We start from the raw sequence: 60,948 nt of genomic DNA, 5'->3' as shown, positions 1-60,948 counted from the left end.
TCTAAACAGAATATGAGTTCACCCTTTGTGGTCCCTTCTCACGTCTGGCGAGATGCGATTGTTACTTAAAGCATTTCCCGCACATCGAGCAGATATATTGTAGCAAAGTGTCATCACATGAAAAGATAAAATTTTTTTTACAAAAATGTGAGGGGTGTACTCACTTTTGTGAGATACTGCATGTTCACCATGATCAAAGTTTTCTTTCTTCTGGATTGCATAATGGGACGGTCCTTCTCTGGGTGCCAATGTTGCTGCCTAAGTGACATGGAAATTTCCCATTGGCGATCCAGCAGTGGGGTCCTCACAGGCTCCTGAATACTCCCATTTTTATTTATGGATTGTCTCCATATTTGATAGTCATTTCTTTTGCAGGTGTAAGCTATTCTTTTTTAATATACATGTCGCTTGGTCCATAGCTGCACCGGCTTTAGATATACATGTTCAGGGTTTGCTCCCCCAATTTTTTGCTTGTTTATTATGTATTCGGTCTGACCAGACTTCTGAGGTTGAGCACCCCACCCCCCACACACACCTGTACTCTATCAGAGTCCACTATCAAGTAGATATAGGAGGAGTTCTTTGTAGTTAATTAGCACATCTCTCCCAGCAAGGAGTGTTGTCTCCAAGGGTTAGAGAGGCTGGATTCACCCCTTTTTTATGGATAGTGTAGGACTCACTGATAATGGGGTACTTTGACGCAGTGGTGGGCTTGAGCACGATATGGCCATATGGTGGGACTAAATCCCCATTTTTATTTATGGATTGTCTCCATATTTGATAGTCATTTCTTTTGCATGTGTGCGCTATTCTTTTTTAATATACATGTCGCTTGGTCCATAGCTGCACCAGCTTTAGATATACATGTACAGGGTTTGCTCCCCCAACTTTCTGCTTGTTTATCCTGAATACTTATGTGACTATTGCAATGAGGAGGTGCAACAAAACCGGGGTGGGCCCCGATGGCAGCACTGGATAACCAGTCTCTACTCCCAGAGGTGATGGCGCAGTGTATCACTTCACATTTAGTTGTGTAAAAAAAAAAAAAAAAAGGGTTTTGAGGGTTTTTTTTTTTTAATAAAAATTTGTGACAGGACAAGAACAGGACTTTAAATATGCCTGGAGATGGGCTTTAACTTAGGCACATTGCGGTTTGCAGCTTTGCCTATCATACACTTGGAATTATTTATTCCATCACAAAAAAAATTAAATTCATAGAAAATATTTTTTTACTGTATTCTGAAAGAATTTTTTTTACTGTATTCTGAAAGGTTGCAATCAGTCTTTAACAATTTAATTACAAAGTGCCTTTTCCCCCCTGTGATTTCTACTTTTACTATCTCATATATCTACAACACATTAAGTGGGGCCAAAACTGCAGCATTTTACAGATTTATGACTTTGTCCACATCATTTCTAACCAGAAGCATTCCATAGCTAGTGGTCAATAAAAATTATAATAATCTATAAGGATCTCCAGACAGCTTTTCACTTAAATAACAGGGTTAGTCCAACGTGCTTGGTAGATACCAAAGAGATAACCTCTCTGGCAGTTCCTTCTATTCCTTAGGGATTCTACAGGTGATCTCTGCAAGGCGTTTCCTTGTCTGTATACCTGCTGTGCCCATTATGAGGAGCTGCCACTATCCCTGTGCTGAGTTCCTAGGCCTGTATACCTGCTGTGCCCATTAGGAGGCGCTCTCACTATCCCTGCACTGAGTTTCTGGAACTGTACACCTGCTGTGCCCATTATGAAGAGCTCCCACCATCACAGTGCCGATTTCCCTATGCTGCATCCTGGCTGTTCTTAATTTGAGAGGCTCCCACCATACCTGCTGGCTTTATTTAATATTAGGGAGAATGTAAGAGTAAGAGCTTTAACACACAAAGGTGGTGGAAACACCCAGAATACTAGGTGGAGTCAGGAACTACGGCAGGAAGATCTTACAGTTGGTGTTGATATGACTTGGCTCACTAGGTTCCACTTACAGCTAAAATAGGACTATTGGGTGCATTGGTCGTTCATGAACGAAAGGGTCAGCCAACAATAATGGCAGTTCACAGCGCTGGTATCAACTGAAATCATTTTATCGTCAAATTTTACTCAGGTAAGGAAAGGCTGGTTATAAATGATACTTGTACCATGAGGAAAGCTTCTCACTCACGGAAGACATTGGCGCTTAGTGAAGTGGGGAAAGTTACCAAGGACCCTTCTACTAGACAAGGACAAGGCCTGACACTAGATGATGTAGTGGACCTCCAAGTAACCTTTGCACGCTGACATAGAACATGTCCAGCAGTTTCCTTGTTGTTAATGGTCAACCAACCAGCCTCATATACTGACCCCCTTCGACAAAGTCAGGAAGTGACGAAACGCGTCAGAGCCGTGGTCACACAACATACTGGAGATCGATCGGGTGAGCGGCAGTGTCTCACCGGAGTGTCCTGGATCCTAGCGCTGTTATACATCAAGCGGCAGTGTCCAGAGCAAGTGAGCACCCCGATCCCCACTCGTGTTGATATGCTTGGTATATAAGTGTCCCATGTACGTGCATTATGGTGGACTTTTTTTATGGAATAAAAGTGGTTTATACGTTATTGAACTAGTCGGCTTTCCTCTCTTTTTACATGGTATATGTGGAGCGGCAGCTTGTTAGTCACCAAGGAACCAATATTCCTCGGATCCTGTGCCATGGTGGATTTATCTAAGCTTGATCAGCCCAATCCATGAGAGTGGAGGGCAAAAAAGTGAGGGTGAGTGTTCTAGCTGAGGGGAGTGGAGCACAGAGGTGGGGGACCTTTTTGGTGTATTTCTGTTCGGCTAACACTAGAATCTCACTGGATCATCATTACATCACCATTCTTTCACTTTTCGTCATATATTTTATAAATTGGATTTTTATACATATATATATGGTTTTTTCACTGGATCATTTTCTACTGGACTATTTTGGACTGGATGTATAGTTCACAGTGATAATTTCTCACATGTATTTGACTATTTTCTTTACATGTATTTATTTATGTTAAAGTGGAGTTCCACCCTAAAATTACACTTCTGTCCATCTTCTTGGTCCGAGTCACCTTAAAAAGAAATGGATAATCCCTTTTTTTTTTTTTTATTTTTACTGACCTTGGATTAGAAGAAAATATACTTACCTTACTTCCTCTTCCTCCCCTCGGCGGCCACGGCCCGTCGTCACTTCCGGTTTGCAATGACTCCTGGGAGCTGAACGTCATCGCTCCCAGGAATCAATGCGCCTGCACCGGCCCCGACGTCAGTTCCGGTGCGGGCGCGTCATTCCCTTCTAAACAGCTTCTGGGCATGCCCAGAAGCTGTGGAGGGATGACGCGCAGGCACCGGAAGTGACGGCGGGGCCGGTGCAGTGCATCGTGGGACCGAAGAGGACAGAAGAGGACGCAGAAGAGGATCGCGCTGGCTTCAAGCTGCCCACACCTGAGATGGCAGCGCTGGACAATACAATTTCAAGGTAAATATTTCTTCTTGCAGGTAAGTGCAACCCGGGACAGTTCAGAGGCTATCCATTGTGGAATGCACTAGCCCTGACTGTCCCGGGGGTATTTTTATGTCATTTTTTTTTTTTTAAGGTGGAACTCCGCTTTCATATGCATGGATTTGTTTTGATCACAAATATTGTGTCTACACTGTAATTTGAGCGCTGCTAGGTGGGATCACACTGTTTCACTTTATTTATCAGCCTCATATACTACTTACTCAGCTTCAGAGGCCTACTAAACCCTTTGGTTTGCAGGAGTCACACTGGATGGTCCACAGGCAGCTGGGCTCTTGTCACAGAACCCAACTTCACAAACAAATAGCTTTTCAAAAGCTGAGAAGGCTCCTGCAAATAACGTTATGGACAATCTCTTGGGGGGATTTACAATTATTATACAGGCTTCCGCTCGCTCAAAAAGACATCTTCAGAAAGATTGATCATTCAGTTTTGCATCTACCCCCGATAGATTCTTTGTTACCATAATGGGGAGGTCTAGCTGTAATCACATCTTTATCAGCCTTAGGGCCCGTACACACGATAAGAAATTCTGAAGGGAAATTTCGTCCGACGACCGATCTGCCGATTTTCGGATTGTTAGTATGGTGCTTTCGACAGTCGACTCCGACTTTTCGGCTGACAAAATCCTGATGTGCAGGCTATAAAATTTTTGTTTTCCGTAATACAACGTCTGATTTTCGTTATTACAGATTTCCACGGAAAAAAATCTTAAGAGCAAGACTAGGCATGCTCAGAGACGAAAGAACACATACAAAACAATGACATCACTTCTGAAGAACACATGACATCACTTCTGAAGTAAAATTCTGTCGTACGGGAAATTTCGTATGAAAATAACCTCTTCACTTTCCACATCAGACTAGCATGCCACAAAAAACGGACGACAGATCTTTCGATAATCTGATCATGTGTACGGGGATTTAGGGCTGATAAATCAACTGCAGAAACCAAAGCCATCCACATATCGAAAACCAAAATTGTTAAATAGTTTTTACTGGACCTTTCCTTTACTCCCTCCCAAGCTTTAATGGTCTCTTGATAGCAGGAGAAGCTGCCTCGAGTCACTCAAGTCAAAGCTCATACAAAGATATGGACTATCCCCATGTGGCAGCATCGGTGCTTTGTGATTGGCTCAGCACTGTGGCATGCTCCTCTATACCCTGAAATAACGTGTATTTTTGTTACTCTGGCAACTGAAAAGAGAGGACGGGAAGCAAAGAAAAGTTAAAGTGGTCGTAAACCTGAGACATGAAATATGAATAAGCATATCCCTCTATAGTGTGTACTTGTCTCAATCCAGAGCACTAAGTGTCATTTCTGTCTGCTGTTTCGTTCCTCTGCTATCAGCATGAATCACATCTGACACATTTTCCTGACACCAACAGAAAAAGATGACAGGGGAGGGATCTCCAGGACACAGCCTGTGATTGACAGCCTCAGCTCTGTTCCTGTGTGCAGGGAGGTGTGTAACTTCAGGTCTCCACCCCCTTTTTTCTGGCAGGTCAAAAAGCTTTATGGAACTCCTTACCCTTATCTGTCCGATTATCTCCTACTCTATTAGCTTTTAGGCGATCTCTGAAAACCCTCCTTTTCAGAGAAGCCTATCCTTCCAACACCTAACAAATGTATCTCCATTTTCTCCATCAACCCATCCCCCATGGTTATTGCCTTTTGTTTCACTTGACCCTCCCTTCTAGATTGTAAGCTCTAATGAGCAGGGCCCTCTAGTTCCTCCTGTTTTCAACTGTATTGTAACTGTATTGTCTTCCCTCACATTGTAAAGCGCTGCGCAAACTGTTGGCGCTATATAAATCCTGTATAATATTAATAATAATAATAAATTCTGGACTGCACCGATTTAGAGAAGAGATGGTTGCAGATAAAGAGGTACAACTTATGTGAGAGGATTTGTTTAATCTCTGTATAGCACCTGAGGCTAGTTACTTCACTGGGCATATGGAAGGGTTTACAACCACTTTAGGTATGTGCTGCTAGTTGGGGAGGAGGTATTGAAATGAAATCGTACTTTTGCCTTGCATGTCGGCAGAATTGCAAGACCACTAACCCCTTTATGGGCCAGGGCTTCCTGATCATGCGATTGGCTGTCACGGTGATCACATGACTGTCCTACCTGGTTCTCTGCTGGATTTTGGAGAATGAAAAGAGGGGAGGGAACACCACAAGGTGTGATAAATGCCCACAACTCCATACTGGATGTAAATGCACCAGGAACTATGGCAGAGAGATCTTATTGCTGGTGTGTTAGGAATATGATAATCCAGATTAACAACCTATAAATGAAGGTACGACCTCGGAATCACAATGGGATGGCACATGTGTAAGCTGAAGGGAAATAAGAGCTTGTCTCCTTGAGAAACACTTCCCACAATCTAAACAGTATATGAATTCACCCCTTCGTGGTCCTTCTCATGTCTGGCGAGATGCGATTGATACTTAAAGCATTTCCCGCACATCGAGCAGACATATGGCTTCACCCCTGAGTGAATTTTTTGATGTCTGACAAAAACAGACTTGTGCAAGAAACATTTTCCACACTCAGGGCAAGAATATGGTTTTTCTCCCGAGTGGCTCATTTGGTGGATATCAAGGCGTGACTTGCTTAGAAAACATTTCCCGCACTCAGGACAACTAAGTGGATAATTGCCCGTGTGGCTTATATTATGCTGTAGAAGATTTGCCTTTTCTCTAAAGTGTTTCCCGCACACAGGGCAGATGTATGGCTTTTCTCCCGTGTGGATCTTCTGGTGTCGTAAAAGATGGGCTTTTTCCTTGAAGGACCTTCCGCACTCGGAACACAAAAATGGTTTTCTCTCCGAGTGAACTTTTACATGTCTGAAAAGGTGTGACGTTTGGGCAAAACATTTCCCGCAGTCGGAGCACAAATATGGCTTCTCCCCTGTGTGGGACCTCTGGTGCACAATGAGCCTGGCTCGCTTATTAAAAGATCTCTCACACTCGTTACACGTGTACATTTTGTCCCCTCTAGGAGCTTCATGATGGTTGACGGGAGGGGCGGGATCAGGAAAACCATGTGTAGAGGGAATGGATGACAGGTTTGCCCTATGCAACACTGGATGGAGATTTGGAGTAATGAGGTCCTCTCCTGGGGAGTCAAACGTGATTTCAACTTCTATTTCGCAATCCGGGGAAATAAGAGGATCCTTATCCATGGGCCCCTTGTTGGGATGTCCACCTAGAACAAATAACAAATGGAGGAAGAATGGGAATGGTTCAAGTGATATTTAGGAACTTCAAAAGATTACAGAAGCAAGTAACAAGAGAGGTTCTCTGTATCCCATGGTTTGTTTCAGTTTCAGCAGATCCCTCAGAACCCTGGTTCCAGGTCACATGGACTGACCCCGTCATATGAAAACGAGCATGCTGGGTGCTGATAACAATTTCCATTCACCATGACTTTACAGTTCAGATCTACTTTAGCCACTTGCTCACAGTAGATCAGGGATTCCCACACTACCGCCTTGCAGTTGCTCATGAACTACAATTCCCTTCATGCGTAGTCATGTATGTGAATGTCAGAGTTTTACAATGCCTCATGGGATGTGTAGTTCTATAACAGCTGCAGGGCCATATTTTGGGAATCCCTGCAGTAGATCTTCTGCGAGTGGCCGGCGCAGCCAGGCACCACGACATACCCGTACATCGCGATGTACTTCCCAATTTGGCGCTGTGTCCCCTGCTGTGTTTGGACAGAGAACAATTTTGGCAGCTCAGCCTAAACCTGCTGATTGGCTGTGTCCAATCAAAGCACAGAGTTTGTGCTTACACACAGAACAGGTACAGAGAACAGCGGTCTGGCTGTTTCTTCTCCCTGAAAAACAGGGAGAAAAAACAGCCAGATCAGTAAGTAAAAGCAGCTTATTACACATAGTTCAGTTAACCCCTCGATTGTTCCTAGATGTTAACCTCTTCCCAGCCAGTGTCATTAGTACAGGACTATTAGTGATCACTGTATTAGTGTCTGACGGAACCGACCCACACTGTGCTTAAATGCTTCCGCCAGTATACCGCTTCCTCCAGTCTGAACATAGAGATCAGATAATATAGCCGCATAACATACAAGACTAGCCGACAAATAGCTTGTATGAGATCTGGTATTTCTTTATTGAACAAACGCACGCAGAATGTATACCCCACAGGAGGAAAGTCTCCTCCTGATCATATTACGCTAACAATACAAACTGCACACAGAAATATAATTAGCATAGCTAAACATTAGATTAAACAAATCACCTGGACAATCAGGGATCTCATTCCAGGTCAGACTGGCTGGCATCACTCGTACAGTACAATACACATTATTTCAAGTGTAAACACACCCCCTAGCAGACAATAGGTGAGTTAATTAGCACAATTAACAAACAGTGATCTCCCCCCCCTCTAGCAACTACTAGCTTGATATAAATAAATATGCTAATTAACTCAGCACTTAAACCAGCCTGGGTGGCTGAACTGCCAGCAACAAGGCTAAAACAAAGTACATGACACATTATCCTAATTATAAAACACAGAACATCTCATTAAACAGACAATAGAAGGAGACCCCAGTAGCAGACTGTCAGACACCTACCTACAATAGTCTATGAGGTAAAGCTCGTACAATGTTCCATCATTCTGATACAGTGGAATTACTGTATCAGATTTCTTGAGGGATATTGTGGATAAATATTACTGTCCCGTTTGAAGTAATCCAAACCATATTCTCAGTGTCCATTAAGTACCTGTCCATCATTTTCTCAGGTCACCCTGTGTCCCTAATAGACACAGGATGACTTACACATAAGAGGGACCTGGGGAGCCGAGAGAGGGATTTCCCATCTTCTCTAAGTTAATCTGGGTTCCACGGCCCCCCAACCAAAGTGACTCCCATCACAGTGTCACTAGCGACATCAGTGTCAGTGTCCCTCCTAGCCAGTGTCTGTTAGCACCAGATTGCCTGCCACCTTAGGGCTCCAGAATAGTTCATATTCCCATCGCACACGTTCCTGGATATAGGCACATCTGTTGTGGGGGCTGTAGCCATCACCAGCTGGACACATCACAGAGAAGTATACATGTTTGCCAGCACACCATGGCTTTTGCATAGCAGTTCAAAAAACGTTTTATTGCAAAAGGATCACATCAGAATAAGTGATGTCACGTGCCTGATGAAGGAGTCATGCATGGCTCCGAAACGTTGCACTTATCCTGATGTAATTCTTTTGCAATAAATTTTTTTTGACTGCTATGCAAGATCCACGGTGTGCTGGTAAACATGTATACTTACCCTAAGCCTCCGTTCACATTAGGTCGCTCCGACTTAGGGGGCGACCTGTGAAGTCGCGTGCAGCGCGACTTCGGCGCGACTTGCACGGACTTCACATAATGGAAGTCAATGCAAGTCGCCTCCAGGTCGCCCCGAAGTAGTACAGGACCCTTTTTCTAAGTCGGAGCGACTTGTGTCGCTCCTATACTACACAATGGGAGCGTGAGGACCGCGACTTGTCAGGCTGACAAGTCGCGGTCCAAGTCGTACCAGTGTGAATGCGGTCTAAGGCTCCATTCAAACTAATGCATTTTTTCATACTTTTTGCAGCAATGCATTTCATTTTTTTAACATGGGCTCCTATGGAACACGTTCACATCAATGCATTTTTGTGCCTCTGCTTTTTTGGAAAGGTCGGGGAGTTTTTTCCCTGCAAAATGCAGCGTTTTGCATGTAATAGACCAGCATACAAAACGCAACTATTGCATTATTACGATTTGTGTTTTTAAATCTGCCTAACAACAAATTTTCACAAAAAAAATAAATAAATAAATAAATAATAAAAAAAAAACAAAACAAAAAAAAAAACAAAAAAAAATAAAAACGCAAAATGCAAAATCGCGGTAAAAATTGCAGTAAAAATAAAATGTGGAAAGCACAGCGCAAAACACTACAGAAACACTCAAAAGCAACATGCATAGGTGAGAATCGAGCCTATCACAGTCCCACTATAAGTCGCTGACCACCGTCATTACCAGTATAGAGTTTATAGGTAGGTATATTCCAGCATATATAGTTTGTATACGCTATAACTTTCACACAAATCAATCAATATACACAAAATACCTTTTTTTTTTTTTTTTACCAAAGACATATTTCAATATACATTTTGGTGTATGAAGAAAATTATTATTTTTTTTTTATTTTTATTTTTTTTATAACAAAATATAAAATAGATTTTTCTTTCAAGATGTTTAGCCTTTTTTTAACTTACAGTATATAATAAATAAAAATACTCAGCAGTGATCAAATACCACCAAAAGAAAGCTTTATCTGTATGAAAAAAATATATTAAAATGTATTTGCATACAGTGTTGCATGACGGAACAATTACCAGTTAAAGTAGCACAGTGATGAATAGCAAAAAAAAAAATGGTCTGGTCATAAAGGGGGTAAAAGCTTTTGGTGGTCAAGTGGTTAAAAAGTATAGGTGCAAGTGTGGTAGTGGAGTCTAAAAGGGCCCCACTGGGCACATACTGTCCCCCCATTACTGTCTACTGACAGAGGAGGGGGGAGAAGAAGAGATTGATGTAGTGACTGAACAAGGAGAATCTGGGACTCTTCTCTGGATTTAGTGCTTATTACTCACCTGTGCTGATCTCTGGGGGGATTTCCTCTTCCTTACACAGATCATCACCCCTCACATACGGGTCTTCTGCACCCCCTGTATTTTCCACTTTAATATTGATCAGAGTTTCACCCTGGAACGAACAAGGAGCATTAAAATACCCTTTGAAACACATTATTATTTATTGATTGGGAATAAATGAGCCCTCTACCATAGCACCCGGGCCGCAGATAGGGGGGGGCACTGCATGAGGATCAGTGGAGCAGAAAAGGAACAATGCCCTCTGTGTGTGGGCCCTGTGATTGCTAACAGCGGCCCTGATAGCACCTGGCTGTGTTCCCATCACTCCACATAATGTTATATCGATAAAGAAATCCTGCAGGGAAGGTGGGGCCGGTGCCTAGAATTATGGCAAGGTTCACAAAGCACAACTGTCCAGTACCACTAAACGAGATTAAAATATAATTTTGTAGTTTACGCTTTACTATCGGCCAAAAACTAACATAGGTTGGACTGGCCCTTGAACAACATTCACAACTTCACTTTTTGAAACATCTAAGTACAGGCCCAGGTGTCCCAAACACGACCTTCTTTCGGTTGTTCCTGTCCTGGCAGCTTGACCTCCCGAAGTCTATATGATCCATCCAACCACCCGCCTTCCCATCATCTGAAGCAGGGGTTCTCAAACTACGGCCCGTGGGCCGCATGCGGCCCGCCGGGGTCCTGAACCCGGCCCGCAGGCTGGGATGTATCATTCGCATGGTTTTTTTTTTCCCTGAATCACCTAATTAGAGCCAGAGGCTCTAATAGGCTTCAGAAAAGGGTGGACCCGGGGCGCAGAGCACCGCGCCCTAGCCCACCCATTTGTGTGACAATAGCGAATGAAAATTCGCTATTGCCACACGGATCCTCCTCCTGGCCAATCAGGAAGCGGTCCGAGACCCGCTTCCTGATTGGCCGAAAGGCGAACCCATGCCATTAGCCGAGGAGGAGGCGAGAGGACTCGAGGAGACGCCGCCGCCACTGCAGGTAAGTGCACTGACTGGTCTCTCTGCATTGAAAGGCGGCACGCTGGTCACTCTGCATTGAATTCGTTCATCTTTTTTTTCAAACTATAGTGAACTGGCCCCGTTTAAAAAGTTTGAGGACCCCTGATCTAAAGAATCCCCAATCAAAGACATAGGTCTTGACCACGCCAATCCTCCTGTTCTATCCTTTCCTTACTCTTTCTCCAAATCAGGATTCTTTCTTAACTTGGTGTTTGACCTACCTGAGAATTCCATGGAATTGTGTGGCAATTAGAAGGAGATGAACATTTCCGTGTTGCATCTGAAGGAATTTCCTCCTCCTCACTCTGCTCATCATTCCCCATATACGACTCGTCTTCTCTGTCTTTAATCCTATATTCAGTCAGTTTTTCCTTCTACATAACCGACAAAGCAATACAATTATTTTCCAGCTCCAGGGACATGGCTGAACTCAGATCATCCTACCTGATCCTCCTGAGGGATCTCCTGATCTTCCTGTGTGGAGTCCCGGGAATACAGAGGACGGGGAGATCTCTCTGGGGGATTTCTGTTACTGGATCCATCTGTAGGAAACACACACACTGACTGAATACATTGTTTCTATGTCTTTATATCAGAGGATGTGTGTATCTAGGGGGATCCTCAATACAAGAAATGAATGTCTCCTGTTACCCGGTGATGTGAGGGGCGGCCGCTTCTCCATGATGACGTCCTTGTAGAGGTCCTTGTGTCCTTCTATATACTCCCACTCCTCCATGGAGAAATAGACAGTGACATCCTGACACCTTATAGGAACCTGACACACACAATGATACAGTCACCATCCAGACACATCCCTTGTCTGTTATTGGATAATGTCCCAGAATTCCCGACACCGCTCACCTCTCCTGTCAGCAGCTCAATGATCTTCTGGGTGGCTTCTAGAATCTTCTTATTGCTCCTCTCAGGTGTCAGGAAGGAAGGATGGGACCCAGTGATGAGGCTCTGGCTGCTGCTCTGTGCTCCAGACACACAGGAACAGTTGTTGAGTGACATATAGTGACCAGACTTCTTTATTGGTCCATAATCCTATATAAAGATAAATAATTGCACATAGAACACCTGCTAACTGATCAATCATCTCAGTGGGCTTAATCAGCTCTGTTCTATTAAATGTAATGTCATGTGACCTCCCACAATCCTCCTCACCTCTCCGGTCAGGTCTGTGTTTTATTAATAGAGATAAGAGTGACGTCATGTGACCTCCCAGAATCCTCCTCACCTCTCCGGTCAGCTCTGTGTTTTATTAACCACTTAAGCCCCGGAGGATTTGGCTGCTAAACGACCAGAGGGTATTTTGCGATTTGGCACTGCGTGACTTTAACGGACAATTGCGCGGTCGTGCGACGCTGTACCTAAACGAATTTGGCGTCCTTTTTTTCCCCACAAACAGAGCTTTCTTTTGGCGGTATTTGATCACCTGTGCGATTTTTTGATCACGCGCTATAAACAAAAAAAGAGCGTCAATTTTGCAAAAATAGCAATATTTTTCCCTTTTTTTTATATGAAATTCCCCCCAAAAAAAATGTAAAAATCAAAATTTTTTAATATTTTCGGCCAATTTGTTTTATGCTACCTATGTTTGGTAAAAAAAAAATCGCAAAAAGCGTATTTTGATTGGTTTGCGCAAAAGTTATTGCGTTTACTAACAAAGGGAAAGATTTTTGTCATTTTTGTTGTTTTTTTTTTTAACGCGTAATGGCGGCGATCTGCGATTTTTTTTGCGGTACTGCGACATTGCGGCGGACAGATCGGACCCTTGACTGACATTTTTGACACTTTTGGGGTTACCAGTGACATTTCTACAGTAATCAGTGCTATATATATGCACTGTTACTGTAAAAATACACTGGTAGTGAAGGGGTTAACTTTATTTGAGAGGGAGGGGCTGTGTGTGTCCCTAGGGGCGTGATTCTAACTGTGATTGGCTGTGACTTCAACTGTATGCAGAGTGATCAATGGATCTACATAGTAGATCCATGTGATCATCTCTCATACAGAGAGGAGAATGACAGGCAGCTTGTTTACACAAGCTGCCTGACTTTCTCCCTCTCCCCCGCCGATCGCAGAGTGGCCGGCGGCGATCGGGTCCGCCGGTCACACGCGCGGGGGGGTCCGTGACCACGCGGGAGCGGGAGCGCGCCTCCGGCGGCGCGCGCTCGCTCCCTAAACCCTCACAGGCGAGCGACGTAGACCTACGTCACTTTGCCTGTGAGGGGCTGACCGCCGCCGTAGATAGTCGTGCGGCGGTCGGCAAGTGGTTAATAGAGATAAGAGTGATGTCATGTGACCTCCCAGAATCCTCCTCACCTCTCCGGTCAGGTCTGTGTTTTATTAATAGACATAAGAGTGATGTCATGTGACCTCCCAGAATCCTCCTCACCTCTCCGGTCAGCAGGTAGATGATCTCCAGGGTGAGCTGTAATATCCTCTCAGTCGTATGACTCGGCTCCTTCTCCATCCTCAATGCTGAGACCGGGGCTGGCCTCTGCTTCTTCCAGAAGGCACTGACCTTGATATCACTGCAAAGATAAACACATGGCCTTATATAAATCCTCATAATATACAGAACAAATGAGAGAAGTGATAAAGGTGTTGGGTAAGACAAAGAAAGCCCAATCAATGAGCATGCCCCACCCCTTCCATTCACTGGATTTTAGTTCTTTTAGGACTGGAGGGTCAGCATCACCTACAATGATGTGCATGGAAATACAGCCTGCATTGGAAAGCCCACTCCACCCATCAGGACAGAACACTTCCCAAGAGCCAGCCCACCACTTGTATCAGGACTGATGGCTCTTGAGAAGAGTACAGAGGCAAGGTGCTCTACCCAAACCGCACACCTCCCCCCCCCACCATGGCTCCACCCACACCGCACACCTGACGCCAACCATTGCTTCGTCCAAACGGCACACCTCCCCCCCACCATTGCTCCACCCAAACAGCACACCTCCTCCCACCATTGCTCCACCCAAACCGCACACCTCCTCCCACCATTGCTCCACCCAAACCGCACAACTCCTCCCACCATTGCTCCACCCAAACCGCACACTTCCCCCCACCATTGCTCCACCCAAACCGCACAACTCCTCCCACCATTGCTCCACCCAAACCGCACAACTCCTCCCACCATTGCTCCACCCAAACCGCACACTTCCCACCACCATTGCTCCACCCAAACCGTACACCTCCAGCCCACCATTGCTCCCCCCACCACTGCTCCACCCAAACCGCACACCTCCCACCACCATTGCTCCACCCAAACCGTACACCTCCAGCCCACCACTGCTCCACCCAAACCGCACATATCCCCCCTCCACTGCTCCACCCAAACCTCCCACCTCCCCCCACCATTGCTTCACTCAAACAGTACACCTCCCCCCACCTGCAACACATTACCAGCAACCCTTCGCATTGGCTGAGCTGTGTGCCCAGTGCATGACACTCATCAGGGTCCATGAAGAAGGAATAGATGGCCATGGGAGGACATTTAGTCCCATTTACCAATGATTGGACAGCCCAGAGGGTCTATTATTATATAACAACATGGGTAACAATGTATCTACATACAGAAGTCATGAACAAATAATAAAGTAATAATTACAGCAGTCTTTCCCATGTCTGAATATCCTCCACTCCTCATACTGCAATGCGAGCCTAATCAGCCCAAAATACACCAAACCAGCTGTTTCTATATTAACACTTCCGGGAACACTTCCTACTTCCGCTCTGTGCGTTGGTGTTCCTTGGTTGCCATAGTGACGCCCAGAGTGAGTGGGCGTAGCGACTGCAGAATCCTACCAAGACCAGACTGCGGTAGAGTACATTTTGTTTTTAGAACTACCACTAGAGGGCGACAGTGTACCGCGTGACAGAAGGAAATGTCTTCAGCTCAGGAGGGGCGGCGGCCATTTTGTCGTAGAACTTTTTTTTTTTGTCTTTTTTTTTTTACATCTCTGAGTAATACAGGATTGATAGAACATCTTTTTACCCACATTCTTGTTATTGAGGACTGAATTTAATAATGTTTTCAGTGTGACAAAAGAAAATATCCTCTCTAATGGAGGTGGCCATTTTATTGTAGCACAGTTTTTTTTTTTTTTACACTAGGTTAGATTTTCCACCTGCATATAAGAGCAATTTTTACCTATTAGTGATAACTTTGTAGTTAGTAAAGTGGGACTTTATTTATCCACTTGAAGACATTTCCTTTTTTTGATATTTGTTTGCTTACCTGGTAAAATCCGTATATTTTGCTAGAAAATTACTTAGAAACCCCAAACATTATATATATATTTTTTAGGAGACACCCTAGAGCAGTGATGGTGAACCTTGGCACCCCAGATGTTTTGAAACTACATTTCCCATGATGCTCCTGCACTCTGCAGTGTAGTTGAGCATTATGGGAAATGTAGTTCCAAAACATCTGGGGTTGCCAAGGTTCGCCATCACTGCCCTAGAGCATAGATCCTAAAACTACGGCCCTCCAGCTGTTGCGGAGCTACACATCCCATGAGGCATCGTAAAACTCGGAGATTCACAGACATGACTAGGCATGATGGGAATTGTAGTTCCTAAACAACTGGAGTGCCGTAGCTTGAAGACCCCTGCCTTAGAGAATAAAATGGCGATCGCTGCAATATTTAATGTCAAACGGTATTTGCACAGCGGTCTTTCAAACGCAATTTTAAAAAAAAACACTTTAACCACTTCTGGACAGGAAAGATTTCCCCCTTAATGACCAGGCCTTTTTTTTTTGCGATTCGGCACTGCGTTACTTTACCGGACAATTGCGCGGTCGTGCAGCGCTGTACCCAAATAAAATTGATGTCCTTTTTTTCCCCAAAAAATTTTAGATTTTTTAAAATAAATTTCACAAAACAGAGCTTTCTTTTGGTGGTATTTGATCACCTTTGCGATTTTTATTTTTTGCGTTATAAACAAAAAAAGAGCGACAATTCTGAAAAAAAAACTACATTTTTCACATTCTGCTATAGGACATACCCAATAAAAAAAAAAATAAAAAAATGAAAAATCCACATTTTTTTTAAATTTTAGGCCAATTTGTTTTCTGCTACATGTTCTTAGTAAAAAAAAAAAATCACAATAAGCGTATTTTGATTGGTTTGCACAAAAGTTATCGCGTTTACTAACTACGGAAAAGATCTATGTCATTTTTGTTGTTTTTTTTGTTTTACTAGTAATGGCGGAGATCTGCGATTTTTTTGCCGTACTGCGACATTGCGGCGGACAGATCGAACCCCTGACTGACATTTTTGACACTTTTGGGGGTACCAGTGACATCACTACAGTAATCAGTGCTATAAATATGCCCTGTTACTGTAATAATGCCATTGGCAGGGAAGGGGTTAACCCTGCGGGTGATCAAGGGGTTAAATGTGAGCCTAGGGGAGTGATTCTAACTGTATGGGGGAGGGGCTTGTGAAATGATCATAGAGACATGTGATCCTATGTAGAAGGATCACAGGCGCTCTGTGATCATTCCAGGGAGAAGAACGGTCGGCTGTGTTTACAACAGCCGACCGTTCTTCTCTCCCAGCGGGGAACGATTGCTGGTGGACAGCGACAATTGGAGCCGCCTGCCCCGTGCATCGGCTGCCCAGTGGGGGTGGGAGAGCGCTGCTGGCGGCACACGCTCGCCCCCTAGCTGCAGGCGCGCGACCGATGTCAGTTTGCGCAGGAGGGGCTGCCTGCCGCAGCGGTTCTTAAGTGGTTAATCATAGCTCCTAACTGTCCCTGATTTCGAGGGACTGTCCTTGATTTGGAACAAAGTCCCTCTGTCCCTCTTTCCTCCTCATTTGTCCCTCATTTTGGATTGATCTATATAGTTGTATATAAAATGAACTTTTTATCTTTCAAAAAGTGTTTCCCAGTGATAAACCATTCATCCCATTTCTAAATGTCAAAACCCAGTATAAGGTAATAGTAGTGGTAAAAAAAAAAACTTGTGGGTTTACCTAATTATTATTTTTTTGTATAATTCCTCTTGAAGGGAGGCGTGGCAGGGGGTGTGTCCTGTGCCTGCATACTTTTGCTAATAGGTGTTCTCATTCCCATCTCAAAAAGTTGGGAGGTATGCTTTATTGAATTAAAACAAAAAACAAAACAGTAAGTCCCGGTTCACACTGGGGCGACCTGTGAGGCGACCTGGTTGCCTCACAGGTCGCCGCAGGTCGCCTCCCATAGGGAAGCTGCGGACCCGTTCTAATAGGAGCGACACAAGTCGCTCCGACCTAGAAAAAGGGTCCGGAGCTTCTTTGGGGCGACCAGGAGGCGACCGCCATAGACTTCAATGTTATGAAGTCCGTGGCGGCCGCTCCGAGGTCGCGGCGCGAGTCTCGGAGGTCGCCCCGGGAAGTAGCGTCGCGTGTATGTGAACCGGCGCTAAAGTTAGCCCAATTATTTTGTATAATGGTAAAGAAGATGTCACGCCGAGTAAATAGATACCTAACATGTCACGCTTTAAAATTGCGCACGCTCATGGAATGGCGACAAACTACGGTACTTTAAAATCTCCATAGGCAACGCTTTAAACATTTTTAACGGTTACCAGTTTAGAGTTACAGAGGAGGTCTCCTGCTATAAATTTTGCCCTCGCTCTAACGATCGTGGCGATACCTCACATGTGTGAATTTAACACTGTGTACATTTGTGGGCACGACTTTCGTATGCGATCGCTTCTGCGTGCGAGGATCGGGGGATGGGACACTTTACATTTTTTTTTATTATTATTATTTATTTTACTTTTTATTTTTTTATTTTTACAGCGTCCCTTTCATTTATTTATTTTTTTTTAAATTTTAATATCACTTTTATTGCTGTCACAAGGAATGTAAACATCCCTTGTGACAGTAATAGGCAATGACAGGTACTCTTTATGGAGGGATCGGGGGTCTAAAAGACCCCAAACCCCTCCTCTGCACTTGAAAGCATTAAATCGGAAGGGATGTCATGATGTCGCTTCCGGGTTACCATACGTGAGGCCTGATCAAAGCCAATTAAGGCTTTGTTTGGGTCTCTGGCCAGTCGGCAGACATGTGGGCTGGTTGCTCGGGTCTACGGGTGGAACGAGAAAGCTCAGGTATCGGGAGGGGTGGGACGCCCCCTCCCGCTGCTTGTAATAACAGCCAAGCGGCTGCTTAGCCGCATCGGTTGTCATTAAAAGAGAGCTGATCATTGGCTCTAGAAAAATAATACCGGGTTGGCACTGGGGTTGCCACCTGTCTGGGATTCACCTGGACAGTCCAGGTTTTTAATCATGTGTCCGGGGTTTCAGTACAGAACTGTTTTGTATGCTTGTTTGGAGCGTCATCTTACAAAATGTTCTCTTTTCTCTCGTTTTTAATATGGTTATGGAGATGTCAGAACTTTAAGTTGCCTTCAGGCAATGGCGCTTCTGTAGGTGGGATATTTTGTGGTCCCTGTGTTTGCCCAAAAGACATGCGTATGATGACCTATAGCGGATCCAGTTGATTTTGCTGTAGGTTCTCTCTAGGGAATGTCAACTCATTGATATATCTGATATGGAACATGTGTCTGTATTTAAATAAATCATGCAACTGCATTTATGTTTATATGTAACTTATGTTCATTGTGTCTAGCAGAATTTGATTTCCTCCAACATTGGTCTTGAGGAAGCTACGCACTAAAGCGAAACGCGTTGATCAGCGGAGGAGTATAAAGACACCCTCTTTGGGGATTGTAACCCAGGATGCGTTGAGCAAGGAAGGTGCTGTATAAGGGTAATATTTTGCGTTTACATGATCTTTGTATGATTTTAATGTTTTCTTTTCTGTATTTTTGGATGTTAATCAAACATCCTGTTTTATGAATATATGTAGAAATAAAATATTTGATATACGTTTATACAAAAAAATTGAGTTGGTCTCACACTATTGCCAGTAAAGTCCAACTGTTGAAGGACTGAGTTCTACGTTGTTCTGTCTATATTGTACAAGTTAACAACACCTACATGAATTTGTTGGACGCACTGATATTTCTGTATAGCACCCTCTAGTGTACTAGATGTAGATAGGTATTTTTTGTAGAAGTAAGCTGTAGTGTGGGAAAATGTAGCTCGGCTGAGAGCCAGGCCTGGGTTTAATCTGGGTCAGGGCTGAGTGACTAAGTGAAAGCAGATTCTCTGGTGCCTCCCTCTTTTTTCTGGAACTTTGGAGAAGCTTCCAGATGTAATGGGTGGAGGCTAGGAAGAGCTGCTCGGCATATTTAGGAGGGCCCCAACCAAATCCCCAGCATAAATAAAATATTTGATACTTTTATACAAAAAAGTTAGTTGGTCTCACGCTATTGCCAGTAAAGTCCACCTGTTGCATGACTGGGTTCTGCGTTGTTCTGTCTATACTGTACAAGTTAACAACACGTACATGAATTTGTTGCCCACACCAGCATTTCTTGTGTAGCATCCTCTAGGGTACTAGATGTACTGTAGATAGGTTTTTTTGTAGAAGTAAGCTGTAGTGTGGGAAAATGTAGCTTGGCTGAGAGCCAGGCCAGGGTTGAATCTGGGTCAGGGCTGAGTTACTTAGGGAGGCTGGATGATTCAAGAAACAGCATGTCTGGTGCCTCCCTCTGCTTTCTAGAACATTGGAGAAGCTTCCAGATGTAATGGGTGGAGGCTAGGAGGAACTGCTTGGCATATTTATGAGGGCCCCAACCAAATCCCCAGCATAAATAAAATATTTGATACTTTTATACAAAAAATTGAGTTGGTCTCACGCTATTGCCAGTAAAGTCTACCTGTTGTAGGACTGGGTTCTGCGTTGCTCTATCTATACTGTACAAGTTAACAACACGTACATGAATTTGTTGCCCACACCAACATTACTTGTGTAGCATCCTCTAGTGTACTAGATGTAGATAGGTTTTTTTTTTTTTTTGTAGAAGTAAGCTGTAGTGTAGGAAAATGTAGCTTGACTGAGAGCCAGACCTGGGTTGAATCTGGGTCAGGGCTGAGTGACTCAGGGAGGCTGGATGATTTAGCAAGCAGCATCTCTGGTGCCTCCCTCTGCTTTCTGGAACCTTGGAGAAGCTTCCAGATGTAATGGGTGGAGGCTAGGAGAAGCTGCTCTGCATATTTATAAGGGCCCCAACCAAATTCCCAGCATAAATAAAATATTTGATACTTTTATACAAAAAAAATTGGTTGGTCTCACGCTATTGCCAGTAAAGTCCACCTAATGTAGGACTGGGTTCTGCGTTGTTCTGTCTATTCTGTAGAAGTTTGAAAAAAGGTATAATGCACTCAACCTTTTCTCACATTTATTTTCCCCATTTCAGTGCTGCCGCATAATTGTATGGTTAGCGCACCTTATTTTCTTTCATATACTGTACAAGTTAGCAACAAGTACATGAATTTGTTGCCCACACCAATATTTCTTGTGTAGCATCCTCTAGTGTACTAGATGTAGATAAGTTTTTTTGTAGAAGTAAGCTGTAGTGTGGGAAAATGTAGCTTGGCTGAGAGTCAGGCCTAGGTTGAATCTGGGTCAGGGCTGAGTGACTCAGAAAGGCTGGATGATTCAGCAAGCAGCATCTCTGGTGCCTCCCTCTGTTTTCTGGAACATTGGAGAAGCTTCCAGAAGTAATGGGTGGAGGCTAGGAAGAGCTGCTGCTTGGCATATTTATGAGGGTCCCAACCAAATCCCCAGCATAAATAAAATATTTGATACTTTTATACAAAAAAGATGGTTGGTCTCATGCTATTGCCAGTAAAGTCCACCTGTTGTAGGACTGGGTTCTGCGTTGCTCTGTCTATACTGTACAAGTTAACAACACGTACATGAATTTGTTGCCCACACCAACATTACTTGTGTAGCATCCCCTAGTGTAATAGATGTAGATAGTTTTTTTTTGTAGAAATAAGCTGTAGTGTAGGAAAATGTAGCTTGGCTGAGAGCCAGGCCTGGGTTGAATCTGGGTCAGGGCTGAGTGACTTGGAGAAGCTTCCAGATGTAATGGGTGGAGGCTAGGAAGAGCTGCTCGGCATATTTATGAGGGCCCCAACCAAATCCCCAGCATAAATAAAATATTTGATACTTTTATACAAAAATGTTAGTTGGTCTCACGCTAATGCCAGTAAAGTCCACCTGTTGCAGGATTGGGTTCTGTGTTGTTCTGTCTGTATTGTATGTTTTGGAATGTGGCATAGGTAGAGGTCACCCTTTGCGCTGTAACTTGTACAGGAAAGTAGGGCACACAATATGTGCGGAGGCGCACTGAGGCCAGCCATTCTGTCTCCAATGCCTCTCCATTGCAGAAGTTGTCACACAGAGCGCACAGCTGCTAAGGGTTTTTAAAGTTGGGTGGGCGGACCCAGAGGCATACTAAGGGGGTGCAGCCTGTACCAAGTGTGCTTTATACTGCTGCTAATGTGAAAGGAGTCTAAACACTGCAGGAGCGGTTCTGAGTAGGGATGAGCTGAGTGTTAAGTTTGGACCAAACGTTTGGGGGCGCTTAGTGGGTATTGCAACCCTGAATGTCCCTTAATGCATTGCCAAAGCCATCATTGGCCAAAGTCTTGCACCTTACCTCTTTTCAGTGCATTGCAGTTTGTGTGGTCAGGGAGAGGGGAGCATAAGTCCAACAGCATTATTTATGATTTACTTAGACCCAACAGTCCTTTTTTGTTTAGTGCTCCTTTATTTTTTTCTTTAACCACTTTAGTACAGGGCACTTTCACCCCCTCCCTGCCCAGGCCAAATTTCTAGTTTTCAGCGCTGTTTCAAATTCGAATGACAATTGTGCGGTCGTGCAACGCTGTACCCTAATAACATTTTTACCATTTTTTTTTAGACAGATAGGGCTTTCTTTTGGTGGTATTTAATTACCACTGGGTTTTTTATATTTTGCTAAACAAATGAGAAAATACTAAAAAATGTAGAAAAAATAAGTTTTTCTTTCTTTCTGTTATATAATTTTGTAAATAAGTAAGTTCTCTCCTTCACTGATGTGCACTGATGAGGCAGCACTGATGAGGTGGCACTGATGGGCACTGAGGAGGTGGCACTGATGGGCACTGATAAGGAGACACTAATATGCAGCACTGATGGGCACTGATAGGCGGAAATTAAATGCAGCACCGATGGGCACTAATATGCAGCACCGATAGGCGGCACTGATAGGTGGCACTAATGGGCACTTATGGGCAGATTTAATGGGCACTAATAGGCAGCACTGATGGGCACTTATAGGCACTGATGGGTGGCACTAATAGACAGCTCTGATGAGGAGGCATTAACAGGCAACACTGATGGACACTGGTGGGCTCCGCTAATAGGGCTGCACTGATAATCACTGCACTGATTACTAGTGCAGATCCCCCTGTCAGGAGAGCTGCTTATTGGCTCTCCTCTACTCACGCTGAGTGAATAGAGGAATGTCAATGACCAGCACTTTCTAGTTACGCTGTTATCTGCTGTAATTGAACACAGCTGATCACATGGTAAAGAGCCTACGTCATAGGCTCTTTCCCGTGACCGGAGATGTGGTATGTCAGAGCGACACACTGCACTACTGATCGCCACGCTGTGTGCCGCCTGGGGCACGCAAGAGAAGCTTGTTCTGAAGGACGTCATATGACATCCAGTCAGAACTTGAGAGCCACTGGCTGGCCGCCTGGTAGGTAGTTAAGCAAAAAAGAAGAAAAAAGTGCAGTCTTCCAGGGGTGGGTATTTATCCCTTCAAACCCCAAGAGTAGTATGTGGGGAGGTAGCTGAGAATAATGTCATCCTGAGCAACCACAAAGACTTGGGTTCCTCTGCTCTGTTACGGATATTAAATACCTGCTCACTCTCTCAGAAGTTGCAGCCTATTCAAACAGACTTTCTAGCTGTGGTGAAAACCCGTATTCTATTTCTATCATCTATGTTCAAAAAAAGACAGTACAATTTTTTTAACAGAAGCTACATGCTTGCATAATTGCTCAGAATTGACAGCCTGTCTAGACAAGCTTTTTAGCTGTGGTGCAGATCTGCATGCTTTTTCCCCATAAGGACATAAGGTTAGCACACGCTATAAGAAAATCGGATGAACATTTTCGTCCAAAGAATTTGCGTACGATTTTCGTATAGTGTGTACACAAATTTCCACAGCCGACTCTGAATTTTCGTACTTCAAAATGTTTCTGGTACGGAAAAAAACGAACGATTTTCGTGTGTACTGTTTTTGTACGATTTTTGTACAAGAAAAATCAGAAAAGAAAGACTGCGCATGATCAGAAACAATAAACAACAAAAAAAAGCCTTTGTCGTAGGAGAATTTTTGTACGATTTTTCTTTCATCTGTTCCAATTTGCTATGAAACAACGAGGAAAATCAAATGATTGTTCGTCCGATTTTCCTACAGTGTGTACCCCAGTTTAAAAAGGTGTCCTTCAAAACTGTTACATTTTTCAGCCTTAAAACTTAGCTCTACATTTTCTTTTTTTCGCATGTTATCTGTCTGCTCTCTCCCTCTGAAATTGTGAAAGAGCCAAAAGGCTTCAAAAAGTCTGCATCATTTTTTTTACTGTATAGGTCTACAGTCTAAGAAAAAAAAAGACATTGATAAAGAGTACATACTATCAGATTTTCTGGCTTGTGCCTATAAAAAAAGCACAAACTAATATAAATTTTCGGAGGATCAAACCTGCCTAGTCTCTCCACCTTGAATTGTGGCCTAGTAAAAACACTTACATGATGTTGTCAGGGACCTAGACGCCACTGTGCGGCCAACGATCTTTCCAGGAGGGTGCGCTTGCGCGGGAGCGTGGTTGCGCGTACACGTAGGTGTGCCGGCGCGGCACGCATGCGTCATGACGCACACCGCACCAGTCCCGCCTCTTCATAAGGATCGCTCATACCGCCATCTGGCACTGGATTATCGACAGCTTCCTGTACCTTTGCCCTGTGATTATTTCCTGCTTCTTTGTTGTGACCCGGCTTACCTTCTAACCTGTTGATCTCGCTCCTGTGTTGACCTCTGGCTCGTCTGACCACCTCTACTCTCGCTGCTCCTTCTGCTTGATCACTAGTGTACCGACCCCGGCTTGCTCAACGGACCTGCTTCTGCTAAACCCTCTGGCCATGGCACCCCGGCTTGCTTTAACCAGCAGCTTGCTGTTACTTCGGACTGACCACACGTGTATGACCCCCGGCCTGGCCTTCACTACCGCACTGCTTGTTTCCATTGGAGTTACTAGAAGTGAACCTGGATATTCATCTGAGCCATCCACCTGCACTCCACAAGCATCCAGTGCTACTTGGGTCGCATCAACTCCTGTCTCACTTCCAGGGGTGATTCGCACCGAGCTGCAAGGGAAGCCCTCTCAGCACTTCGGCCTCCACCTAGAGATCTGACAGGTGTGTTGTGTGTCCATACAATATTTTTGGCTCTTGATGTTTTAATCTTAATAAAATATGCCTAAGCTCTTCCTCTGACATAGTGGCACCAACATCCATTGCCCGACATGCAGGTTCTCTGAAATCTGACAGGTTGGTGATCTCTCTGCTCCTGTTGCACCTACACGCTTTCTCCTCCCCCTCCAAAAGGTCTCCTCTCCTGTCCAGCTCATTTGTTTTCTTTTGGTCTATACTTTCTCTCCTTCCTGCAGTCCTGGTTCAGCCACACTTGTTCTCAGCTTTTCCCCCTCTCCTTCCCTCCACTCGGCTACGTCTTTCTCTGCAACCAGAGATTTAAGTCCCCGGGCTTTGTTTTCCAGCTGTCTGCCCCGCGGGCAGCATCTCCGATCCTGATACACATCTCCTCTTCCAAATCATCAATCACTCCTCTCCACCCAGACCTCCGTTTTCTCTCTCCACTAGATGCCCTTCCCTTTCCCCACCAACAGGCACTCTGGTTCAGTATCAGCATTCCTTCTTTATCTGACAGTAGTTCCTGCTGGACTCCTCCATTCCCCAGATACTTCCCCGTTCACAGCCCAACTCCCTCCACTTAACACTGTAATCCAGCCTACAGTATTTCCTTTTTAGCTGTCAGCATCCTAAGCTGGGGATCCCTGTCCCAGTCCCTATCTATTTAATTCATATCCCTGTGTAGCACCCTCCTCCTAGTACAGGTGCTAGGATGTAAATAGTTAGATTAGTGCAATTTTCTCTTCCGCCTATTGGTGGGGATAGAGGCAAATCTATCTTCAGCATTCTGCCTAACAGAACGCTGCAATTCATTAGTTAGGACTGCTCATGGTGTTCTGGTGCTGTTAAGTTTGCCTAGGGTAGTGGTCTCCAAACTGCAGCCGGGGCTGGATGCGGCCCTTTGCTTGCTTTTTTCTGGCCCTTGGGGCACTATTTTATTTACTGACACCAATAATAGGGCACAATTCCTCCCAATGATACCAACGATTGGACACGATTCCTACTAATGACGCCAGTGATGGGCCACAATTCCTACCAATGACACCAATGATGGGGAACATTTCCTCCCTATGACACCAACAATGGGACACAATTCCTCCCAATGACACCAACGATGGGGAACAATTTCTCCCAATGAGACCAACTACGGGGCACGATTCCTACCAATGAACACCACAAATTCTCCCAATGAGACTAACGGTGGGGCACAATTCCTTTCAATGGCACCAATGATAAGGGAAAAATTCCTCTTAATGAACACCAACGAAGGGGCACAATTCCTCCTGATGAACACCAAGGATGGAGCACAATTCCTCCCAATGAGACCAACAATGGGTCACAATTTCTACCAATGACACAAACAATGGGCCACGATTCCTACCAAGGACACCAACTACGGGGCACAATTCCTCCCAATGACACCAACGATAGGGAACAATTCCTCCCAATGACACCAATGATGGGGCACAATTCTTCCCTATGACACCAACGATGAGGCACAATTCCTCCCAATGACACCAATGATGAGGCATAATTCCTCCCAATGACACCACCGATGGGGCACAATTCCTACCAATGAGACCAACTACGGAGCACAATTCCTCTAAATTACACCAATGATGGAACACAATTCCTCCCAGTGAGACCAACGATGGGGCACAATTCCTACCAATGAGACCAACTACAGAGCACAATTCCTCCCAAAGACATCAAAGATGGGGCACAATTCCTACCAATCATACCAACTATGGAGCACAATTTCTCCCAATTACACCAAAGATGCGGCACAATTCCTACCAATCAGACCAACTACGGACCATTGTTTTTCTTTAACTGATGCTGGGACATTTCCTATTCCAGACGGCCACAGTCCTTTTTTTTTTTAGTTTCATAGTAGTTGAGGTTGAATAAAGACAGTAGTCCATCCAGTTCAACCTGTGTAGGTGTGTATGACCGTAATCATCTCTCATACCCCTGAATGTTCTGATCCTTGAGATGTACGTTCAAGAGTCTTTTGAAAGTAGCCATACTTCCCGCAGAAACTACCTCTTGTGGTAAAGAATTCCACAATTTTGTAGCCCTAACAGTAAAGAACCCCCTGCGTTGCCTGAGGTTAAAACGCTTTTCATCTATTCGCAATCCTTTCGACTAAATAGCTTTTTTTCTATGCTGAGATCACCATTGAGGTATTTATAAATTGCTATCATGTCCCCTCTCAGGCGTCTCTTCTCCAGGGAGAATAAATCAAGCGATTGCAGATGCTCTTCATAATTAAGGTCCTCCAATCCCCTAATTAGTTTAGTTGCCCTTCTCTGGACTCTCTCCAGCTCCAACACATCCCTCCTGAGGACTGGCGACCAGAACTGGACCGAATACTCCAGATGCGGTCGGACCAGAGTTTTATAAAGTGGTAGGATTATAGTTTTATCTCTGGAATACATCCCTTTCTTTATGCATGCTAATATTCTGCCGGCTTTGGCAGCTGCCGCTTGACATTGCATGCTATTGCTTAGTCTATACTCTACCAAGACTCCCAGATCTTTCTCCATTTTTGATTACCCTAAAGGTTTCCCCCCTAAAGTGTATTGTGCTTTTATGTTTTTAGTCCCCAAGTGCAAAACCTTACACTTCTCCACATTAAACCTCATTTGCCATGTCGTTGCTCACTCTGTTATTTTATTCAGGTCATTCTGTAGGATATCTGCTTCATGCTGTGCAGTTATTGCCCTGCCCAATTTTGTGTCATCTGCAAAAACTGATATAGAACTACTGATCCCGTCCTCAATGCTGTTTATGAATAAATTGAACAAGGTTGGTCCCAGGACTGAGCCTTGGGAGACCCCACTTACCACCCCCAGACCAGTCTGAGTATGCGCTATTTATTACCACCCTTTGGACACGCCCTTTTAGTCAGTTCCGTATCCAAAAGCAAACCTTGCGGTTGATGCCTGCAGACCTTATTTTTTAAATTAAGCGCTTGTGGGGAACTGTATCAAATGCCTTAGCGAAATCCAGGTACACCACATCCACTGGTCTCCCCCTATCTAGCTCACAGCTCACCTCCTCGTAGAATGTTAAGAACGCCTATTTGTAAACCCGTGCTGATTACTGCTGATGATGTTGTTGTCTTTAGCAAACTCTACGATATAGTCTCTTATCATCCCCTCAAGAATTTTACATACTATCGATGTCAGACTGACAGGCCTATCATTTCCCGGGACATGCCTCCCTAAAGTCTGAAGGACAGCAAAACGGCCCTTTGTTTAGAAAGTTTGGAGTCCCCTTGCCTAGGGTTTCCTCCTGCCTTCTAGAAATGAGTAGAGCTTTCTAGAACATGGGTGGGAGCTAGGCAAATAGGTAGCATGAGTATGTAGCAGTCTCAGTGAGTTTGGGGTGGAGGAACTTGACTGGACACACTCCTAATCCTTGTGGACAGCCTTCCCAGAATAGTTGAAGCTGTTATAGTAGGAAAGGATGGGCCAACTTAATATTGAACCCTACAGACTAAGACTGGAATGCCATTAAAGTTCATGTGCATGTAATAGCAGGCGTCCCAATACTTTTGGTAATATAGTGTATATAACTAAATTTTTACAAATTGTGAAGAAAACTTCACCAACCCATTTCCTTTCAAATGCTAAGATCACCTATGGTCCTTTAGAAAATTCATTTAGTCATTGCTTGCCTTATCAAAAGTTTTTTTCTGATTGGTTGTCGTCTGCCATAATACCATCCATTATGCCAGAAATAATACCATCCATTATTTCTCTTCGCTGGATTACATTATTATGTTTTAGAAGAAACATCAAAACTGGAGATACAATAATAAACCGTAATGTAATTTTTAATATAGTCACATGTATTTAATGTTTTTAAGGAGAGTAACAGAACACAATCATCAAAATGTATTAAAGTGGTTGTAAACCCCAGACATGAAATATGCACAAAGCATATCCCTCTATGGTGTGTACTTCTCTCAGTCCAGAGCACTAAATGTCATTTCCGTCTGCTGCCTCCTTCCTCTGTTATGTGTATGAGTAGCTTCTGACAAGTTTTCCTAAAATCAAGAGATACAAAGGTGACAGAGGAGGGAGCACCAGCACACAGCCTGTGATTGGCAGCCCCAGCTCTGTTCCTGTGAGCTGTGTGAAGGGGTGTGTGTCCCTTCTCTCCAACCAGCTCTTAAAGCTCTCCTCACTGAGCTTTGCAGAGTGTAACCTCAGCTCCCCACCCCCTGCTTTCTGAAAGCTCAGACAGGCTGCAAGAATTCTGCACTTTGAACACTGGTAGAGAAGAGATTGCTGCACATAAACAGGTACAACTTATGTAGGAGAATTTTTTAATCTCTGTGTATCACTTGAGACCAGTCACTTCACTGGGTATACATAATGGTTTACAACCACTTTAATGCTTGGTAATTGGGGGTGCACAAGAGGAAAAAGGGAATATAGCCTCTAAAAGTTTGGTTTTTGAAAAAGATAAAAGGTGAATTTGAAGCATACAAGAGGTGCATGGATTTAAAGAATCAGCCTATTGGCACTGATTAAACTCACAAATAAAAGGCCTTCTGCTTTCGCAATTCTCATCATTCCACCCTCCATCAGCCCACATTTCCACACAGGCCTCATTGCCATTAAGGTTGTTGGGTTCACCTGTGCGCCAGTTCACATATTTGAGAGGTTCTCCAGACAGATCTCTAAAATCACCCTCTTTCTGGATGTCGTTTATACCCATGAACATGTCCTTATTAACCTGACTGCGGAGGGAGAAGATGGCTTGGTTTTCTTCAGGGGTACGGGGTACGGCCAACTGACCTCCATTATTGGCACAGGTGACTTTGGCCTCGGAATAAGTGACTTCAGAACGATTTATAACATATTTTTTCTTGCTGCTTGTAGAGATCTCTTTTCCAAATGAAGAAATTGTAACAGTAGGAAGAAAGGAAAAAGAAAATATTTTCATTATGAGACTTCATGGGACACATAGAAGAAAGTAACATCTTTGTAGGTAAGTAGTCTATAATAGGCTACCTATAGCGCTTGCTAAAATTAATTGCAATAAAAAAATATAAAGTGATATCCATAAATTCCATACATAACTTACATAAAGGTGGTTGTTGTGACAATACAGTGATATATAAATTAATTCATATAAAAAATTCAATATAAAAAATTTCATATTAAAATTCCATAAGCTGACTGTAGTAAAAATATCAAAAAAAGTCCAAAAATAATTTTCAAAGTTTGAAATCCAATAGATAAAAAGTGAGTCTCTCGTGCAAACAATGCTTGTTCCCAAACAATAAGTGCAAGTGCTCAGCATAGTGATTACTCAATCCGCTCTGTAGTGCTCAGTGCAGTTTTTTCTTTCCACCGTGATAAATGATTGAATGTGATGATCCAGATGTGACGAAACGCGTAAGCTTTGGAACGCACAGCGTACGTGACGTGTGATGCAGGTGGAACGTAAGCCGGAAGTCTTCCCACTCGCTACCCTGCACTCGGTTTGCACCGACACACACGACCACGAGCGGCCGTTCACGGCCTTTTTAATTGGCAAACTACTTTTTATTTTGGCTTATACTGTTTTTATATACTTTGTATTACTACGTTCTTACCCAATTGGGGAGTAAAATTTATATAAAAAATACTACACCATCCAGAGCTTTCTTTGTCTTCCTTCATATCTGGCCTGAGGTGAGAGGAGAGAGAGGGGGAGCCCGCCATCCTACCCACTTAAAGCAAGCCACGAGGAGACTCCATTAGAGGCCTGGAAGGCTACCTAAGCTTGGCTGGTCTTGATGCCATAAGGCATACATGACCCACGCTATTTGGTAAGTGATTCAATCTTACCATTTATCACAGTGGAAAGAAAAAACTGCACTGAGCACTACAGAGCGGATTGAGTAATCACTACGCTGAGCACTTGCTCTTATTGTTTGGGAATAAGCATTGTTTGCACGAGAGACTCACTTTTTATCTATTGGATTTCAAACTTTGAAAATTATTTTTGGACTTTTTTTGATATTTTCACTACAGTCACCTTATGGAATTTTTTATATGAATTCATTTATATATCACTGTATTGTCACAACAACCACCTTTATGTAAATCATGTATGGAATGTATGGATATCACTTTATATTTTATTATTAATATTTATTGCAATTCATTTTAGCAAGCGCTATAGGTAGCCTATTATAGACTACTTACCTACAAACACGTTTACATTATTTCTATAGCAGCTGTACAATATACACAATTTTTGTACTTATTTAAATCATTTATTAAATCATTTATTAAATCATTTATTAATTTATAATTCATATTATTCACAATTTTTTACACCGGCGCGGGGCATATAAACAAGTATATTCCTTACATATCACAGAAAGTAACATCTGACACTTTTTATTAGGTTAAAGGGATCCTGTAGGTGGACAACTGTGGCAATCATTGATGACCTCCATCTAATAATTGTCATTTAGAGGGCTCAGCTGCTCAAATTTGTAGCCTCAGCAGAAACATGTGTTCATCTACTGTAAAGGAGTACTCCAGGACTGCTAAAAATTATCCTTTGGTGTAGGGCAGCAGGGTTAATGCTTGTTCTGACTTCATCAAGACCAATGCACTGCTTTCTTGCTTACCACTGAAAGGGAATGCTTTTAGGTTTTCTGAAGTTGGGCTTTAAGCTTGCTGCACTATTTTTGAGCATTTGTATTATTGGCTTAGTAGACTGCTGATGATTATGAGCTGTTGACTTCAGCAACATTGGTTGGACCTCCAATCCTTTCAGCTCTCCTCCCCCTGCGGAAGTGTCCAAAGTAGGGATCGACCGATTATCGGCAAAGCCAATATATCGAGGGCTGATCTGCACTTTCCCCGATATATCGGAATCGGCCCCTAAGGTTACCGATATTGCCGATATTTCGGGAAAGTGCTGTACCGGAGTGATGCCTGCAGCTAGAGGCATCTCCCCGGTACCGGCGTCCATAGCCGACGGTCAGCTGTCTTGTAATGACAACCAATGTGGCAACCAATGCGGCTGTCATTACAAGGGGCTGAAGGGGATGGTCCCCCCTCCTTCTGGAGACCCGGGCGCCCTACCTGCACGGCCGCCAAAGACCCGATCAAAGCTGCATTCAGCTCTGATCGGGTCTTCATGTAAAAACCCAGAATGGGTTTCATGACATCACTTCCAGGTATTCTGCGCCAGATTAAAAAAATGACAGCATTCAAAACAGCCAAACTTGGCGTTTTGATTGCTTTTAAGTGCAGAGGAGGGGTTTGGGGTCTTTTAGACCCCCAGATCCCTCCACAACAGTACCTGTAAAAAAAAGGAATTTTTTTTTTTAAATGTCCGAAAATATCGGCAGATATCGGCCGATACCGATATGTGATGACCAAAATATCGGTATCGGTATCAGCAATAAAAAAACTATATCGGTCAATCACTAGTCCAAAGCAACCATCTTTTCTGCCTCTCTACCTAGCCATTGTCCCCAAATACAAGATATATATTACCCAAGTGAAAGTAACCCCCGTATAAAGCATTTGACTAACCTTTGACCAGATTCTCAAGGTTTGATTGCAGATCTCTTATCCGTGAATCCATCGCAGTCATTTGCAATTTAAGACTTTCGATTGCTAAGAAAAGAGTTGACACCATTAAGGCGAAAGTATCACATGCTAAATAAATATATATATTTTTTTAAAATATGCTCAGGACTAAATATTAGAATATTTTTCTACTTCTTTTTGGTCAGGAGACATTGAAAATTGAGAGGAAACTTTTCATTCCAGTTTTCCAGTGTTTGTAGCTGGCACCATAAAATAATAATGTGCCTCTATGTGACTGATGGCCAAAACAAAGGAGCATTTCTACCATATTACACAACGCAGTAACCCCCTATAGACAACTTCAGACTACCAACCATATGACTCTTTACTAAATCCAACTATTCCACTTGACTTTTGTGGTTCCCAAGATCTGAGCATTTACCGAATGGACTGCATGTGTTCCTAGGGCTTTAACATCAGCAGTGCAAGCAAACAACCACCAAAATAAGAAGGGTCCTTGTACCCAAAAGTGATGTCTCAGATTTTCTGAAAAAGTACCAGAAAGTTTCTGCTGAAGAAAGTCTCCAATGAAGAGCCAGGGAAAGAGAGTTGGGCTGCTGAGGGTAGTGACCCTGCTGAGTACCAGTGCTTAACTGTGTTACTGAATCTAGAGTACACTGCTACACCTGGTCAGAGACCATCACTGCTAGAGGGACCACAGAGAACCATGCCCTGGAGAGAAGGAACCCACAAAGCCATGGTTGCACACCACAATTGGTAAGAGACTGCTTCTCACATCCTTTCCCAGGTAGAACCTCGCTAAATTTGCAGTATCCAGGTCTGTGTCACTATAGGACTGCAAGACCCATTGAGTTGCAAGACAGAACTTCTGAACCCAGAACATCTTTTGCTTTTAACAAACTGTGTTTTGGTTCAACCCTGATTTGCTACTGTTTGCAATTGTGTAGCACCCTCCTGGGTAGGTGCTACTGAGAGAGTATTGTTTTTGGCTCTGTCTGCCTATCAGAGGAGCAGCAGGGAAATCTATTTTGCTTTCTGCCTACCAGAGAGCAGGATCTGTGAGTTAGGTCTGCTCAGTGTCCTCAGTGTGCAGACCTGTGTCTAGAGAGTGTTTCACACTGGTCCCATAGGGAGGCATGTTGGACAGTGGGATTAGACATGACCAATGGGTACACAGGCTTTGATACAGTCCCAGTGTTTGGCAGAGACTGGCTGTCTTGGTGCATTATGGGATACTGTATAAAAGCCAGGAGCACATGTGCTGTGGAGTCTTTGGCTGGTGAGCAGAGTCCCAGAGGGAGGCTGGCGGTTGCATTCTCCTCTGTAGCAGTGGCACGTGGTCACCGACAGTTGGCCTGGGGACCAGAGGAAAGGAACTCCACCCAGAGGTCCAGGAGAACTGTCTGGATGGGTAGAGACACTGGAGACCCTCAAAAAATAGTATGGTGAGTACAGGGGATCGTGTCTAGGGGCCTGACCTGAGGGGTTCCAGTCAGAGGATGGGTGTCAGTCTGTGGAGTGAAAGGGGATACTGGGCAGGTATCCCAAAGATAATCTATCCATCTAAGTTGTCTAAATAGAGACTTGACCTACATTCATCTAGTGGCAAGGTGAATCTGCAGCCTGGCTGTATCTTCAGACAGATGTCCTCATCTATTGTGAATAGTTCAGTTTGGAGTATCCCACTCTTCCCTTCTCCCATCCCTAATTCAAATAAAACACCAAAAACAACTTCATCCCCTAGACTGTTCATTGACTGAGCCAAGGAGTAAAGTGTTAAATTGTGCATGCTGCAGTTGCTAATTGTAACCCAGGGGGACCCAAAAGTGAAGAAATCAGCAGTCCTCAAGGGGGCAGTGCTACAATTGTTTGTTATTATTGTTGCTGTTATATGCCCCATTGAACATGCTGCCCAAAAAAAACTCTTTTCCTTAAGCCTGAATGTCAGAGATTACGGTACTGCACGAAGAGTTGTTACCACCAGGAGCCAGGGAACCCAAACATCAATGGCTCTATGGGAGAAAGCACTACAAGTTCAGACTATAGGCGCTAAAAATAACTTGTTTCATTCAACTAGCAATGGAGAACCAAGAAGCAGGGAGACCCCTGCAGTAATCTTTAGGAAACTCAAAGAGGGAATCTGATTGCCTAAAAGAAGGTGAGCTTCCTTCTCTGACAAAGTGAAGAAGGAAACTTTCTTTAAATGTTTTGGAGCAGGACATATGGAAGGAAGAACAATGTTCTGGGTAAGGTGGAAACAGGACCCATCTATGGGAGGAAGAAGGTCTTAGGCCAAAAGACATCTTTCTCCTTTTTACATGACTTTTGGAGCCTCCTTAATAATGGATGTAGGCCATGGCTATAGTACTGTCTGACTTGATTCTCGTCTGGTGTCCTCGCAATAGAGGAGACAACCGAGTTTCTCTTAGATCTGGAAAGTTAATGGGAAGGTTAGTTTCCTTCTCTGACAAAGTGCACTGAGCATCCAGAACTGTTCCCCAATCCCCAGTCCAAAAAAGTTTGAGACACCCATGCTCACTGTGGAAAGAGCATCTGTTAGGATGGAACTAGAATCTTGTGCCATGAGCTTAATCCAGAAACAATGATCTTGACAGACTGCCATGGAAGCAACGTCATGTTGCATGACAGGACCCTCCAAGGAAAAGAGAACTTTGCACATAGGCTTATCCACCATGAAGACCATGAGGATCGGATCTGGTTAAGACAATAAAAAGCAGGATGTACAGTAATACAGGATATGACCCCATCAGTAGGAAACATTCCTCGATAGGATAGCATCGAGCAATGCAGGTGAGATTTTTCTGATCCAAACTCTCACTCAGAAATAGGAAGAGGTGGGGTGTGCAGCCGCAGTAACCCCATTGAAAACAAGGTTTTCCTCGATAGGATAGCATTGAGCAATGCAGGTGAAATTTTGCTGATCCAAACTCCCACCCAGAAAAAGGAAGAGGTGGGGTGTGCAGCCACAGTAACCCCATTGAAAACAAGGTGGCTCAGGAAGAGTGTGCACTCAGGCCATGTCATGTAGTAAATACCTGGTTTGCGCAGGTACTCTAGGCACCACAGTGGGGAGGCATGTAGACCCAGTAGTGCCAACAGAGGCACACCATTGATGCCTATGTTTACTCAAATCGAAAAAAAAAAAAAATTAGAACAAGGGATATTACTTACCTTCAGTGTGGTGTGTCCCTTGTGCTGCTGTGTCTTGGTTTATTAGAAATCTTTCTCCTCTGATGTCCTCCCCACCCCCACTGCCATAATCTGCCAATGCGGTGGTGGGAACTCTGACATCTAGAGTGCCCACCTATGCCAGCCCTTTCTTCCCCACTCCTCTATTCTTAGAAGCCATAGCTACAGGTTCTTTGAATGAAATGTGATCTATGAATGATTGAAAGGTCGGCCCCCTCTATTCATAGACCCTGTTTCATTTATAGAAGTTGTAGTACAGCTTTTTGAATGGGGGTGGATGGAAAGAGGGGAAAAAGTTGGGCACTCTTGATGAGTACCTGTCAAAACAGCCTCAGTTTTAATAACCCCCACTACACTGGAAGAATACAGTGCCCGGGGTGGGACACAGGAGCACAAGGGGCACATCACATCGAAGGTAAGCAATATCCCTTGTGCCTATTATTTATTTATTTATTTTTTATGTGAACTTGGGATTTAGGACAAGAATAGTGTTAAGTTTAGAGAAACCCCAGTGCTCCAAGCTCTCATCTGCGACCACCGAAAGGGTGATCAGCGACCCCCACACATTCCACACCCTAAAGGGGATGTAATTACACCCTGGGCTGAAAGGGCTTCCACCCTGTGCTAACCATTGGAGATCTTGTAGGCAGGAGTAATATAATAACCCCTATCTTGGTTGCATGCTCCACCATAGTCATATGCTCACAGAGATAATCAGAGACAGGGGTCTGCTGCTGCCAGATTACAGCCCTGGGCCTGTAAATCACACTTTGGCTAACTCAACTAATTGCATTACTTGCCAAAAAGATCACCTACAGCAGGATCCAGTGCATGGCAGCAACTTTACAGGCCATCCCCATTTCTTCCATATGTGTAAAACCTCCAAGGCCCCCATAGGACTTTAGGGATTTATGGTAGAGGGATGTCTGGAAGAAGTAAAGTCTTAAACAACATGCATGAACTTAAGAGAGTAGGTTGACCCTCTGGGCTACCCAAGTTGTAATTGAAGGCTTCAGGCCTGATCATGGGATAATACTGTATAGCTTACATCAGGTTTCTTACTACTTAAGTGTGATTATCACAATACCTGTCTTCCCCTGTATATTTGTGTAGCACCCTACAGGTAGGTGCTAGGTAAATGCATAGTGGGCCTCGTCTGCCTAACAGCATGGCCATAATTGTTTTTTTGGTTAGGGTGTCATGGCTTCCAGGTGTGCCTGCTGAGAGGGGAGTCTCCCCACTGGCTCTGTGAGAGGCTTCTCATAGGGCAGTGGAGGAAACCCAATCAGGGACACATTCAGGCTTGTAACTACCCCAGAAGGCAGATTCTGCTGCAAAGGATTCTGGGAGTGGGTATAAGTCTGAGGGGCGTGCGTGACTCGTGATCTTTGGCGGGAAGGAGGGAGAGGACGGCTGTCTCTCCTCCTGTCAGAGGAAGCGGATGTCTCGGGTGCTGCCTGAGAATCCAGAGAGTGCTGAGTTGAGCTGAAGGGGAACCAGCGGTGAGCGAGAGGGGTCCAGTCCCAGGAAAGCCTACACAGGTCGTGAGTACTGAGGATTGCCCCTGGGGTTCTGCCTAGCGTCAGTGGGGACCACTCCGGAGAAGGTTCTAGGATCCAAGTATCAGCTAGCTGTAAAGGGGGTACCTGGTCAGAGGACCCTGAAGTGATAGAGGGGGTACCTAGGTTGAGGACCATGAAGTGTGAAAGGGGGCACCTGCAGTTTGGGCCCTGAAGAGTTAGTGCACAGTGTGAGTGCATCAGTTGAGAGTTGCAGCCATACAGGAATCCACAGCAAGCTACCTTACAGCCAGTGCAGGGCTGGAGGGAGTAGTCAGTGACTTTGCAGTACAAGCAGTGTCAGACATTCAATGTTCTACAGTCTTGGATATTTTGGACTTAAGTCAGAGTTCCAGCACAGCTTTCAGAGATAGTGTGTTCAAAGCACCAGTAAGCGTTGGCTAGCGTCGGCTGGCGTCAAGACAGCGCTAACGAGCATTTTTACTATAAAGTCCCAGAATTGTACATAGTCGAGCCAAAGGAGTATCCCGCTCATTCCCTTCTCCCATCCCCTAAAAATACAATAAAACAACCAAACAAAGATGCTAGAGTTGTCAATGTGTCAGTTCTCACACCCAGGGTCGCATTTCACATGGGCTGGAGAGGTAACTGGTAACAATGGCAGACCCACCTCAGGCCACAGGCCTGGAAATACTGCTAAATTTGCTTTCTTTTAACCCTTATACGGAACCTCTTGTTAACTATATCGACCAATAACTTGATGAGTACAATTTGACTTTACAGTGTATATTGAATTTTGCTATTATACCAACTGTTTGGATTATTCGTGTTACATTTCAGTAAAGGAAATTATTCTATAAGATTTATGTGTGATTTGGCTTACGTCCTACATGTGCATCAAGTAGATGTACTTAGGAACCTATTTAGGCAAGACAGTCCAATTGTTGCAGGATTGGGATAGCCACTTAATTATCTATATCTTTTACCAGGAGAGAGAAGGAAGCAGCCAGCTCTGGAGAAGGAGTGGTCGTATAATGGTGGAATGATTGGTCTGGGATGGTGGACAGTAGTCTTCCCTTGTCGTACCTCTTTTGCCCCTACGTACTAGTGTTTTGGACCTCCATGTGAATGTAGGCAACAGCCACATTGCACCTGGAACCATGTGTGTACTAAGGCCTTGGATAAAGTATGTCTTCTCCTTCACAGGCTTAGCACCATTAGAGAAGCAGAACTGTGTGGTAGAACCCATTGGGAGGCAAATCATCTGGATCTTGTCCATGCAAAGCTCTAGGACTGGAAAACTGGCTTAACAACTCTGGTCACTGGAAGGCGTTATTCAGACTATTTCTTATACTTGTGTAAATGTGCTATAGCACACATTAAAAATGCATTAAAAAAAGCAAACCAGATAGATGTGATCCTGGCCTAATAGTTTAACTTTAATACTGAAATAAAATAAAGCAACATGTAAATATGTAAGTAAGAAACGTTCCCTTTCAAGGAACATGGTCTTTTACCTGAAGCCATGCTGTCTCCTCTTTCCCCTTTTAGTCCTGGTGGTCCTGTCAAATATAAAACATATTTAATGATAGAGTTAGTGAAACAAAACCAATAAAGTTATATCTTTATATACTGAGTGCAGAAGAAGGCCAAAATAAATCCTACAAATATCTTTTAGTCAAAGTTCTTTATTTTAACCATAGATGTTGATGACAGCCTGTTGCTTTACTTTCCACTGATGGATACGTGAAGGTGTTAAGGAAATCCTGTACCTACAGCCCAATAACTGAATATCTGCAGTGGGCACTTGGGGGTGAACCAGACTGAGGCACAGGAATGAGATGCAATGAGCCTTCTGTAAATGTACGGCTTATTCTCCACACAAGGTCACCCCAGAACACACAGCCCTTTTATTCATCATGAACCCCAGAACCCTTCGAACTAGTGACTATGGACCTAATAGTGTCAGCCTCCCCATCTGGGTTCTGCTATGCCTTGTTGTTCATAGACCACTTCTTAAAATCTGCAATAGTGGACCCACAAAGGACAAAACTGCTGTAACCGCCACTAAGCTGTTGTGGAATCACGTGGTTCAGCCCTACAAGTGCCCCAAGAGCATTCTGTCGAATCAGGGCCCCAATTTCGAGTCCCAGGTATCTTCAGAGTTTTGTTGCTTAAGCGGAATTCATAAGTCCACAGGACCCCCTACTATCCACAAGGCAATGGGGTCTGGGAGCACATTAATCACAAACTGTTGGGTTTGCTGTGGATCCTAGAGAATGGGGATCGAGGAAATATCCCCATCCCCCACTGTAGCCGGGGGATGGGGTGCTAATGAAAAATCCAAAGTTATAAAGGGGAAATAGACTGGAAACGCGGCGGGAGACCACCCCATACCGGGTATATAACGTGGTGTCTGAGGGCCCTGAAGTCAACAGGATTTGTCTCCACCAGAATCTGTGTATGGGGCGGAGGCGGCTCTATTGAGCCCCCTACAGACACACGGGATTTTAATCCTGTGGACATTCCCCCTGTTAAAGAAGTTCCAGTTGAGTGATATCTGCCACCCACCAATGTGATCCCCACTGATTCTCCCAGGTCTGGAGATGAAACCGATGCTGCTTCTTTGGAAGATCACTCAGCAGAGGATTGGGAAAGTTCTAGGAGTCCTGAGGAACTTGTGGACTCCCCTGAGGACACTAATGAGAGCCCAGGTGAGGGTGTTATGCTTAACCATGATAACCCCCAAGCAACTGAGGCTCCTGGTCAAGCTCAAGTAAATGACAATCCTGATGAGGAGCTGGAGATTCCAGTGAGGGTAGCTGCCCTATTCGGTCTAACTGGGGCAACTGCCGGCCAAATATTCTGTTTATACTGTTTGTTGTTATTGTGTTCTTTTTGGTTAACCATCTGTTTACACTATTGCATTTCACTGTTCTATTGTGCTTTGCGAGAGTTGATGCAGAGAACTGCATCTGTCAAAGCCTGGAAGTGTAGGCAGGTGCAGGTTGACCTCCTTACACAGGTGGCACTGCTGCATCCACTATGTAGGGAAAGTGGAGGACAGGAGGAATACCCATTTCTCATTTCTCTTAGGTCTCCATACATATCCTTGGGTGGGCTGCTGTCCCATTAAAAGCTGCCACCCGGGTAATGTCTGTGGCCATCTTTAGTGAGGGCAGAGCTTAAAAAGAGCCCTAGCTCACTGCAGTCCTGAGTGTGGCTAGGTTAGGTACAGGAACCTACTTGACAGGAAGAGTGTGCCTAGTGTAGGGAAAGTTTCCAGAGGAGGAAGAACAGCATAGGGATTGTCGTCAGAACTTCTTGGGGTACTTCTGCTTACTGCATCTAGCTGCTCCCTGTGCTAGGTTCTGCCAGCCTCTGTGCATCGCTCTCTCTATGCAAGTCCTGCCTACAGCTGTGATTGTTGCAGCTTGTTTCATACTACTGAATAGATAGACTCTATTACTGTATCTGGAATGGTTCAACAATATAACTTCGCATTTTCAGCCACTGTGTGTGTTGTTCCTTCCTTCTGTATGCCAACAGCCTGTGCCTTCCCCCACCCCACAACCTACGTGGTTTAGACACGTCAGTAAAATATCAATTAGAAAACTGAGCCATGCTTTTAAAATGTATTTTCATTTAAAGTCATAGGAATCATTCATGTAAGCAGAGAGGGTTCCCTTTAGTGGACAAGTTCCCAGTTACCTTGCTCCCCATTGGCTCCTCTTTCCCCTTTTGCTCCAGGTGGTCCAGCAACTCCAGGGAGACCTAATCAGTCAAGAAAGAATAAAATATAAAGTTATAAATAAATTCAAATAAAATAAGTTCAAATTCTTCATGCAGCAATACCAGTGGTGACCCCGTGGGGTGGGTATCTCTGGTGAGTCTGCTACTTACCTTAGGGGCCACCAAGCACCTCACCATATTACCCACCACTGGGTCACCACTGGTATTGCCGCATGAAGAATTTGTCACCTATTTTATATATGGACTGCTTCCGTTAGTTGACACGGGTAGTCACTTTATTTGATCATGATTGTTTATGTGCACTTGTCACTTTATTGAATACCATTTCCGGCTGATATTTTTTCACCTGATTTAATATTTTCATGTGCACAGTGTCACTTTTATATATTTAATAATTCCTTACCGTGAGATTACACCTTATCATTTTTTGATATCTTTGTGTGCACTTGGTCACTTTATCTTCATTTTTCCGTCATCACGGATTTATTTCAGCACTTTTTAGTATTATTTATTTCTCCATTTATTATTTGCACTATTGCTTCACCTACACCATATTTTATACTATACCTATGTATTTTACTGCTTATTGATTTATTACTTACTAGTTGTTTTACTTATCATTGTATTTATTGCACATACATTGTCACTTACAGTATTTATTAATATATCCCCGTATTATTGTATGTTCGCAACTTAATCTATTACCACCACCTACCCCCTAGCCTATCTTTATTGATTTGATCACTATACCAGTAGACAGCGCCATTTCCCACTTTCTTTTTGCTCATACCTATATAGCCTTTTGGCTATAGTTAAGGGAGGCTACAGCCTACTTACATCAACATTTTTTCCTTAGCGCGGAACACATTACCTTTTTATCCTCCGTATACAGCTCCTCTTCTTCACTCCAGCACACACTTGCAGAACCTAGCTGGAACACTGAGAATACTTGACAGCCACTCAAGATAAGTGACTGTCAGATGAAGCAATGGCCCATTTCAGGCAGGAACCTAAGGCCCATTAGGTATGCCGTAGAATTTCAGTATCTAGTTTTCATCACTGCTGTAGATCCTGATCCCAGCACTACCTCTTCAGGCACTGCAAACCCCCTAGGGTGCAGCTGCCCCTTTTACTATCACCCAAGGCTAACTTCTCCCTGCAGTCCTCCAGACTGACACTCAACAGTCCACCTTGCTGACTCTCAGGAGATCTCCCAGACGTGCTGACCTGCTGCTGCTGTCCTCTCATCTTGCCTCCCTGCCTCCAGGAAAGCCTCCTCCTGTGTGTTGTAGAAGGGACCTTCAAGAACCCGAGCCCCAGTCCAAGGTCACCCCCCCCCCCAGACTATGGGGCACCCTCAAGGGCCACTGACATCCTCCTCAGCACTCCATCTCCATCTTCCACCACACTGCCCCCTGCTGGCATGGTTAATGTCTATTTATGAGGTGAACCTGCTCCCCTCCAGCCCCATTTTTGCTGGGGATTGGTCGAGGCCCTCATAAATATTCATGGCAGCCACTCCTCACTCCCACCCTCCAGCTCTAGAAGCTTCTTCAAACTTCCAGACCAAGGGGAAGTGCGAGAAAGAGAGCTGCCTGATGAGTCATCCAGCCCTGACCTAAAGTAACCCTGACCCAGATTACAAAGCTCAGGCTTAGCCCTTAGCCAACTATGTTTTGCCTGTCCTAACAGACCTACACTAACTCGAGCACACTTACTAGAGAGTGCTACAGTACCTTGACAGCTTATCAGTTTAATAATCATAAATGAGGGACCTTGTGCACTCTATATTCCTCTAGAATATAAAAGTGGTCGGGCAGCTTTACAGTTGCCCAGACAACTTTTAAATAAAATCCCAGAGCCTACTGAACAAAACCAAAACAGTTTTACCATTTTAGACTTCGAATGCACTAGCCATGTCTGAAGATCCAGAAAGGTTAAACTATGTTTTTTGAAGAACTACAAACAGCAATCAGTTTTCGGAGGATACTCTAGATCACTCTGGATTTTATACAGCCCGAGGAAGACTACATTAGTCATACAGGGTAAATTTCAGTGCTGGCTGGGATGATCACAAGATCTAAGGACAATAAACCTACACTACTAAGACAGGTAGTCAAATTCTTCTTACTGCATAGCCTGCAATGGCGGGTTCTGTTACCGGTAACAAAAATTCTGAAGACTCTTCCTGTACTTTTGACATCAACCCTTGATTAGAAATGTTGGGGTGGAGGGAAGGGTGGTACAGGGTCATAGCAACTTCTACAATCCATAATAACTCAGTACTGAATCTGTGTTATCTATGTTTAAATTACTTTAAAGCTCCCTTAACAGTGCCACATCCACCTAAAATTGTGTTAATTTTTACCTTGTTCACCCTTTTCCCCCTTTGATCAATTTTTCCCATTAATACCTGGTAGACCGTTCTTCCCGGGAGCTCCACATGTGATGATTGAGTAGGCATTCTCATCAGGGTCTTTGCATATCTGTGTTCCTGGAGTCACTAATGCCACATGGAGCAAAAGTAGAACAAGAACCTTCATAACTGACATGTTCCAAATACAGCTGGTCTGTAGGAGAGAAAAAAACATTCACTGTAATAGTAACCACAGGTAAGTTCATGCCCTAGGACATCTAGTCTGACCTATAGGGCTATTTTAGAACAACTAGAGCCATCACAGGACATCTAGGGCTAGTCTAGGACATCTAGGACCACTCCAGGACATCTAGGGCTACTCTAGGACATCTATAGCTACTCTAGGAAATCTAGGGCTACTCTAGAACATCAAAAGCTACTTTAGGACACCTGGGACCAATCCAGGACATCAAGGGGGGCTACACTAGGACACCTAGGCCCACTCCAGGACATTTAGGGCTATTCCAGGATATCTAGGGCTACTCTCTGACATCTAAAGATACTCTAAAAAAATCTAGCCCCTCCCCAGGACATTTTGAGCCACTCCAGGATATTAAGGCTACTCTATGACATCCAGGGCCAATCCAGGACATCTAGGGCTACTCCAGTACATCTAGGGCCAGTTCAGAACAATTAGGGCTACTTCAGGACATCTAGGACTACTCTATGGCATCTAGGGCCACTCCAGGACATCTAGGGTTACTTTAGGACATCTAAAGCTATTCTAGTACATCTAGGACCAATCCAGGACATATAGCAATACTCTAGGACATCTAGGCAAGTTCCCTCCAGCTGCTTACATTCACGTTTCCTTTGCTTCCCTGCCATACTGTTCGCCCACCCAGGCAAGGTGAAATATCTGGAACTTTTGTTGTAGCAGAGTATGGGACCTCCACCCCCTAGCGCCGCCTTCCCTAAATATCACCAGGCATTAGCGACATTAAATTCTGTTAAGGTTAGAGCCCATATCAAGGGCTTAAAGCTAAAGTTTGGGCATAGCAGATTTTCTATTGTTACATTGGTCCGGATAGGACCAATGTAAGTATGCATGTTGTCCATTGGGCTAAAATTTATTTTTGGAAAAAAGGAAGAATGCTCCTTCATTGTTGGTCAGTGGGAAGAATGCCCCTTACATTGGTGATCAGTGGAAAGATTGCCCCTTACATTGGTGAATGGTGATCAGTGGGAAGAATGCTCCTTCATTGGTGGTCAGTGGGAAGAATGCATCTTCATTGGTAATCAGTGGGAAGAATGCCCCTTACATTGGGGATCAGTGGGAAGATTGCTCCTTACATTGGTGATCAGTGGGAAGAATGCTCCTTACATTGGTGATCAGTGGGAAGAATGCCCCTTACATTGGAGATCAGTGGGAAGATTGCTCCTTACATTGGTGATCAGTGGGAAGAATGCTCCTTCATTGGCGGTCAGTGGGAAGAATGCTCCTTACACTGGTCTGAAAGAGACTTATAGTGATGCACCAAGCGAGAGGACTCTCTCTAACTCACCCAGTGGTGTCGATATACAGCATCCAGTAAGCCGCCCTCCTGACCCAACCTGCATAAGGTGTCAGGCGGCCTCAGCCAGCACTACTCTACTAAACACCTTACATTGGTGATCAGTGGGAACAATTCCCCTTACATTGGTGATCAGTGGGAAGAATGCCCCTTGCAATGGTGGTCAGTGGGGAAGAATGCCCCTTACAATGGTAGTCAGTGGGAAGAATGCCCCTTACATTGGTGATCAGTGAGAAAAATGCCCCCTGCATTAGTGATCAATGGAAAGAATGCTCCTTACATTGGTGATCAGAGGGAAGAAGGCACCGTACATTGGTGAATAGTGGGAAAATGCCCCTTACATTGGTGATCAGAGGGAAGAATGCCCCTTACATTGGTGATTAGTGTGAAAAATGCACCTTACATTGGGGATCAGTGGGAAGAATGCTTCTTACATTGGTGGTCAGTGGGAAGAATGCCCCCTTACTTTGGTGATTAGTGGGAAAAATGCTCCTTATATTGGTGGTCAGTGGGAAGAATGCCCCCTTACTTTGGTGGTCAGTGGGAAAAATGCTCCTTATATTGGTGATCAGTGGGAAGAATGCCCCTTACATTGGTGATTAGTGTAAAAAATGCACCTTACATTGGGGATCAGTGGGAAGAATGCTTCTTACATTGGTGATCAGTGGGAAGAATGCACCATATATTGGTGATCAGTGGGAAGAATGCCCATTACAATGGTGATCAGTGGGAAAAATTTTCTTTTACATTAGTGATCAGTGGGAAGAATGCCCCTTACATTGGTGGTCAGTAGGAAGAATGCTCCTTACATTGGGGATCAGTGGGAAGCATGCTCTTTACATTGATGATCAGTGGGATAAATGCCCCTTACATTGGTGATCAGTGAGAAAAAATGTCCCTTACATTGGTGATCAGTGGGAAGAATGCTCCTTACATGGTGATCAGTGGAAATAATGCTACTTACATTAGTGATCAGTGGGAAGAATGCCCCTCACATTGGTGATTAGTGGGAAGAACGCTCCTTAAATTGGTGGTCACTGGTCAGTGGGAAGAATGCCTCTTATATTGGTGTTCAGCGAGAAAAACATCCCTTACATTGATAATCAGTGGAAAAAATGGTCCTTGTGTAAGCTCCAACCAGATAAATTTGGAGAAAAGCAAAGTACATGTTGACTTGAAGCCAATTTTAAACTAACTTAACCATCTAAAAAATAAAACAAAAAACTGACAAAAATTACGGTAGATGTAAACCCAATTCCTAAAATATCATAATAAATGTTAACATGTTAATGTAATTTTAAATAAAATTTTTATTCTTTTCAAATGAGCAGTTTTCAGTAAAATAACCCCTGATGACCCTGCCATGAAGGTCCTTGGTTAAGCACTTCCTCCTAAGGGTGACAACGCTCTGTGCCTGTCTCTTTGTTCCTGCGTTGTTATCCCATAACATGGGCTTCCAACAGAGCATGGTCTACGCTAATCACCATATGGCAACCTATCCTGGGAAAATGCTATACTTAGAGCATGTTTGAATGGATACAAAGAGGTTGCAGGAATTATTCTGTGTTGCAATTTACGTAGAAATGCAATCATATAAATATAATTCAGATAGTACCTAAAAGTGTAATTCTACTCACCGACTTGCACACGTAGAAATCTGAATCAGTTGTAGTGCAATAGTTCCAACGCGCTTCTATATATACTGATAAGATACTGGCTTATGGGCTTAATCAAAATCAACAAAATACTAGAAATATGTATAAAAAAACATGCAATAAAATATGACATTCCCTGCTGTCACTGTTTCCTGGGTAATGAGGAGGTCAACCTTCTCCAGAATAAACATGAAAAGTGAAAAATGTTTTGCTCCTTACATTTAATGGATGGCATTATAAGTCATGCAAATCGGCATAGGTAACTAGATACATCCCGAACTGGGTGGAAGGAGGATGCTTTATATATGAAATGATCAATAGGAGATACATTTTCAGTTCAGTAGCAAAACGTTTTGCTTTAATGAAAAGTTTAGCCCCCGTTTATACTGGGGCGACCTGTCAGGCGACCTGGTCGCCTGACAGGTCGCCTTCCATAGAGAAGCTGCGGACCCGTTCTAATAGGAGCGACACAAGTCGCTCCGACTTAGAAAAAGGGTCCGGAGCTTCTTTGGGGCGACCCTGAGCGACCTGCATAGACTTCAATGTTATGAAGTCCGTGAAAAAAAGTCCGGACCCTTTTTCTAAGTCGGAGCGACTTGTGTCGCTCCTATTAGAACGGGTCCGCAGCTTCTTTGGGGCGACCCGGAGCGACCTGCATAGACTTCAATGTTATGAAGTCCGTGCCGGCCGCTCCGAGGTCGCGGTGCGAGCAGCGTGCCGCGACCTATGAGGTCGCCCCGGGAAGTAGCGTCGCCCCAGTGTGAACGGGTGTGCTCCATTCCGGGCTAAAATTATTTTTTCCCCAGTCCAAACTTTCATCACCCTTTTAACCCATCCTACTCAACATTTTCCCCCCTTACATTGTTAAGCAAGATATATTTACCTAAGTCCCCTCTCCAGGTTCCTCACTGCCATCTGTCCCAGAAGACCGAAAAATCCAACTGTATGATGTAGTCTAAGATCACTGGACCCCTACTGCCCCCTGTGATGATGTTGCTCCTTTCTGAATCCTGAGAGGACCCCTCCACTGGAGATGCAAAAGGAAGAGCCCATGTCATGTGTCATCACACGACTGTGGCTTAAAGTAGAACTATAGGCCAAACATTTTTTTACATTTTAGATAGAGCAAGTGAGAAATATAACCCTTGTCATATTTTTTTTCCACCATCTTTGTCCCATTGTGGAGATTTCCCTTTACTTCCTGTCTCATAGCCAAATAGAATGTAAGAAGAAATCCCTGCAAATTAAAGCAGAGCTCCACCCAAAAAGAGAAGCTCCGTATGCTTACCAACCCCCCCCCCCCGCTGCCACACTTGGCACCTTTCGGGGGGAGCAGGTACCTGTTTATTGCCCTGTTTATTGACAGGTAACCGCTCTCACTTCCGGTGGACTTTACAAAGTCTCCTGGAAGTTTGGCCCCCCTCCTCCTTTCTTGGCCATTCACAAAGCACAGCGCACTTGGGGCATGCACAGTAGGGAGCCAGCTGTGAAGCCTCAAGGCCTCACTGCCGTTTTCCCTTACAAGAAATGGCTGTGGCAGCACCCCGAGAGCCGAATGAAAAATCAGCTCGGTTGAAGACATCGCTGGATTCCAGGACAGGTAAGTCCTAATATTAAAAGTCAGCAGCCACAGTATTTGTAGCTGCTGATTTTTACATTTTTCTGAAGGAGCCTGGGGCTCCTCTTTATGGAAATTTCTTGGGGACTCCCAGGTCACCAGAACTAGTTTCCCCATTGACAGATTTCCCCTCTATTACTTTTCTGGGGACAACCCAAAATTTGGGATTTTCTTTTACTTTTCTTTTCCTTTTTTTTTTTTTTGCATTTTAAATTCGTTTTCAATGATAATGGTAAACAGGACAAATAGGGAGAGTAAATCTTCTTAACGGGGGAGAGACAACAATAAAAACTGACAACAATAAAAAAAAACTGTTGTAATCCTCCCCACTATATCCAAAACTACAAACACGTTTTGCCGTTATACTTTACATTAAGTAAAAAGAGCATCTGCATGTTTTTTTTTTTTTTGATCCAGCGATCAGATCTGAGGATCCCCATTATATCTTCCGAGGATTCCCATTATATTAGAGTTTCCCCCATCATGTCAGAATTTCCCCTTCGCGTCAGAGTCACCCCTTCAGATCAGAGTTCCCCCATACATCAGAGGTTCCTCTATATACTGTATCAGAGGACCCATCACATCAAAGATCCCCTATACATGAGACCCCCTATCACATTAGAGCCTCCCGATCACCACAGAACCCCCCCATCCCAGAGCCTCCAATCACCCAATCCCACTTTACATCAGGGCCCTACCTTTTGGCTTCAGCTGAGCAGCAGAGGGTAGGAAATTTAGAAGGTCTGGAGGAAGTGGAATTCCTTCTCGACCTGAATGTTGGGGGTGACCCTGCATGCTGCCCTATGCGGATCAGGGTAATGCGTTGCCATGGAGCGGGCAAGCCAGTCACCATCACCATAGCACTCAATGATGCCATGCATCCTGGAATCAGAGCATCACTGGTTGCTATGATGCTGGCGGCTAGCTTGCCATGGCAACTCATGATGTTAGTCCAAAGCAAACTGGGTCCCTTGCTCATGGCACCCTAGGGCAACCCAGACGGCACCCTGGTTGAGGAACACTGGTCTAAAGTAGGTACAAGGACTGTTTCATGAGGAATAGACAGCTCTTACAGTTATGCACAAGAAGAAGTATCAATATGTGCTGGGGAAGGGTAAATAGTGGGGAAACAACATATTCATATAGATATCTATACAAAGTAGTGGTGAGCCGCACATATTCTCACTTATGTATAGTCCATGCAACATCATCCAAAGGGTTCCTTTACAACACTCATGCAAATAGCGCTAAAAAAGGGATAAAGTGCAGAAATATCTTGCTCTTTAAGTTTATTAGTTTACACTAGGGACGGGCCAGGTTTGGTTTGAATTTAGGCTCAGACCGGACTCAGAAGCAATCTGCCACTCCAATCAGTGCCCAATTAGCCAAAGCCTGAACATTCCTCGCATCTGCATTTAACAAAAGGGTGGAGACACTTGTGACATCATTTACCTGATATGCCATATGGCCATATTTGGGGTTTATTTACTTAAGGATAGTGCATGCAATAAGATGGTCACATGGCTCATTCGACTAAAATATTGCATGCAGTAGCAAATTGTTCAATTCACAGAAAAAAAAAATAATGATTATGCAATATTTTAACGAAAATGTTTAAAATTGCTAAATATCACAAAAAACCATGCAATATTCAATTCATAAACAAAAACTGAACCAAAAAAAAAAAAAAGGTGCGATATTTACCACCTGGTTGCGGTTTTAGTAGGCGGTTATTAATTATTAAATATATATGTGTTCCACTGCACTAAAAAAATGTGAATTAATATTTATAAACCTTGCTGCTAATTAATGTATACAACTTCCCGAGAAAATGTGAATTAATATTTATAAACCTTGCTGCTACTTAATGTATACAACTTCCCGAGAAAATGTGAAGCTCTCATCAGTGCTCAAAAAGATAAATGATTCACAGTAACGCATCAAAAAACTAGGTAAAATATGGGGCGTGGCTTGCCGCGAGTCAGGATGGCCGTCTGAACTATGTGCTCTGCTCCACGGCAGTTATATAAAGAAACAGAGGGCAACTAGATCTCCTCCTCTACCTCGGATTGTGAGGAGGAGACTGCTGGATGCAGATCGACATGTCCAGGAGGCAACAGCCGCCGCCTCCACCCAGGGCCAGTGCTACACTATTTTGCACGCTAGGCAAGTCAGCAATGTTATATCTGTGAAGAAAGATAGGAGGTGGAAAAAACCTCAGAGTAACAGAGATAGTGTGCAGTAAAATGCAGCCCCTGAAAAAAACACACAGCTATAGGCTTACCGATCCAACTGCCCCATCCTGGGAAGGAAGCAAAGGGTAGTGCCAGCAGTGCCTCCACAATAGGCCAAATAACCATGGGAAAGAACGCACCACCCACACCAGTTCCCCATCTGTTGTGTGGCACCTGCCCGGTCCAAGACCCACAGTTCAATCGTGCACATGCAAGATGGCCGATTTCACATTTAAAGCAGAACCAATGACTGCCGCCGCCATCTTTAAAGAGGGCAGGGCAGCAGCATACAGAGCTCCAGGCACCAGAGCCAACAGGGAAAGCAGGACAAATTGTATAAAAAAAAAATGTACAATGATGGGGACTACTGAAGGTCAAACCATATGAACTGGTGGGGGTAGCTGCAACCTAGGGGATAGTGCACCCCTGGCGACTGCCTAGTTCGCCTAGTGGTAGCACCAGCCCTGCCTCCACTACTCCACCTGGCACAGTATTTTAGCCCCATGGAAGCTCAATCTAACCAAGATGGCAGCCGCCCCAAGACTCCCACTGCCTCCTCGCGTGGTCAGGAGCCTGGAGAACCAGCACAGCAACAACAGCAGCTTTTGGATCCACCTGGGTCAAGTGACCAGGAGGATATGGACAGTCTCCCTCCTCCAGAGGGTAACCAAGAAGCAGCACCAACTGACAGAAGTAAGAGAACTGCCTCCTCCCCAGCCAACTCCCCCAGCAAATCGCCCCTGCCAAAAAAAACACCACTGGACTAAATCAGATAATGTCAACAGCTCTGCTCACAGCTCTGCACTAACTAACATACCAATCACTGACAAATCTGTATCTGTCAGCATTCCAAAATCCATGCTTCTCACGCTACAGAAAGATCTACACAGAAAACTGCAGATCTCTATCTCCCAAATGGATGACAAAGATGAATGCCTAGAGGAAAGAGCTGATACATTAGAAGAGTGAGCGAAATGAGAAAAGTTCACAACAAGCTCCTTGAAGCATATGGCCATCATTTTGACTAAATCCAAAGAATAAAACTGAAACTCCCTGACTTTGAAGACTGCTCACAACTAAACAATGCTAAATTTAGAAGCATCCCAGAGTCTGTACCCCCACAGGAGTTAAAAAAAACCCTGCAACAGCTTTTCATCACATTACTCCCAAATCTTTCATCTCATGACATGCTCATGGATCGAGCACACAGAATCGCAAAACCAGACCATTTACCTGCCGAGACACCCAGAGATGTCCTAGCCAGAGTACACTTTTTTCATATAAAGGAGCAAATCCTCTACACTGCAATATCCACTAGGCCTCTTCCTGCACCTTACTCCAGTGCTTCTCTTTTTGTGGATCTATCCCTTGCCACAATAGAAATGCAAAGGGCCTTTGCTCCAGTCACACCTATCTTACAAGAGCACAAAATCACGTATCGTTGGGGTTTCCCCACCAAACTACTGGTTACTTAATAATACAAAACCATCCTGATTTTGTCATGAAAAGATGGCTACAAAAAGCTTACAAATTGGGGCCTCCTACACATTCTGTCTTTTTCTTCTGTCTCACACAGTTCCACCAACACTTCACCTCCTTAGCACTCAAGATCTAAACAAGCAAACACAGGATAACCAATATTTTAGGGTTACATGCCCTGTGCGTGACACTTAGAAACAAAGAGATGGCCCCTGCCCTATCTATAACTGGCCTTCACAATAAAGGAGCACATGGAAGGGCAAACCCACATGGAAGGGCAAACCCATGAAAGACAAAACCAGAGAAAATTCCCAGCTCAACTCACCAACCAGTCTGCTTACCAACTGAATTAACCTGTCCAACAGTATGCGTTAAAAACAGGGGTTTAGTTAGCACGCATTTGCAAACGCATATTTTTGAACACATACTGTTGGACAGGTTATATCGGTTGGTAAGCAGACTGTTGGTGAGTTGAGCTAGGAATTTTCTCTGGTGTTGTCTTTCATGCGTTTGCCCTTCCATGTGCTTCTTGCTGTGAAGGCCAGTTATAGATGGGGGCAGGGGCCATCTCTTTGTTGCTGGTGCAATCATTGGTGAGTGGACATACTCTCACCAATTACCAAAGGCAGCATACACCTTTGCTGTCTTGTGCTATATGCTGGGTGTCCAGGGTGCAATAATGAAATACACTACAAAGACGCCCTGCTATGATTGTAGTGTATTTCATTATTGCATATGTATTGTATTGAGGTTTTTGCATCCTTAGGGCTGCTGTGGGATTCCCCTTTTTTTCCCCCTCCTTCTTTCTCTTTTCTCCCTTTATTTATATATAATTTTTGTTTCACATCCTCTGTTTTTAATTGGCTGATTGTTCCATTTTTATTCCGCCCCTCTCCTGGGCTTTAAATAGCTCCTGGTTGCCTCGTAACTTGACAAAGCGCATGCGCGCGAAACATGTAGTTACGGCAACCAGAAGCTTGCGTTCCATCCTCCACTTCCGGTCCATGGTCCATCTGAGCTCCGGTCGTCACTTCCGGCGACGCGCACAGGGGGAGTCTTTCGGCAACAGCGGTGGATCCGCTATCCGGTCTGTGTAGCGGCCGTACACAGTACCCGTACGATCACATTCATGCGCATTGACCGCATGAATGTTCCTTTGGACCCGCGACTCCACATTCCCCCTCCTCACAGCCTTGTGTTTGGGTTACCCTGCTCTACCACGCATGGGACTCCCACAGCACCCCAGAGTGATACCGGAGACTCTAGGACTGGTTCGTTTTTAATTCCTACAATAAATTTTCATGGTACTTCTTTATCAACACTCATTGTCAGTACTTTGACTTTAGACATATGGTTCATTTATACACCGTAGTGTGCCATCCCTTTTCCCCACCAATTTTCAGAGCCTGCACTCCATCCTGTGTCAGGGATTTGGCAGCCTAGGTGTCACAATATACATTGGTTCCATCCTTCATTTACAGTCATCTGGTATTAAGATCTGAAAGGAACATATCCAAGGGTTTAGTGCCAGGACAATTTTTTGTTTGACTCTCTATTCCAATGCAGCTGTTATGTTGTTATGAAGGAGAGAGTCCACGGTGTTCCTTTAGTGTAGCTGTGTCTCCAGCGGCCAGCTCGGGAGGTGTGTGTCCCCCTGCAGGCAGCACTTCCTGTGTGTCACTGGAGTAGTCTCTCCCAACCTCTGTCTGCACCTCCTACTATGCTGGTGCCAGCCCTGCTTTAAGGCAAGTCTGTGGCGGCCATCCCAGTCTGCTCCCTAGGTGGCTTCCTAGTTTGCCTAGTGGTAGTGATGGCCCTGGCTGTAGGCTCCTTCCCTCCTGCTGCTGCTCGGAACTCTGCCATTCCAGCGCCACTGCCTCTTTGAGGCTCCCTGTGCTCTACAGGTTGGGAGCCACTATTACTGTGCCTCCAGATTGTGCTGTGTTGCAGAGCTGCCCATTTCCCTGTCAACTGCTCCTGGGACTCACCAGCTCTCCTGCTAGGCAGAAGCTGATCCTGTTTACTCAGTTTCCAGGAATGTATGATAGACACGGCTGTTCACCTTGCTCTCCATCACAACTTCCTTTGGGACTGCCTGCACCGGAATCCCGGCTCAACCAGGAGGCTCTGCCAGTTAACCCCTCATGTTCCTGCTCTTATTCATCTGCTTGCGTATAGGTGGGGCTACCAACGCTTCATGCACGTTGCACTACAGAGTTTGGGTAGGGGGAATCGTCTTATTTTTCTTTGTATGTCCGCCCACATCTTTTGTTTTAATTTCAGTCTCTCGTCCAGCTTTGATCTGGATAATCAGAGATTAATTCATATACTGGGCTTCAAAGCATGCCGAGATCAGGCACTACGGGAGGAACCTGAGCTTTGCACCCAAGAGCGCCAGGGCCCATTGTCGTGGTTTTCAAGGTTTGTGATGGTCACAGGTATTGCCTGAAACTCTTCATCTTTGACGATTTGTTTCTGGCTCCATTGTGCTAGTTCTGCATTCGGCGGTAATGATGTGAGTTATGCCCGTTCTGTTTACCTTATTTTTTCCATCAAACAAGACATCACCCACTGTTGCGCTGTCTTCACAAATTTGGTCAGAGATTGTGCATCATTTAATCTTGCCCTTGCCTGGAACCTTTTGGATGGAGAGTTAATTGTCAGGTTTCCAAATTTGTTCGAAGGATGGGTAGCTTTGTTAGGTGGAAGGTGACAACAACAATCTGTTACACCCTGATGGCATTCATTTGAATAGTTTTGGCCTGGACATCTTTAACCTTGGCCTCCAGACTGGTATGGAGAGGGCACTGGCTATAGTGGGGCACTAGTCAGTTAACCCCTGACTAGCCGGTGGTGGTTTTTACCTTGCCAGCAATAAATGTCTGATTTAAAGGGCTATGCCCTTCAGTGGAGGTTTAACCAGTCTAATGTCTGACTGGTACAGGCCTTTTAGACTAGGTCCAGTTAAGGTTTCAAGAGGTTCTCACAGTACAACTGTGACTGGCATGTGTTAAATGTTTATGTTGGAAAATTGCTTATGTAAAAATTGTAATAAAACTGTGGCCTTGCCCTTTCCAACTTACCTGTCCGAGTGATGTTTATTGGGCAAGATTATTGGTAGTTATTGGGCAAGATTATTGGTAGATATGGTTATTAGGGCTTTAGGCCTATGCTCCTTAGCAGTCAAGCCATATGGACCCAAAGATCTATGGTGTCCTGGAAAATATCTACATTTTGATACCCCCATTTGATGCATTGTGGCCCTGTTGGACTTCCTCAAAGATAGAGTCCTAGCCACATCATGCTTAAACTAACTTCCATATCTCCCATCGCTATAGTGACATGTGAACATTGTGCCACTCTCCCTCATTGGTGATCCCAGCTCAGACATGAATTTCACCCATAACTGGTTTCCATAACATCAAGTAAATCATATTCATAAGGGCTTATATCTTGGCACCAAAGCTGGGTAAATACAATAAAGACATTCTTCATTCATATTAGTCCGCTATATGCGGGCTTACCATACAATTTTTTTTATAAATTGGGGCATTACTATTATTCCCCTAAAACTGTAAAATGCATATTTATTCCTAACATAGCTAATTTAACTAAAATTTATAGACCTTAAAATATATGTAAAAAATAGGTAAAATGTAAAAAAAAAAAAAACACCAAATCTAAGAAATACACTATGCATTTTCATAACCCTAAAAATCTATAGGACACAAAATGACCCAACAAAATACACAGACAAATAAATATCAAATATCCCTAATAAAACAGTTTAGATCGAATTCTATTTTTAAAGCTCTGGGGTATAAAACCTTTGTATCAAAAATTTAGTGTGACTCAATTTCTGAATCCAGTTCCCACCCCTCCAATGTTAACATACAATCCCCACAAAACTGCAGACCATTTGAGTCACACTATACTTCATGAAACTATTTTTAATATTGTAAATATGTTCCCTCATTCTTACAGATAACTGTCTATAACTACTCTTTACTGATAAATCTATCCCTCATCATATGTGCCTGCTCTAGATAGGTTTCTACTTTTGTGTGATTTCTGCAGAGCTGCAAAACTGGCCCTTTGGAATGTTACCGAGCCACTTATGATGAAGACAACTTCCTTAAGGAAAATATGCATTGTTGGTTTGAAATAAGTGCTTGTGGATAAACAAACTTCTTCATTTTTTATTACCAAATCTAGAAATTCAATACTTTCCACATGTTGTTTTTTGAAGAGTTTTATATTTAAGTTATTAGTGTCCATCTTTCTTTTAAAGTCTTCCAAGCTTTTCCTGTTTCCTTCCCATATCAATCAATGAACCTCCTGTAACATTTTATTTGTGGTGGTCGATCTTGCAATACATAATCCGACTTCCATTTTGCCATGAAAATATTTGCAAATTTTGTGCCCATGGCAATCGTCGTCATTTGTTGGTAATACTTTTTGTGCTTAGGTCTTAAGCCCTTCCCTGGGAGTTCTCCTGAGTGTCAGTGGGTGGGTGGGCTGGTGTGACACTAAATTAAAAAACGCCCTTTTTAAAAAAAATCCTATCTAAAATATACTGACCTTAACCTTTGACCCTAATCTTAAACGGTGATGTTTAAGACTTCATCTATCAGACTACTAGAATTATTCTCATGCCTTACAAGTGTTGGTAATTCTTCATATCTGGATCCTGAAGAAGCCCCTGAACAGGGCAAAATGCTTTGATCCTGAATTATCCACATCGTATTCATTTGATCCAGCTGAGTTGGATACATTATATGTGTAGTGAATTGAGTTACTGTGACATTGATCACCTATCATATGATTTTAATAAGCATTCATAAATTATTCACGTTTTTATATTTGTGGATTATAGAGTTATTACTAGTGTTGAGCGAACACGGACTGTATTATTCGTGTTCGTACCAAATAATTGGATTTTTGTTACCCGAACACGGACCCGAAAACTTTACTGTATGTTCGGGTTTAAAATCCGTGTTCGGTCATTTTATTTCAGGGTTTGTATGTAATGGCGCGCTTTTAATGGCGGGCTTTTCAACAGCCAATCAACAAGCGTTTAACTGGTGTGCCTTAAGCCATCCCAGCCATGCCTACTAATGTATTAGTAGCTGTGATTGGCCATCTGAAGCATGTGACCATGTCTTTATAAGTTCGAGACCGAGCGCCGCTGCGTCATTCTGCTGTAGTTAGGGACAGAGCACACATCATACGTGCTGGCTGCTGATTAGGGACACACAGTCAAAAATTATATTGTGTCCGAAAAGAATTCAGGGACAGGTCGGAGTGCTGCAGGCGGGGCGAGTTGTTAGGGCATTTTAGGGTGAGGCTGGAGAATAGGCAGGGTCAGTGTTCTACATAGATTTTGCTGTGTGGGGGGGTTGCAGTGCCAGTGACCAATCTTATCGATCATTTTAGGGCGAGGCTGGAGAATAGGCAGGGTCAGTGTTCTACATCGATTTTGCTGTGTGTGGGGTGGTGTGAACACAATATTTTTGCCCGCTGAGGAGGAGGGAGAAAAAAATCTTTTTTATCAGTCAGTTGTGTGCAGCGTTTTTCCTTCAGTGCTGCTGACTGTGATAATACACTGCTGTGTTCACATGTGCTATTATTGAGTGATTTTAAAATTTATATACTTTTTTCTATTCCACTATTCAATATATACCCTTTTGGGTTAAAAAAATTAAATTGTGGCATAGTCTGTACTAATCTATTTAAAAATTACAAACTTAAAAGGGGAATTTTCTTTTTTTTTTTCCCTTCATAGCCTGCAGCAGAGCTGACTCATATAAGACACTGCTGTGTTCACATGTGCTATTGAAAAATCACCAATTTTATATCATATTTTCTATTCCGCTATTCAATCTACACCCTTGGGGTAAAAACAATTAAATTGCGGGATAGTCTTTATCGGTACGTGTGAGATACACCTTTCCAATTTTTGGGGCGCATCTCATACCGCCGAGGATTGCAGGGTGCTTCAGTGTGCCTCCTGCCTGTTCCGAACTCCTCCTACTCCTCATCCTGCCTTTGGGGGTACAAAAAATAGTAATCGGGGCCTAGTCTGGGTCTGTACGTGTGAGACACATACACCTTTTGATATCATATTTTCTATTCCGCTATTCAATCTACACCTTTGGGGTGAAAACAATTAAATTGCGGGATAGTCTGTATCGGTACGTGTGAGATACACCTTTCCAATTTTTGGGGCGCATCTCATACCGCCGAGGATTGCAGGGTGCTTCAGTGTGCCTCCTGCCTGTTCTGAACTCCTCCTACTCCTCATCCTGCCTTTGGGGGTACAAAAAATAGTAATCGGGGCCTAGTCTGGGTCTGTACGTGTGAGATACATACACCTTTTGATATCATATTTTCTATTCCGCTATTCAATCTACACCTTTGGGGTGAAAACAATTAAATTGCGGGATAGTCTGTATCGGTACGTGTGAGATACACCTTTCCAATTTTTGGGGCGCATCTCATACCGCCGAGGATTGCAGGGTGCTTCAGTGTGCCACCTGCCCGTTCCGAACTCCTCCTACTCCTCATCCTGCCTTTGGGGGTACAAAAAATAGTAATCGGGGCCTAGTCTGGGTCTGTACGTGTGAGATACATACACCTTTTGATATCATATTTTCTATTCCGCTATTCAATCTACACCTTTGGGGTAAAAACAATTAAATTGCGGGATAGTCTGTATCGGTACGTGTGAGATACACCTTTCCAATTTTTGGGGCGCATCTCCTACTGCCGAGGATTGCAGGGTGCTTCAGTGTGCCTCCTGCCTGTTCCGAACTCCTCCCACTCCTCATCCTGCCTTTGGGGGTAAAAAAAATAGTAATCGGGGCCTAGTCTGGTTCTGTACGTGTGAGATACATACACCTTTTGATATCATATTTTCTACTCCTCTATTCAATCTACACCCTTGGGGTAAAAACAATTAAATTGCGGGATAGTCTGTATCGGTACGTGTGAGATAAACCTTCCAAATTTTGGGGGCGCATCTTCCACCGCTGAGGATTGCAGGGTGCTTCAGTTTGCCTCCTGTTCGGATCTCCTCCTACTCCTCATCCTCATCCTGCCTTTAGGGTACAAAAAATTGTAATCGGGGCCTAGTCTGTGTTTGTACGTGTGAGATATACCGTTTTATAAAATTTTTCCTATTCCGCTATTCAATATACACCCTTTTGGAGTGTAAAATTTAAATTACGGCGTAGTCTGTATCGGTACGTGTGAGATACACCTTCTAAATTTGTTTGGCGCATCTCCTTCCACCGCCAAGGATTGCAGGGCGCTTCAGTTTGCCTCCTGTTCCGAACTCCTCCTACTCCTCTTCCTCATCCTCCCTTTAGGGTACAAAAAATTGTAATTGGGGTCTAGTCTGTGTTTGTACGTGTGAGATACACCGTTTTTTATCCTTTTTTCTATTCCGCTCTTCAACATACACCCTTTTGGGGTAAAAAAAATTAAATTGCGGCATAGTTTGCATATTTGACTGTGAGATACACCTGTGCGATACTGTTGTTGTTTTGTTCCGCTATTCAATAAACACCTTTCTAGGGCAAGATCATAAATTACAGAAATATGAGGAGACCGTCAAATAGGGGCCATGGCCTGGGTCGTGGTGCTGCTGGTAGAGCTCCTGTTGCAAGGAGAGGACGTGGTCAATCTGTGCCAGCTACACGCACAAGTGAAACACCTTTCTCAAGTGTGAGTAGGCGACAGAACCTGCAGCAGTATTTGGTAGGGCATCATGCGCCTCTAGAAGTGATGAGGCCAGAACAAGTAGAGGCGATAGTAGATTGGTTTGCTGCTGACAGTGCCTCCAGTTCCTTCACATTGTCTCCCACCCAGTCTACTGCAGAAAGGTCAGAGTTGGCACCTGCAGCCAATGTCCAACGTCTTTCACCTCACCCCCTTGCAAATCAGGCAAGCAGTCTGAGCCCCAAGTCATGCAGCAGTCTCTTCTTCTTTTTGATGACTCTGTCAGCAGGGTTTCCCAGGGCCATCCGCCTAGCCCTGCCCCAGAAGTGGAAGAGATTGAGTGCAGCGATGCCCAACCACTTATTTCTCAAGATGAGTACATGGAAGGACCATCGCATCACGTCTCCGATGATGACGAAACGCAGGTGCCAACTGCTGCGGCACTCAGATTTGTGGAGACCGACAAGGAGGGCAGGGGTGAAGACTGGGTGGAAGATGATGTGGAGGACAATGAGGTCCTCGACCCCACATGGAATGAAGGTCATGCAGGTGACCTGAGTAGTTTGGACGAAGAGGCGGTGGTCGCACAGAGCCACCAGCACAGCAGAAGAGGGAGCAGGGTGCAGAAGCGGAGCGGCCGTGCCCTAGACACTACGCCTGCTACTGCCCAACGCAGCAAGGGAACGAGCGCACCAAAGCCAGCTCAAAGGAGTTCTCTAGCGTGGAAGTTCTTCAGAAAATGTGCTGATGACAGGACACGAGTGGTTTGCACCCTGTGCAATCAGAGCCTGAAGTGAGGCATAAACCTTCTCAACCTGAGCACAACCTGCATGATCAGGCATCTAAGTGCAAAGCACAAGCTGCAGTGGAGTAGACACCTTCAAAACCAAGAAAGGTCTCTGGCTCCTCCTGCTTCCTCTTCTGCTGCAGTCTCGGCCTCTCCATCCACCTCTGTAGTGATACCCGCACCTGCGACCCCGCAAACAGACGATCTGTCAGCAACACCACCACCTGGGTCACCAACCATCTCCACAATGTCCCGTGGAAGCGTTCAGCTTTCCATCTCCCAAACACTTCAGAGGAAGAGGAAGTACCCCCCTACCCACCCGCGATCCCTGGCCCTGAATGCCAGCATTTCAAAATTCTTGGCCTTTGAAATGCTGTCATTCCGTCTGGTGGAGACGCACAGTTTTAAAAGCCTTATGTCGGTGGCTGTCCCACAGTACGTCGTGCCCAGCCGCCACTACTTTTCCAGGCAAGCCATCCCTTCCCTGCACAACCAAGTGGGGGAAAAAATCCGGTGTGCACTATGCAACGCCATCTGTGCCAAGGTCCACCTAACTACCGATAAGTGGACCAGTAAGCACGGTCAGGGGCGTTATATCTCCCTAACGGCACACTGGGTAAATGCAGTGGCGGATGGGCCTGAGGCGGATAGCAATTTGGCGCACGTCCTTCCACCACCGAGGATTGCAGGGTGCTTCAGTTTGCCTCCTGTTCCTAACTCCTCCTACTCCGCTTCCTCATCCTCTACCGCCTCCTCATCCGGTCAGCGTAACACCTTCACCACCAACTTCAGCACAGCCAGGGGTAAACGACAGCAGGCAGTTTTAAAACTTGC

The 60,948-nt window shown here is 44.3% G+C and overlaps 2 protein-coding genes across 2 annotated transcripts; both read right to left on the bottom strand.

Moving 5' to 3' along the window:
* Positions 1-5,612: 5,612 nt before the first annotated feature.
* Positions 5,613-11,775, bottom strand: LOC309562821 (uncharacterized protein). Its single transcript, XM_082267135.1, has 3 exons — positions 11,439-11,775; positions 10,190-10,301; positions 5,613-6,750 (listed from the first exon to the last, which is right to left on the bottom strand). The coding sequence occupies exons 1-3, from the start codon at positions 11,538-11,540 to the stop codon at positions 5,927-5,929; spliced, it is 1,038 nt and encodes a 345-aa protein (XP_082123261.1). The 5' UTR covers positions 11,541-11,775; the 3' UTR covers positions 5,613-5,926.
* A 17,189-nt stretch (positions 11,776-28,964) lies between these two features.
* Positions 28,965-43,288, bottom strand: LOC309562901 (pulmonary surfactant-associated protein A2-like). The gene is made up of 4 exons (XM_082267221.1): positions 43,058-43,288; positions 38,454-38,498; positions 32,189-32,272; positions 28,965-29,530 (listed from the first exon to the last, which is right to left on the bottom strand). The coding sequence occupies exons 2-4, from the start codon at positions 38,461-38,463 to the stop codon at positions 29,157-29,159; spliced, it is 468 nt and encodes a 155-aa protein (XP_082123347.1). The 5' UTR covers positions 38,464-38,498; positions 43,058-43,288; the 3' UTR covers positions 28,965-29,156.
* Between the last annotated feature and the right edge of the window lie 17,660 nt (positions 43,289-60,948).

This window comes from Pelophylax lessonae, assembly GCF_965119305.1.
Source record: "Pelophylax lessonae genome assembly, chromosome: 9".
In the NCBI taxonomy this organism is placed as follows: domain Eukaryota; kingdom Metazoa; phylum Chordata; class Amphibia; order Anura; family Ranidae; genus Pelophylax; species Pelophylax lessonae.
The sequence above is the reverse complement of the archived record's forward strand: the minus strand, read 5'-3'. Positions and strand labels throughout refer to the sequence as shown.

What these genes read in the sequence shown, in the direction of transcription:
- LOC309562901 (XM_082267221.1), bottom strand. An exon ending in CCTTGAGAATCTGGTCAAAG is followed by an intron (nt 29,531 to 32,188) that starts GTTAGTCAAATG and finishes CATTTGGAAAAG; the next exon opens with AGATCTCTACAAGCAGCAAG.
- LOC309562821 (XM_082267135.1), bottom strand. Translation starts at nt 11,540, where the DNA reads ATGGGGAATGATGAGCAGAGTGAGGAGGAGGAAATTCCTTCAGATGCA. An exon ending in CAATTCCATGGAATTCTCAG is followed by an intron (nt 10,302 to 11,438) that starts GTAGGTCAAACA and finishes TGTTCGTTCCAG; the next exon opens with GGTGAAACTCTGATCAATAT. An exon ending in CCCCCCAGAGATCAGCACAG is followed by an intron (nt 6,751 to 10,189) that starts GTGAGTAATAAG and finishes TATTTGTTCTAG; the next exon opens with GTGGACATCCCAACAAGGGG.